The 64,555-nt window shown below is 33.8% G+C and overlaps 2 protein-coding genes across 2 annotated transcripts; both read left to right on the forward strand.

The window, feature by feature from the left end:
- The first annotated feature begins 18,756 nt into the window (after nucleotides 1-18,756).
- LOC133193207 (protein draper-like) lies at nucleotides 18,757-31,136 on the forward strand. Its single transcript, XM_061329173.1, has 6 exons — nucleotides 18,757-18,790; nucleotides 25,565-25,786; nucleotides 26,223-26,459; nucleotides 30,355-30,492; nucleotides 30,595-30,735; nucleotides 31,126-31,136. Exons 1-6 carry the CDS (start codon nucleotides 18,757-18,759, stop codon nucleotides 31,134-31,136), a joined length of 783 nt encoding a protein of 260 aa, XP_061185157.1.
- A 22,671-nt stretch (nucleotides 31,137-53,807) lies between these two features.
- On the forward strand, nucleotides 53,808-60,711 carry LOC133193208 (uncharacterized). The gene is made up of 4 exons (XM_061329174.1): nucleotides 53,808-53,969; nucleotides 54,082-56,961; nucleotides 58,886-59,165; nucleotides 60,449-60,711. The coding sequence occupies exons 1-4, from the start codon at nucleotides 53,808-53,810 to the stop codon at nucleotides 60,709-60,711; spliced, it is 3,585 nt and encodes a 1,194-aa protein (XP_061185158.1).
- The last annotated feature ends 3,844 nt before the right edge of the window (nucleotides 60,712-64,555 follow it).

The raw sequence follows: 64,555 nt of genomic DNA on the forward strand, positions 1-64,555 counted from the left end.
ATATATTTTTTTGTTAGCTTATTCTTTTTCTTAGATGTTATTTAGTAAAAAGAAAACAAATTTTTGAAGATTGAGTCCATAAAAATATTTTAAAAAGACCGAGACTGACCTGTGAAGCATATTTTCTCGTACCAAATTTTGATACGTTAGCCTAACAAAGTGCACATATTTAAAATAATTCACGCAAAACAATGATTAAATATGGTTCCTTAAAGGTCATAGGAAACGATTCTTAACATAGGTTTTCACTTTTTAAACCTAAAGCTATATATGAAAGAATGTTAAATTACGAGTAGTTATATTTTTTGGCCTTTGTTCCACTGAAAAATAAAGATGAAAACTTTACCACTTGTTACTTTTCTTACCCGCTTATCGTTCTTGATTTTGTGGTTTTATGACGTCACAAGAGCCCACTGATGTAAACAGAGCATTAGACTAATGTATTTCTATCATATTTTATCTAGTTAATTTAAGCTATTTTTGTAAATATAAATGTGTCCATGTTTTCAGGTGAGTTATCTGATTTCGTAGTTCAGTCAATTCAGTTTGAGCGAGTCGTTAATAAGGCACGGCAACTCAAAACTGGAGCTTTTTATCGGAGGATGATCCTGATAAATATCCTATATAAAATTACGCTTAAATTGAGCTACAACTTCGATTACTTACTCTACATCAAACCTTTAATTTAGAAACAAAAAAATACTTCCCTGTTTAATACACATATACGACATACCACGAGGATTTCATCGTCATTAAAAAAACTATTAACTCTTTTTTTATTCCAAGAAAAATCGCATAATGCAACATAGAACAGAACAATTTATTAAAAGTGACCTTTTCTGCTTAGAATAAAAAAATTGATTAAGCCTATAATATTCTATTAAAGAAAGATATATGGTACGTATGTGGGGATTATCCCTAACGTCATTCCCAAAAATAAACACGGGGGCCAGTGGTATTGAATTCCATGACAAGCGCGAACCACTGAAAATGTTCAGCGTCTTTGAAATTTCGTTTTCAACGATCCAAAACACTGTAAAAACGATATAGCAATAGATTCCCTGAGTTAATGACATGATCGTATTCCATAATATATATATATATATATATATATATATATATATATATATATATATATATATATATATATATATATATATATATATAAAGAAGAAATGTTGAGCCCAGAGCAAATGAGATTGTTACGATGCCGATACTTTATGCAGTCACGGTTTGACTCGACAATATCGATTTTTGAAATACTCGGTACAGTCCCTGAAACGTTCTACTTTCCCATTTTTCCGTTCGCTCACCGTTCGTTCAGCGTGCGTTCACCGTTCGTTCACCGTGCGTTCACCGTTCGCTCTCCGTTCACAGTTTTGCGTTCAGCGTTCACCGTGCGCTCGCGTTCACCGTTCACAAAGCGTTCACCGTTCGCTCTTCGTTCGCTCACTTTGCGTTCACCTTGCGTTCAGCGTTCACTTATCGTTCAGTCTTCAGTGTCATTCGGAACTCCGAAGTGAAAGGACTTATCTTTTTTTAAGTAAGGATTTACAGGTTTTGAATTTAATAAATAACATACAGTGTTTAAAGAATCATTATTTCATGGGGAAAAATTATCTACAATATTTATTTTTATTACTGTAACTTATCTGTTAGGTTATTTATAAAATTTATGTGGAAAATCAATGTTGTTATAAGTAAATGTACATGTATGTACCGATGTAGAACGATGCTGAAAAATTAAATCTAAATACGGTCAAAATACTGATACTTCAAGTACTGCAACATTTTGCTTTTATGTTAAAGACGACAAATCGTAAATGGATAGATAGTAATCGAAGTCAATTAATTTACCACCTGCAACAAAAATACGAAAATATTTATTTCTATCACATTTTTTTCAAATAATACAGAAATACATGTTAGAACTTGTTCTGAGAATGATAAACAGTATTGCGGATATCCAGTTAATTAAATATCTTTAGAGCGAATTAAATTGATAGTGTGGTTAAAAAAAATATATTTGTTTAAAATGTAATACATTAAAGAATTTTTTTCTACTTTACATATATAAAGTCTTTAATTAGAGAGAGAGAAATGCCTTTATAACATGATTATCATTTAAATAACCAAGGTGATTCTCCGATAATGATATTTTTCACCGTAACTTTATGTTTGTCATTCGATATTATTAAGAGCCCCCCCCCCTTTTCCCCTAAATCGGTTACTTAGTTAGTATTTCCAGTACATTTTAGTTAACATTTAAAAAGAAGTTAATGTGTTTTGTAGCACAAAAATTTCAGTCCAAAACAAACATGCATCTAAACAAATTCATTAAACAATAGTAGTTCAAAATATACATGTGCCGGCAGTGATACATGTATTTTAAATTGGCAGGGAGTATGTTTCAAATTCAAGCGGCTTAATCATTCCAAGTGTTTCTCCCCAATGTATTTTATTTATTTATTTATTTATTTTATTTTATTTTTTTTTTTTAGAAATGTTGGAATCAGATCTAGAAATGATAAGAAAAAATGTTAAAACTTCTTGGAAATACTAACACTTTGCCTTCGGTGTGACGAGACTTTCACACCTGCACAGTGTCGAATGATTTTGATTGACAGGTCAAGCACGTGGACTTCGTGTGAACTTGAAGCAGGAAAATAAAAACCTTTTATGACTGTAAAACAAATGGATTTGTTGATTAAAAAAATGGATACTTTCACTGCCTGATATATTTAGAAAAGAATTAGAATTTTTGTTTGATATAGGTGCAAACATTTTAGGAGGGGGGGGGGCTAAAACCGAATCTCTCTCTCTCTCTCTCTCTCTCTCTCTCTCTCTCTCTCATTTGTCTGTTTAATAAAAACTATGCCAACATATTACTTAAATATCAAGTTGTGAAAATTTAATATATAACAAATAATATGATTGCTTCTTTGTATCATCTTGTCCGAGTATAATCACGGCCGGGAAATGTCTACAGATACATGTAGAAGTCCGCACAATAAATCATCATAAAAAAATAAAACTGACACATAAATATATTATTGCATTAAGATTTTAAAATACGAGTGTATTTATGCAATAGGTCCACATACCTTTGTAAATTTTTTTTTTCTCATTATTTTACACGGAATCCCTTGTATGGTTGTTACAGCCGTTGTAATTCATTCTATAAGTCCGTAGTTTTCTCTTCTAAAATCCACATTATTTGCAATGGTTTTATATATCAAATAAAAATAAACATATTTATTTTACAACTAGATTAATTTCATCTGTTATACTACAGCGTTCGTTAACAATTACAATGTTTTACAGCGATAAAAATCGTGTTATTAAAAAGTTGAATTTAAACATCGTACATACGTGCAGAAAATATTGCAAGAAACTTAAATTAATAATTTTACTTAATGTGCATGTATCGTCTTTCTTAGAACAATTTTCATTGATTTGTTTATTTATTTATTATTTATTTATTTTTTTTTAGCACCAAGCATTAGAACACAATAGAATAGTTTCAATGCAAGGAAAAGATCAGAGGCATTCCGAATAAATCGTTCATCTTGCGTTCACCGTTCGTTCACCGTTCACTTTGCGCTCGCGTTTGCGCTCCGTTCGCGTTCTGCGTTCGCTCACCGTTCACCGTTCACACATCGTTCACCAAGTTGCGTTCAGCGTTCACACATCGTTCACTCACCGTTCGCTCTGCGTTCGTTCACCGTTCGTTCACCGTTCGTTCAGCGTTCGCTCACCGTTCAAGTGGGAAAGTAGAACGTTTCAGGGACTGTATATAGTAGTACACAGTACAGTCCGTGATCAGTTTGCAAATCCATCCATCATTTGCGAGACTACAATTTTAATATTAATGTTCTTTTTAACAGATAATAAAACTTTTGAGTTTATATCCTTTATAGAAAAAAAAAAAAAACGTAAATATAATACACACTGGAAAAATAAATAGGTTTGTATACGATGATACTAGTAAGTACTGATCTTTGATAAATATTTTATCAAATTGACGGGAAAGATACCTTTTTTTATTTTATGTATTAAATTTTACGAAATTAAAAAAAACAAAATGTCGATTTCTAATTCATTCAATATCTACATTTGGTCAGTAGAATCTCTATTCTTCATACAGATATTTCCACATGTTATAGCTGCCCTTTTTTAATGCATAGGTCTACATGTTTAAACGTCGTTTGTACTAACTCGCATATCTACAAATTTACGTATTGTTCTAGTCAGAGTTGTTTTTAACTCATCTGCAGTGTGTTTAAAAATGACACGATCGGGTATATTGGTGGTGATGTTGTACATGAGTAAGTGAATATAAAGACAGTGTCAAATAACAAGAATTGATTAAATTGTGTAAAACAGTATAGCAAGAAATTTTTTTCTTGTTTTTTTTTTTTTAATCCATGTGATACTACACAGCAGGTACGTATCGTTTGTCTAGAAAAGTGTCATACTGACAGTGTTGGACTCTGTGTAAAAGAAAAACTAGGTTGTAAATAAATGATTTCATTAAAACAGCTGCCCTGGTTATGAAAAATGAATTTATTCTCACTCTCGCTCTCCCTTCTTTCTATCATCCGATCGCTTTATTTTTCTCTCAATAGATCGAAGTGTCAAACGATGAAAATGATCACATTTTGACTGATAAAACATGCAAACATCGTGCAAATATGCAATGGAATTTTTAAAAAGAAATACTAGCCTGTTTGAAGATCGTATATTTATACAGTACAAGGTTTTAGCCATGATTATGATATTCATTAAAATTGTGCTGCAAAATGACGTGATAGTTTGTAAACATTGCATAGCTTTGAACAGCGACTGGGCCTTACTGACGTCATATGCCAAGGGAGATAAGCAACGTTTGTCAAAGTGAATTTTCACGACTGAGTAATTTTGATCGACTGTGCTGTAGCTATCTTGCGTAAAAAATCCAAAAACAACTTCAGTCTTATTTTACCAGCTCAGATGAACTTATTCCCGTATGTAACTCATTATGTTCAGGTAACTGTCTCCTATGACCTTTAACATTTTTCTATTCTATTCTGTGTATTAAAATTGACTGTTTAGATTTTAATTCTGATATATAGACAAAATCGTGCATAGGTACATTTTCAGTATTTTGCATTTCGGGGTATATAGTCTGAGAGGCCATAGCGGAAAAATAAACATGTTGACATATAATTATTCTTATGTTTTTCCATTGCTGGGATATATGTCTATCTTATAAAAGCAGATTTTTCAAGACTGAGCCCATTTAGGGCTGAGTATAGAACTACCTTAAAATGTAAAGATTGTGACATAAAAGTCATAAAATCTCTCTCTTGTCTTTGAAAGGCCAACAAAGGAGGAAAAGGAAAAAAAGACTATTGGAATACACATGTGAACAGGTTTTGTAAAGCTCGAAACTTTGATTTGTATTGTAGATGAAAATCTAAAAAGGAAAATGGACATTGGAATTTTCAATAACTGTTGCTTTGAACATTGCACTTTAACATTTTCTTGATATAAAAAAGGAAATCAATTTATACTTAAAGGACAAAAATGAGTAATGAAATTAAGTACAATTATCGTTTACTTCTGAGAGTGCTTGAGAATTCCTTTACAAATAGTCGTCGTTCTTACCTCTTGAAAGAAGATACATTGTTCTCTTACCATATTTTCAATAAAACACGGTCAGGCTTTAACAAAAGAAAGGAAGCATACCGTATGTTCTTCACACAGCCTTTCCGATTCATCAAGCTCGCTCCGTGATCGGAAGGTCGTGTGTTCGAATCACGGCCGCGACTGACCTGAGTCGATAAAAAATAGGTAGCAATTTTTCCCTTGCCAAGCGCTCGGCACTTGGAAATGAAAGTTGCGGGTCCTTCGGATGAGACCTTAAAAACCGAGGCCCCGTATCACGGCAGGCGTTGGCATGATAAAGAACCCTCACTGCTCAATGGCCCTGAGTGCCGAGTAAAGGTTTTAATTTGACGCCCTTCACCGGTATGTGGTGACGTCTCTATATGAGTGAAAAATTCTCGAACGGGACGTAAAACAACACACACACAATGAATCAATCCCATTCATCCAACTTTGCAATCACTTTCCATCGACTAGATACAATATATGTTTTCTTTCCAAAAATGTGAATTAAAATGAAATTCTTGTATGTTTCACGGTTTCTGAGTGACTTAATTTGCTGGGTTTTTATATATCTTACATGATATTTACATGAAAATATTTTGGAAGAATATACATCTATGTGCTAGAAATCATACTATCTCAACTTTCAGACATATTTAGGAAACATGCTAGTTTTCAAATATGGCCCCCAATTCATATTCTATATGTTCACATTAAAAAGCAAGCATACTAAGAATATTGCATTAGCAATACTAGTCCCCTACAGGCTAGTGTAATCTGGTTCCCGCTAAAAATTGAAAATACCATAATTCCGTCAAAAATCAATGAAGCGGAACGAAATGCAAAATTGATCTATAACTAATGAAGATTAAGTCACATACCAAAAATCAGCTCAATATCTGCAAGCGTTTAGAGAAAAAGTGCGGAAAACCAAGTGGGACAGACTAACATACAGATGGACAGCTAGAGAGACAGATAGACGGGGGACAGACTCAGAAAAAACCTATAGTCCCCTCCGGTTTCACTGGTAATAAGGATAAACCAATATCCAATAAGATACAGGCTCTTGTTTAAATACATATTTTATGGATTAAATTTACATAACATCAACTGGATAAATGATTAAACTGTTTTCAAATGCGTTTTCTCCTTTGCAGCTTGTCAAAACGGAAATTTTAGGTATATGTATGAGAAAACTTGCTCAGAAGTGCATCAGTATATGTAATCATATCAATTGTCTGTGTGACTTTTTAACCAGGGTTTAAATTGTCACCAGTGCCTAAATGTAGTGGTTACTCTAGTAGATTAGATGTCCCCAAGGAAGTTATAAACGTGGACTGCTCTTTGATAGCTACTGAATAATCTAATAATCATACATGTAAATTTCTCTTTTGTTAGGGATATATTAAAATCAAAAAATCAGGAAATATTGGAATATAAAAATAACAAGCATTATATAGAATTTCTTTTTTTTATTTCTTAGATGAAACACAAAGAATATGGACACTATTGTAAGCAATATCTGTTGGTCTGAACATACATTTGTAGCACTTGTTTTATTAATTTGTTTAGTAGTGTACATCTTTAATACAAATACTGTATAGCAGGGTTTTCGACGGGTACTAACTGCCCCACTGTTTGCTGTTTGATAGTAGCCCGCTAAAACTTTCATTGCAAAATTTTGTTTGTATGTACATGTACTGTACATGTATTGAATGCAAGAATTATAATCTTTGACAAGTCAGATGTAAGTAATTGAAAACATTTTTTTCTGTTTGTTTTCTTGAACTCTTGTGTAAATCAGAGTGGAAATACTGAAAATTTGATTGGACGATTAACGACAGATTACTTCTCTTACCGGTATAGGTATTTGATTCTGCATCAAACCCACTAAACCGTAAACCAATAATATCATATTTTAATAAGAAATTGTTTCTCGTGTTTCTTTTTATATCTGTGGTACTTGAAACAAATTTGTGCAACGTCGTAGAACTCCGTTTCGCCAAAATAATTGACATAGACTTGAACAAGTAAATCGCCAAATTTTACAACCGCTAACAACCCGCTATACGGTCCATGTCGTAAACACTCAGCATTATTTATATGGTTCTCTTAATTTTTGATACATTAAACGAGAAACTTCAGCATTTTGAAGAATTTTTAGCTGGTATTCGGAATGAGAAATGATCATCTGCTACATTACCTTACATTGTTAATTGTAAATCTAGACTTTATGAAGCCATATTTCCTTTATCTGTAACTATAATTTAACGTCATCTTCAGTATGTAATAATTGTTTTAAACGAAGTTTTGCTAACTTTTTTTGGAATATGTATATAAATTAGAAGAATAATCAATAACAATTAAATACAAACCTGTTATTATACATTTTCAAATGTTTATATGACTCTTCTTGACATGCTGTATTCGAAATGTTTAATTTTATTTTGCATTTATTAACAACAAATTTTAAGGCATGTCACTCGTCAGCTTTTAAGAAAAATTCAATCATAGCATCTGTCTAAAGAACTTTTTATTACAGTTAAGGTGCCAAATGGAAATATGGGCGAATTTTTTAGATAGAAAATACATTCTTTACAAGGATGGGCGATTCTTTTTAGGACTTAACTATTATCGGACAAATGCAATGTGGTTGAAAACTACATGTTGAGAATGATTAGATTTCTTATTTAGCCTTGTCACGCGATGTGGCAGTCACGTGATTTTAGCAAATATACCTTAAGTATTGAGATCATCTATGAATTCCAATATTGCAAGGACGTAACCAAATTAAAAATCTAAGTTTAATATATAATTATTTTCAACACTCTTTGTAGTTTCTGAAAAGTGCTGCGAACCTATTTAGATTCTACTATCTAATTGCTAAAATTACATTTGTTAGACCGTATGTTGAATATTTTGCTGGTCAAGTACATTAAATATAGATATAATTAATTCATTTGCAAGATTTGAACAGGTTCGCAGCACTTTTCAAATATCTTCATACTTCTTAAGTTTATGTGTAAAAGCTTGTCATAATTCATCGAGGGTATGCCCTTGCAATATATCGATTTATTACGACCCTTCTATTATCCTTCAATGAATCTGCATTCAAATATACAGCAGTATTGCTTGTCTAGGGAATGTACGGGAAGTATAAGAATAAAATCATAAAATAGACATCTCATCCAAGTTAATGGCCTCTCATGTATCTGCAAATAATATTTTATTTAATTACAAAATACATTTTTCATTGTATAAAATATAACTTGATCCGCCTCTCACTGCATACAAACTGCGTCAAATTTTATGATATGACGTCACGTTGACAAGTGCATTGCGATCAGTGAATTGTTTATATATTGCTCTGTGGGGTTTAATCAACAACAAAAATGCATGCAATAATTAGTATTTATGTAGTTTAAAGCTATCTACCAGTTTAAAATAGCAAATCATTTCATTTTGTGGTAATTTGAAGAACTTGTATTTTTGTGTGATGTCATAGTAAGCATTTCCCGTACAAATTAGGCCCCGCCTTCTTACTGCAGCCTTAACTGTGCTGCGTACAATTCAATTTTTATAACATATTTGAATTCAACAATGCAAATTATATAACATTCAATTTAAAAACTGCTCACATAATCATAAAGAAACAAGATTTATGGGGACTTTTTATTGTGGTGAAAGGATATTTAGGAGAAAAAAAAATCTTCAATTTTAAACTACACGATACTTCCAACCAATCAGCACTTAAGTCATAAAAAGTTTGATACAAGAAAATATTTTTTGCCCATTTAGAGTTTTAATACCCCAAACATGATACTTTTTAGTGCAATAAAGGTCACATATTAATTTATGCGCATTAAATGCATGATTTGTTTAATGATAAATATTATTCAATCTATTGAACATAAAATACTATTACATTTATTTCAATGATTACATCTGATAAAATATGCTGAAGATTAAAGTGATTGACCTTAGGGTTACAATTTAAGTGCAAAAAGGTTAAGTTAATTGTACCGTAGCTCCGTGAGATGAAAACTGACCGCCGATTTTCTTTGCGATTTTGAGTCATGCTGCATGAGTATTTATATTTACCTTAAGCTTTCAAACTTTTGATCTGCATATGATTTTTTTTAATCCAACAAGTTATGTTCATAAAACTCACAGCTGTTAAGATTACAAACAGTAATCCCAGATATGTGAGATTCTACGTTATATGATTCTTTTTATCACATGTTTCATACCGTTTTACATATGAAAATCAGCAATATTTGCCTTGATCGAATTCACACAAAAAATGTTGATATAAAAACGATATTTTATGAGTTATATCAAATGAAAATTGGGCAAACATTTGAAAAAAGCTTTTCAGTGCTAAAACCTAAATTGAACAGTGATGTCTTAAAGATGCATGGAATAAAAAAAAATCGGGGAATTTGAGAAGACAATATTGGCCTCAATATTAGGTATAAATATTTGTGTAAAGCATAAATATGAGGGGGTATTTGTTTTAGGGTTGTTGTAGACTAGGATCCTTTAATTTCTTTCAGTATATAGAGTTAAACCCTTGGTCTATGGATCGTGAATTTTGAAACAAATGTGGAGCCTATTGGTAAGAGAAACTTCTCGTAGATCTTTATTTTGTTTTGAACTCGGTGCTTACTACATGTATCATTTCCAATTGTTTAAATTTATGAAGGAAGCACATTTCATTTTGTTTAGACATATTTTGAAACAAATTGATTTGTTATAGCTCCCCCCCCCACCCCCTTAGAAACAGACAGCTTATGCTCATATCTCCCATTGTGTACACGTAGCATGTAAAGTAAGTGTATCGATTTTATACAATTTATTAATTCAGAGCAATTAATAGATATTTAGAAAAAGAACGGTTATTTTAGAAATACATCCACCACTATTGTTTATTTTCAATACACAAAAAATCACAAATGAGGTCGGAATCTCTATTCAGTGAAGTTCAAGGTCAAAGTGAAGGTAGAGTGGCAATAAGTTATCGAAACTGCTTAGTGCTACCTAGTGCAGAGTCTTGCAGTATGTAGGTGATATGCACTTGTCATTTTATGAAAGAGGTAAAGAAAAAAAGTTTCCATGCCTTATTACTAGGAATGGCAACGAATATTCGAATATTCATTCGATGAGTTGATATTCGAATATGAATTTAAGATTCGAATATTCAGTAATTTTCAGATTTCATAAAAAGAAGTACTGTGATTAATAAATTTTGATAAGAACAGTGCTGGGATTATCCCTGTTTAATTTACTAGCGATCAATTTCGATCGCCTGGTTTCTTTCACTACTTTCTCATCTTATAGATCTACTAAATTACGTTTATTTTGTTTTGAGTAAGGTGTTAAAGAATTGTACAATAATGCTTTATGTATAATACAAAACGTATTTTTTTTTAGTTAGATATGAACGGATCTAGAATCGAGGACAACAAAATGAAATCTTAGAATGTTTAAAAGGCTTGAAGAGTATAAATTAATTGATCATTAAACGGATGTCCGATAGAATTAGTCTGTAATTAATATTGTAAAGGGCTTAATTTCAGAATAAATGTGTAAATTACTTGATTTTCTCGGGTTGTACATAATTCTGAATTTTATATTCATTACCGGGATATTAGATAATTACCTAAGAAAATTGTCAGTGGAAATATTTGTTTACATTGTATCAAAGATTATAATCATATCTCTTATTAGGCAGATAATTGTAATTCATTACACGTATTGAAATCTGAACAGTATACCGTTACGACTATATCTTGCCTTTGGTAAGACGACTGGTTCCTTCTATAAATACACGTTTCATTTGTTAAAATTATACTTTTCTACATTTAAATCAATTATTTATTTCAAACATTGATAAATGTCACATGGAATTTCTTATTGTACACCTGCAAAAGTCTTCATACAATTTCACTTCCAATATAAGTATACCTTCGCTTAACCTTTCATGACGCATATTTAAAATAAAACAGATTTTATTAATTTTATCGAATATTTGAATATATTCAAATACTTTCATTGAATATTCGAATATGAATTATTGACAAAATTGACATCCCTACTTATTACAATATTTGTAGATGAAAACTTTTATTTTCATGGAATAGAATTTAATTACATGAATGAGGACATAAATGTGCATTCTTTCAAAGAAGTCGGTCAGGCTACAGATCTGTGGAAGTTAAGCAGTGTGTGCGTGAACATGCACACTAACATTTTTTTTATCTTTTATAAACTACATAACATGTATTTGTTTAATGTATAATTATTACAGATTCCCTATTAATCAAACAAACAACAGATATTATTTTGCTTGTTTAATGTGGCGCTTCTGGCCGCGGTGATCAATTTGCTGGGGCTACCACAGGGCTGCCCCACAATCAACAATCAATACAACAAATGTGACGACCCAAATCGGGCGGATCATGCACTGGGTAGGTCACAAGTGCATGAACGTCACCAATTCAATTATAAATCAAGTTCAATCAATAAATCAATAATCAATCAAGTTCAATCAATCAATCATCATTCAATCAATCAATTCAATATCAATCAAGTCAACTGCTTGTCAATTACAAGCCAATGCACAAATTCAAATCCTGAATTTCAATTTACATGTGCAATAGGATAAACAATGGAATGAGCGTAAGAATATGTGTTGCACTCCTCCAGTTGCGTTGAGGTGCGACGGAATACGCAAACACACAGAATTACCACCGCGACATCGGTTGAAGTGGACGCTGTATCAAGCAGGCAGTCATCACGGAATACGTAAACACACAGAATTCACCACCTTGACATAGGCTGATGTGGACGCTGGACCAATCAGGCTGTATTTACGGAATGAGCAAACACACAAAATTCACCATCGGCACATCGGCTGATGTAGGTGCTGGACCAAGCAAGCCGTCCCTACGTACATATAATATCCGAACACACATAATCCACCACCGCGACATAGGCTGTTGTGGAAGCTGGGCGAAGCAGGCAGTCTTCAGCTACAATGACATAACAAAAAGCAGCAGTATTTGTTCTAAAAACAAGAGGAGGGTGGGTGGGTAAAATTTAAAACATTGCCACAATTTAACTCCCAAAAATTTTCCATGACCTTACCGTTTAATTGATTCTTCTAGAAAGGAGGTAGAAAAGAACTTATTATTAGACTATATACAAATGGACCTAAATTATCCGGAATGATAGCTTGTGACTAAGGGTGAAAATTTATATTTATCCGAATGTACGTAACTTATCCGGAATAGATAAATATTACTAGGGTTACTGAAATAAACTCACTTATCCGAGACCAGGCTCGTATAAGTGGTATTATTACAGATTCCCTATTAATCAAACAAACAACAGATATTATTTTGCTTGTTTAATGTGGCGCTTCTGGCCGCGGTGATCAATTTGCTGGGGCTACCACAGGGCTGCCCCACAATCAACAATCAATACAACAAATGTGACGACCCAAATCGGGCGGATCATGCACTGGGTAGGTCACAAGTGCATGAACGTCACCAATTCAATTATAAATCAAGTTCAATCAATAAATCAATAATCAATCAAGTTCAATCAATCAATCATCATTCAATCAATCAATTCAATATCAATCAAGTCAACTGCTTGTCAATTACAAGCCAATGCACAAATTCAAATCCTGAATTTCAATTTACATGTGCAATAGGATAAACAATGGAATGAGCGTAAGAATATGTGTTGCACTCCTCCAGTTGCGTTGAGGTGCGACGGAATACGCCACTTGCAAGGGCCATGAATACTCGTGTCTACCACGAGTAAGAATGGAACTGCAACCGCCACCAATGGGGGTGCCAAGAACCATGGTGACGGCGGCAGTACCTCAACGCAAATGGTCACCGTCGACCAGGGCCTGCTCATTCACCAATACAACTTATAAAACAAGTGACTTATTAGTCAATTACTATTCAATGCATTAAAACAAAATATGAATTTAAATCGTCAACGGTCATTGACCTATTCCGTTATATGTGTTGAAATGCAATTATGGACTTGTGAGAATAAAATAACTCCCGGTTTAATCTAAAATTGTGGATCCATACCTGCACTCTATTCCCTGTCCCGTTGGTTTATTTTATTGTATTACTTACCTACTAGGTTGTTACTCCTGTTACGCATTTTTATGGCTTTTATAAAAATTTAAACTATCTTTGCAAGTATTGGTTATAGTTGTACTAAAAAGTGTGGAGTGTATCAGACCCAAATTGAACAAAAACGAGATATTTACGTCATCTCTGAACTTAGAATACTTTTAAAAACAATATTTGTGTACTTAACCCCCCCCCCCCCCTTCTCATTTCCCCAGCTGCATAAATCATATTTCCTCTTCACAATTTATCAAACAACTATAATCCATAGTAAAATTAAAAAAAAAAAAATAAATCATTGAAATGAAAGAAAGTAAAAATATGTGAGCCTTGTAACAACTGCTTAATGGATGCCTAAACATGTACATTTTTTAGCCAGCGTTTCAAAGCTAAAATAACCCCCCTGCATGTTGGTGGCAAATGTGCTTTAGCGGTTGCTCCCCAATTGTAGTGAATGAGATTTAAATTTTGTATTCTACAAATAATAAAACATATGGGCATGATATGCCGTATCCAATTCTGACTAAACCTGCTCGAAGTTTCCCTGAAAAAAGGATAAACACCTTTTATGACTGGTCATGGAAGTACTTGCAACTACATTCGAATCGTTAAACTGTTTTAATTAAAAATAACTGCCAAGGCTTATTAATTTAATCATCACCTATTTAGTGTTTTAAAGTACGACTAATTTTAGTTTTATATAACCTCATGCCATAAGGGTAGTTTAACCTATTTCAAACAAAAGGAAGAATACTTTATATCGCTATTACTTAACGTAATGAAACTCTTTTGCGTTGAAGGTAGGAAACGTTGATTAATAGCTGAGGACAATGTGCTATAGCTATTGACTACACTATGAGATCGATCACTGCAGATTCTTAAGGGACATATAATATAAGAAAGAAGCCCTGGTGAAATACCTAGCTAAATGTTCGTTGCACCACGCTATGAAATTAAAATGCTAGCTCTCTTGTGTTAATTTTTTGTGGATATTTCCCGCTAAGTAGACTATTCTAATAATAAGTTTAATCATTTTCTTTCTGATAAACGTTATTTTGGAAGTCTAAATATTCCGAATACTTTGACTTGCTTTCTGAAGTGCAACCATCGGCATTACATTGTACCTTCGGCATACTTATTGTTCGTATCATTCAATTGTCACTAGCGTAAACAATATATGTAAACAACATGTTATGCCCCGAAAATGAATGGAGATTTATAAGTTTCTTGACTTTATTGCAAAACAGCCGCAGTAAGTTATACAATTCGAGGTAATTGCGATACTAAGTGTTCTGAGCATTCAAAAAATATCTGTAAGGGAGTAGTTTTATTTCTGGGAAATTTAAGGTATAATCGTGGACCATTGTGTATTACACACAATTATACATGTATTTGGTAAAAATTAAACAGAATGATAAAATTAGTTTCAAGGCTTAAATCCCCATTAGACACTGACATAGGTGTGCAATAAAATAGATAAACACAATAAAATATCCGAGAAAACAAATTCTTGAGTACGTTGCAACTCTTTGTCCATGGGTATGTGCGGTGGAAAAAAAACTGGTATACTTTATAAGGCATACTTCTGGAGATATCTTGGATATCCCTTACCAGATTAGCTTAAAATTGAATGTCAGTGTACCTTAAATAAATGGATCAACATTGTTTTGACAACACATTATTAACTCCTTGGTTTTGACTTTTCTTATGTACTAGTAAATTCAATATTGCAATTTCATATCAACCTATTAAATCTTTAAATAATAATAATAATTGATTCATATATAATTTAACTGATTATTTGACAAGCTTTGTTTCCCCGTCTCGTCGAACACATTAGCAGACTATCCATTCAAAGATAGCCTGATAAGCAACATACGGAGCAAGTACTGGGTGCTGCTTATCCTAGTGAGACTCCTGACCAATCACTTTTATTAATCTGCCTATCACAGTGCTCTAATAGCTTAACTAAATATCAGAACTAGTCCATCCGACGGAGACGAGGAACCAATTTGATTTTGACCATCTTTTTTAAAAAAATTACCAGTTTATTTGAAATATGCCCCCCCCCCCCTTTCACACAAAGACTCGCTTAACCAAATTATACTTTTCCCTAGAATGTAATCTAATAGCTGCGATTAATTGAAGCTGGATTAGGATCTATATCATTTGCCAATTCCACTTTTATATCTAGTATTAGGACAACTGCAACATTTCCTACTTGTTTCTTTTTTGCAAATCTTTAATTACTATTCTAATGAATTACTGGGGAAGTGATAAGGTCATGCTTTGATGGAAAGGAATGTTGTGCCCATTGCAGCTGTTGACTCACTGATAAAGCTGTCTTAAAAAAATGAAATTAAAAATGTTGACCTGTTTTTGGTAATGTACCTGAAAATAAATAATTATGGTAACATACATCTGTAATCACTATCAATTACTTAAGGTTTTTTATGTACTTACTGCCTTTTGTACCAATATAATTTGCTCCTTGCTTGTGCCTGAACCCTGCAAATTTGCCTACCTATTCTAATGCATATGAAGAATACTTTTCCACAGCTTTGCTGCAGTTTGACTGCTCACTGTGAGACAAATGCTTGCAAATTTAATAAGAAATGTTTTCATCCTATTTCAATAAACTGTGATTTTGCTTTCATTAGTTGGATTTTTATGCAGAAATTGACCATGTGGACCAAATGAGCTCCCATATGTTGTGTAACATAATATACAAGTTAACTCCCATCCCATTATGTAATAGGAAAATCAGTTCATACAATATCATCCATAAAACCTTGCACCTTTGTGTTTTCTTAAAAAAAAAAAAAAAAAAAAAAGGAAAAGATGACAAACAGTTCTGTTCCAAACCTTTTCAAAAGACCAACAAACAAATGAAATGATACAAGTCTGCAAATAGAGCATAACACTTACACAATTTAATAAACCTCCTCTCAGTACACACAGTACTTTGATTACTTGAAAAGTGAAAGTGCACAAATTCTCGTGAATGCTTTCTCCGATTTAACGACGATTACATTTTGTAAAATGCGAATCAATATACCTCCTTCGAGCACGATAAATCTATGTAGAAAAACAAACTAAAATCCTTCTAGTAAGCCCAGCTTCTGAGAATATTCCGTGTTTTATGAAATTATCCCCCCCCCCCCCGTTATAGCTATGATGGACTCGAAGTTTAACATTTCGCTCCTAAAAATAATAACTCAAGTTAAACAATCATTTGACCCCCAAACTGATCTTAATATATTCCTGTTACCTGTAAAGTCTCACAAAATACAACATCGCGTAAAATCAATTCAATTTACGAAAAAGTCCAATCAGGCCAAATCCAAAGTCAAACTTCGCCATCGATACGTCTAATTTGCTTTGAAACTACAAACCTCAATAGTTATACTAAAAATCAAACTTATTTGATTTAAAAAATTTAAAACATTGCCACAATTTAACTCCCAAAAATTTTCCATGACCTTACCGTTTAATTGATTCTTCTAGAAAGGAGGTAGAAAAGAACTTATTATTAGACTATATACAAATGGACCTAAATTATCCGGAATGATAGCTTGTGACTAAGGGTGAAAATTTATATTTATCCGAATGTACGTAACTTATCCGGAATAGATAAATATTACTAGGGTTACTGAAATAAACTCACTTATCCGAGACCAGGCTCGTATAAGTGGTATTATTGTCAGTAAACATGATTTTTACCTGTATTATTAATTTACATGTAATCTAAAAATTTTTGAATAATCAGTGCAAATTCATAATTTTCAATTGATATCAAATTATGGGTATAAAAGGAATGTGGTAGAATTATGTGTGTTTGATGTCTGTCTGTGAATGTTTTAGGTGCTTTTTGATGCTGATAAATTCTTGCACCATTTTTTAAATAGATTTTTTTTATGTTCCTGGTGATACAGGACAACTTCGAGGTTCATCCAGATGGTGTATAAAACTATCAGTGTCAGTAAAAACAAACTCATTTGAACATATCTTGAGTCTTCACATGTAAAATGATGGCAGTACTTTTAATATGCAAGTTGAATTTTCTAAAGCTTCTTTGTGTGTGTGTGTGTGGGGGGGGGGGGGGGATGGAGGTGGTGTTAAAGCTTAGAAAATATAGATTTTAAATGAATATTTGAGCTATGAAAGTGACCATCAAACTAATCTGTACACGTATGCTATATATTTTACAGCTAATATACTTTGAAAAGAATTTCAAAACAATATTACATTCATAGTGTTGTGTATGATGAAATATTAAGATTAAAAAATATTAGAGTTAAAATTTCTGCAATATTTGTCAGTCAAAATGAGGACTTGTAAGGAAATTCAAAATTTTTAAAGTTCTCCTTCATTTTTCTACAAATTACAAAATGGTTACCATGGAAACAAAACATTTTCTGTAGACTATTTATTTGATCTGCTCATGCAAGTATTTTTATTATTTTATAGTAATAATGGATATTTTAGTTCTAATTTCATCTTTAATTAAAAGTACTGGAAAAGTAACACTACATGTATAATAAGCAATCCATTATTATGATGTCATTATGACGTCATAGATGAGCTCGAGTGAACTTGCATTGGCGTAAAAATTGCTTTGAAACAGATGAATGTATACAAGAATATAAAGGCTTATAACTTTTTTATTCCTACACCAATTTTCTGAATGATATATCAATGGCCAGGAAATAATCAGTCCTTTCCATTTTTACTACTTTTGGGGTATTTGTAAACTTAATTTTTTTTTTGTCTATCATGGAGAAACAATGAATTCAAGGGTGAGGGATGATCAAATTTTGTGCAAAAATGCATTGATTTTTTTAAAATAAGAGAAATGGACCCATATGAGTGCTTGATCATAATTTTGTTTGATGTATTTAAAGTTATAAAAGAGAATAAAAATGGTACATTAATAGGCTAACCGATGACTAAAAATGTTGGTGCAGTTGTGGCTAGATGTAAGCATTTTAAAAGGATTTTGCATATAGAACTGTGCATGCTGTGCATGCTATAAAATCTTTATTAATGATTGAATTTTCCATAAATTTGGCATAGTGTCACTACATAGACTGTAGTATGACTTATGATGTAAAATGTTGTAAAATCCAGAAAATACTTTTTCATGTTGGGTACATACATAATTATTCTTTAGAATCGGTAGGCGAAGAAAGTAGTGCAGAAAAAATTACAAGTTTCTTAATTTGCAGACCTGAATAAAAAAAAACTGATAATGTATTAAACTGAGCCTCATACTTGTTGATAAGGAGTATGTTCCCTTGCAAAAAAGCTTGGCAGATGTAATTTATCAAGAAGATCAGGAGAATTATTTTATATATTATAACAACAGTGATATGTCTGGAATTCCCCTACTTTCACTTTCATTTTCTAAGGTTAACACAGACAGACACATTTTGCCGGAAAACGAATCTGACATGCCACCTCGAGATTTTAACCAAGGAAAGACAACTTGATGTGCTTTGATTTAAGGGGTCACTCACTGCTGAACGAAAATTAGGGACATTGCTATGAGAAGAAACGTTAACATTGCCGCCTATGGGAAAACAAATAGTGGGCTGTCAAAAAATTTAGTTTAAAAATTAGTTTAGTTTATAAATAGAACGAAAGTAGTTAAAATAGAAAGTACAGATTATTTCCTGGCCATTGATGTATCAATCAGGGAAATTGGTGTAGGAATAAAAAAAGATAGAAGCTTTTATATTCTTGTATAGATTCATCTGTTTCAAAGCAATTTTTACGCCAATGCAAGTTCACTCATCTATAACGTCATAATGACATCATAATAATGGATTGCTTATTATACATGTAGCGTCACTTTTCCCGTATTTTGATTAAAGAGGAAATTAAATCTAAAATATTCATTATAACTATAAAATAATAAAAATACTTGCATGAACAGATCAAATAAATAGTCTACAGAACATGTTTTGTTTCCATGGTAACCATTTTGTAATTTGTGGGAAAATGTATGAGAACTTTGAAAATTTTGAATTTCCTGACAAGTCACTCATTCTGACTGACAAATATTAAAGCAATTTCAACTCTTATATTTTTTTAATCTTAATATTTCATTATACACGACACTATAAATGTAATTCTTTCGAAATTCCTTTCAAAATATATTAGCTGTAAAATATATTGCATACGTGTACAGATTAGTTTGATGGTCAATTTCATAGCTCAAATATTCATTTAAAATCTATTTTTTTTCTAAGCTTTAACACCACCTCCACCCCCCCCCCCCACCCCCCCCCGAAACACACACACAAAGAAGCTTTAGAAAATTCAACTTACATATTAAAAGTACTGCCATCATTTTACATGTGAAGACTCAAGATGTGTTCAAATGAGTTTGTTTTTACTGACACTGATAGTTTTATACACCATCTGCATGAACCTCGAAGTTGTCCTGTATCACCAGGAACCTAAAAAAATCAATTTAAAAATGGTGCAATAATTTATCAGCATCAAAAAGCACCTAAAACATTCACAGACAGACATCAAATACACACAATCCTACAACATTCCTTTTATGCCCATAATTTGATATCAATTGAAAATTATGAATTTGCACTGATTAGTCTCAACATTGTTAATTTACATGTAAATTAATAATATAAATAAACAGCATGTTTACTGATAATAATTATACATTAGACAAATACACGACTTTTACATTTACAAAAGTTATTTCCCTTTGCGGGGTCAATCTGGGGTCAACCGATGTTAGACACTGTTTTCCCTCTATTCCATTACAAAATTCATGGGGCAATGTTTTACAAATGAAATCTATATGAATATGTTTGTTATGTTTTTTATGTTGCCCCATACAATGCCAATGCATGAACGCATCAAAATTGTCCGATAGCGTTTAAAGGTTGAAAATATTTACAGGTAAGTTACAACGGTTATAGTAAGAAAAATGAGCATTACGCTGACAACGGGAGGTAACTCTTATGAATATGAAATTCGTCTATACATGTAATGCGGTTAATGAAATATAAAAAATGTTAGTGTGCATGTTCACGCACACACTGCTAAACTTCCACACAACTGTAGCCTGACCGACTTCTTTGAAAGAATGCACATGTATGTCCTCATTCATGTAATTTTATTCCTTAAAAACAAGTTTTTATTTACAAATATTGTAATAAGGCATGGAAACCTTTTTTTTTTCTTCACCTCGCAGCTATGTTAAGGCTTCCCGAAGCTTTAAAATGCGCTCAAAACATAATATGTCATTGCGAGGTCGGTTTTGGTTTTAAATTATACGTATTGAACTTAAGTACTCCCAATTTATATAGAGGGTATCCTCGGCTATAAATTAACATATTTGTTATGATATCACATGACTTTGTTGATCACATGACGGTCATGTATAATTTTTCGAAGTGTTCCATATAAATCGCTTCGGCGCAGCTGATTAACACAATAATTATTAACATTTTGTTATATAGTTAAACTCATCGTATCCTTGTGTATCCGAAATGTGCTTGGGAAAAGTCATAGTATTACTTAGATACAAAATATTTCCTGAGAAATTCAGCTTACCTACAAATTTGAGGGTATTTTCCACACAATATCGTAATCTGTACTAAAACAAAGCCAACACACATTTTTCCCAAGCAAGATTCAGTTAGAGAACAACCTCTTCTTACAGATTTCCACAAAAATTCTCAGATTAATCCTCATTAATCACCTGCGCCAGACTCTTTTACACACACAAAATAAATTCTACCTCCAACCACGGGTATAAAACAGAGTACATTTCAAAAGTATATTTTTCATAATCATTTTGAACATGCTGAATTTCAATCAAGGGTAGGTAAGCGGTGTATTTTTAAAACATTCGGACATATAAGACTGAAAAACCTTTAACGACCCGTGAATTTTGTAATAGCTATCTAGCATTTTACATGCAGTTTGAAACTAAGTGTAAAGTTTATGACACTCTCCCCGTCATAACACCTCAAGTTTGCAGCGACTTGACGTCATTTTCCATTATGACGTCATATTTTGGTAGTTCAGAGATGTGAAGGCACAGAGTGCACTGATATTCTACGGGAAACCTTAACCTACCTGCGTCTTTCATAAAACGACAAATGCATATTACATACATACAGAAACTGCACTATGTAGCACTAAGCAGTTTTGATAACTTACTGCCACTCTACTTTCACTTTGACCTTGAACTTCACCGAATACCGATTCCGACCTCATTTGTGAATTTTTGTGTATTGAAGATACACATGTAAGCAATAGTAGTGGATGTACTTCTAAAATAATTGCTCCTTTTCTAAATATCTATTAATGGCTCTGAATTAATAAATTGTATAAAATCGATACATTTAATTTACATGCTACATGTGTACATAATGGGAGATATGAGCATAAGCTGTCTGTTCCTAAAAGGGGGGGGGGGGGGCTATTAACAAATCGATTTGTTTCAAAATATGTATAAACAAATTAAAATTTGCTTCTATCATAAATTAAACAATTGGAAATGATAGTAAACACCGAGTTCAAAGCAAAGAAAAGATCTATGAGAATTTTCTCTTACCAAAAGGCTCCACATATTGGGTACAGCCCACTAATTGTTTTCCCATAGGCGGCAATGATAACGTTTCTTCACATAGCAATGTCCCTAATTTTCGTTTAGCACTGAGTGACCCCTCAAATCAAAGCACGTCAAGTTGTCTTTCCTTGGTTAAAACCTCGAGGTGGCATGTCAGATTTGTTTTCCGGCAATTGCGTCTGTATGGGTTAACCTCTGAAAACGAAAGTGAAAGTAGGGGAATTCAAGGCATCTCACTTGTGTTATAATATATAAAATAATTCTACTGATCTTCTTGATAAATTACATCTGCCAAGCTTTTTTGCAAGGGAACGTACTCCTTATCAGCAAGTATGAGGCTCAGTTTAATACATTATCACATTTTTTTTATCCAGATCTGCAAATTAAGAAACTTGTATTTTTTTCTGCACAACTTTCTTCCCCTACCGACTCTAAAAATAATTAGAAGTATGTACCAACATACACTATAAGGAAGTTGTAATGATAAATTATCTTTTGAATTGCAACAATAGCCACCATAAATATACTTGCAAACACTACCTGGTAGTTTATCATTGATATCTAATATTATGGATACTATTTACGTAATTTTAATATTATTTATAGGAATACATCATTTGGAAGGTTTCGGTAAGTTAAATATTCAGTGTATAAGTTATTTCTCCACCATTTGTATTATACTGATCTCAGACATCATTTTCTATGTAAAAGGTTCCTTTGATTTTATATGCTGTCTTAAATATCTTTTATACTGAGTTAATTTCGATGACCAAATCTGACAAACCATATACATTAAAAGGCTTCTTAAATACTTGTATTTGAACTGAAGAACAATAAAATTGGCATTTAATGAGCAGTTTACATACAGTTTTCAATTAAGTACATCCATCAAGAAGCAAACTAACTCAAGACAAGATATGATGACTAGGAGAAAAACGGTGTTTTTGATTTTGAAACATAAAAGTTCGGACATCAGACCTCATTAAAATCTATACGCTTTTTATGTGTTTTAATATTTATTTATCTACTTTACGAATGTTTTCCTCTTGGCAAAATACACAGGGTAGTCAATATCGTATCAGGTAAATATTCTGGGGTATTCATTTGTGTTCAAAGGTTGTAAGCTTTTATACAGATACATATTTACCAAAGAAACTGTTTTATTCAAGACGTTTATTATTACTTAATCCGATCTAAAATATACTAATTTCCCTTCTGAAAGTATTTTGATGTATCATTTCAATTTCTCCATATGCATCAGGTCAATAAAAATGTAACAATATTTATTTCGACTCTGTTACATGTATACACAGTGACAAGTAAGGCATACTATAAAACCTGGCATGGCCCATTTGGCTTGGCCTGGCTTCTAAGTTGACCTGGCCTCTTTTTTTGGCTCAAAACCAAATTTTGGCCTCAAAATTTAGCCTGGCCTCAAATTTTGCCTCTGGAAAAATTTTTGGTCTCTATTTTGGCCTCACCCAAAAATGATTTCTTTTTCAGAATTTGATTGATTTGATTGATTTCTTTTTATAGGTTTCAAGCTTTCTAAGTACATGCAAAAGCAGATAAATAACATATTTCTGTTGATTTGTAAATGTGCACATTAAAGTAATCATGCACCATCACCAATCAATTTCTGAAAAAGAAATCATTTTTTGGGTGAGGCCAAAACAGAAGCAAAATTTGAAGCCAGACCAATGTTTGAGGCCAGGCCAAAATGGTTTGGAGCCAAATTAGATGCCAAAATAGAGACCGGGCCAACTTAGATGTCAGGCAAGGGAAAAGGGGCCAGGTCAAGTTTTATAGTATGCCGATAAGTTAAGAAGCATTTTTGTGTCACCAGAGCTATCAGGCAAGTAATAAAGGCCATATTAGAATTAAAAGAAATAAAGGTTCATTTCATACTTTTCTTGGTGCTAATAATAGTGTACATCATATGTTTTCATTTATATTTTGATAAGATTTTTTTTTGTCCTGACCAATATCGATCTCTGTTTGTTCATTTGAAGGCAACAAAAAGTTCCAAATCCATGGTCAAAACCATGCTATATACACAAAAATACACTGTACTAATACATATACGGTATTAAAACCTCACACTGAGGATAGAGACAATATTGTTTTAAATTTTTATACTTTTGGTTGGGACCGTTCACGGTAGCTCAGTCGGTAGAGCGCTCGCTCCGTGATCGGAGGTCGTGAGTTCGAATCTCGACCGCGACAGACCCAAGTCGATAAAATGGATAGCAACTGTTCCTTCGCCATGCGCTCGGCACTTTGAAGTGAAAGTTGCGGGTCTTTCGAATGAGACCTTAAAAACCGAGGCCCCGTGTCACGGCAGGCGTTGGCACGATAAAGATCCCTCACTGCTCAATGGCCCTGAGTGCCGAGTAAAGGTCAAAATTTGAAGCCCTTCACCGGTATATGGTGACGTCTCTATATGAGTGGAAAATTCTCGAATGGGACGTAAAACAACATACAATCAATCAATATACTTTTGGTGACTAAGATACAATTATGATACTTGTAACTAAATTTTTTAAAGTATGATTTAGCCAATATTTTTCTGATACTTTTAAAAAATACTTTTAACAAAATAATGATCCCTTCATTTGGCATTCTGAGTTAGCTTTTTATTTTGTACTTTATATATCATATACGTTGGCTAAAAATACTAATATTTTTTTTTTTTTTAAATATATACGTATTACTTTCTCATGAGTGCGAAATATAAAACTTTAATGAAGAATTGTTGCTTAGGTTCAAGCAAGCATACCTGTGAGCAGCCAAGCTATTCCCTGTGTTTGCAACTATTGATTCTGCAGACAATTTTTTTTTTAAATTTCATATAAGGAAATGATTGCAGCATGCTGTTATATACATTCGGCAAAGCGCGTTTTAATTTGTTTTAATTTGGATTTTTTCTTACACTTTTATTATTTTTTTTTCATATCAAACTATTTTGATTTATCATTTGATTGCAAAATATTCATTATAAAGGTTCATTTACGTGTTTCTTCTTTAAATAAAATTTTCATTTTCTATATTTTACCGAAATTAATAATTGTAACCTTTTGAATTATTCAAGTTAAGAAACATATTAAAAGTATATGCACTATATTGTTTATATTTACAGTTGATTTAGCAAAAGATAAAAACGCCACTCAGTCTTCGGTTCCACAATGTATGCCTCCCTGTGGCCCGGAAAAAGCTGTGGATGGCGATAGAAATACGTGCATGAGAACTTTCACTATAGGCCCGACTGCTCCACATAAAATTGTATCGTGGACCCTAGATTTCGGTGGTTATCGCAGTATTTACAGCATCAGTATAGATTTTAAGGACTATGAAGGCTATGGTGATTATAGTATTAATTGGTTTTGCATACCTTATATAACTGCTTTTTGTTTCTTAAAGTTATCATACAGATTATTTATTATTGTATTCATGAAAACAATGTAGCAATACTTTAAAAAATGCAGGTCATTGACACCGCAACCCAAAGCTATTCTGACAAGACATATACACTAATGAAACATACATACTTGGACACCTTTCTATCATTTAGTGAGTGCAGTTAATTTGTTACCAAATCGGAATAACCCTCTCCCCTAAAATAGATACTGAAACGCCATACTTTTTTTTTCATCGAAGCTGGAAAAAAAATCACTGTGATTTAAGAAACACATTTTTAACAGTGTATATCCATTTAGTGTAAAATAGCGAAAAAGAAAAAAATAGGAAAAAAGTTTAAGTCCAAAAATATTACATGTAAAATTTCTTAATGTTTTTAGAGATGCGACAAAGAGGTCGTTTTGCGGGATTTTCTGTTTATATATCCAAAACACATAACATAGAGGACGGTTTACTTTGCTACAAGAACACACTTCCATTACCTCCCTTAGAGTATCATACAAAATGTATTGGATATGGTCGTTACGTCATCTATTACAATGAAAGACTGGACGGAGTTACCTACCCTGAAGGATACGAGCCCTCCATCACTGAGTTATGTGAAGTAAAAGTGCAAGGTATTTCAAAAATATATACTCAATACGAGAGGTGATAAAAAATTCGAGAACTAATTGAATGAATTCCTTGAAGAATCAAAAAGGTGAAGGTAACGAACAGTGATCAATCACAAAAAATCATTTTTTTTTACCATTTCTATTCTATTTTCGTTCTTGCTAATTAATGTTTTGACAATTAAATAAGCAAAACAAAAAAAATGCACACTATTTATCATGTATTATATTCATAAACACACGGTGAGAAAGGTATTATTGAAACGCTGGAATCAGTGTGCAAAAATATAAACTTTTACAACAGTCTTTATTGACGATATCGCAATGGATAGATTAGCACGAAAGTATAAATAAACTTACTTTTTTGTAGCTATACCTGTTATTTTTTGATTGATTTGATATAAAAACTCAACGGCCTTTTTTTTTAATTGAAAAAAATCGATACTTTTTTCTTTCGGTCACGCCATGATCATGCCATGTGTTCATTGTTTATGATTAAGATGTCGCTTTCAGTTTACTGCATACTTTTCCCCTTACAAAACCTTCATATCTAAAGCGTTTATAAAACTCTCTTACAGACTGTGCTATGCATATCGTCAGTGCACAAACTATGTAAAACCGGATGTAAAAATTAGTATTTTGCATGATTTATCTTTTCATTTATTACATTAAATGGATGACAGTTTTCAATTCGCAGTATCTTTCTTTTTTTTGTTTTTGTAATATCAAACAAAGCAAAACTATTGTCGGTGTATTTGAATAAAAGTTATTTTTTCTTGATACATATGACAGGTCAAGGGATGTGGAGTTTTTAGGTCACTTTAGTCACTCAGGTGACCTATTGCTATCTGTTTTCGTCCGTCGTCGTACGTCGTTCGTCGTCAATCTGTCGTAAACTTTTGAACATTTTTAACTTCTTCTCTGGAACCACTGAACCAATTTCAACCAATTTTGGCATATAGCATCTATGGGTAAGGGGAGTAAAAATTGTGAAATTCATGGCCCCTGCCCACCCACCCCCCCCCCCCCCGGGGCCATCAAAATTAATGCAATCTTTAAAAATCTTCTTTACTCCTGGACATCAAGCAGTCAAATTGTTGGCATGATTGTAATAAGCATTGAGCCCTCTACCAAAATTGTGAAATTCATAGCCCCACGGTTAGGGGTTCTGGCGCTAGGGCGGGGCTCTAATGATTATATACATGTAGTGAAAATGCATTAATTCTTTAAGAAATCTTCTCCTCTGCACCTAGGTATTAAGCTGAGAACTAAGTTCATAGTTATGATGAGCAAGAGTGCCTCTTATAAAATTGTGAATTTCATGACCCCAGGGTCAGGGGTTCTGGTGTTAGGGCGGGGCTCAAATAATTATATAGTGAAAATGCATTAATTCTTTGAAAATCGTCTCCTCTGCTCCTGGGTATTAAGCCGATCAATTAAGTACATAGTTATGATGACCAAGAGTGTCTCTTCAAAAATTTTGAGTTTTATGACCCCTGGGTAAGGGGTTCCATGTAGGGGAGGGTTATTTATTATATACTGAAATTAAATTAATGCTTTGAAAATCTTCTCTGCTCCTGTGTATTTATAGCTGATGAACTAAGTACATAGTTATGATAAGCAAGAGTTAGACCTCTTCCAAGATCGTGAATTTCACAGGTGTTCCATGTAGGGGGTGGGGGAGGGGGGCTCATTTATTATATACTTAAAAAATTAATGTTTTGAAAATCTTCTCCTCTGCCCCTTGGTATTAATTAAACAAACTAAATACATACAGTAGTTATGATGAGAAAGGACGCCTCTTCCAAAATTTTGAATTTCGACATGGCTCCTGGGTCAGTGGTTCTTGCGCTTGGGTGGAGTTCTATTGATTAATAAGCAAAATGCATTAAAGCTTTGAAAAACTTCTCCTCTGCCCCTTAGTACTAAGCAAACAAAATAAATGCAATAATATCAATGTAAATGTATTAATAAAATATAATTATAAGTAAATCTGCCTTTCCTTTGCTTCTGGGAATGTAGGAGGCAGAGTACACAATTGTGATGTGAAGCAAATGAGAGTTACTCCCCTTTGCTAAATATTGTTAATCAAGAAATCCTTGTATATAGTTTAATTAACAGGTTATTTGATTGATTGAGAATACAAGAAAGAATGTTATATATATATATATAGAAACAAAATAAAAATGAATGTTTGGTTTAAATGAGCAAAGTATGCTCAAAGTCAGATTGTTGCCTGGAAAGCATTATAAAAGATTGACATAAAGATTATTTATATATTTAGCAAAATTTGTAATTGTCACAGTATGTTTTACACTTTAGTGATCTAAGTTAGTGTCACTGGTAGAAGAGTCATGGTTGACAAGAGACTGGATGTTGTTTTATACTTTATCAAAGTGAACAAAGAATCACAGAGAGCCAGGTTGACTTAATGTAATAAGTGACAAGTGGCAAATAGCCACGTTGTATACCCAAGTTTCTGTGTACTGATTTGTAGCACTAGGCAAGTGACAAAAACATATCTGTATATATTGAATACCTTACACAATAGACAAGTGTCCTTTGTATTTGTATATTTTGCAATCATTATCATCTCTGTAAGACTTGACTTGGGAAAACCAAGTATGATCCGAATGAGATTACTCGGGTCTAGCACATAACAATAAGCAAGGGTATTTTTACCTGATTTTTAGCTCACCTCGACGAAGTCGAGATGAGCTTATGCTATACCCCTGGCGTCGGCGTCCCGGTTAAAGTTTTAGGGGCAGGTCCATTCCTAAATAACTTTAAGCGCCACCTGGACCAAACTTGCATGGATGATGCATCTAGGGATGGACACTACCACACTTGCTTCGGATGCTGAATCTGACCTATATATTCCAGATGAGTGACCAGGTTAAAGTTTTTGGAGCCGGTCCATTCCCAAGTAACTATAAGCCCTACATGGACTAAACTTGATGGATGTTGCATATAGGGATGTTCACTACCACACTTGCTTCAGATGCTGGATCTGAGCCAGATTTTCCAGATAACTGACTACAAAAAGATTTTGGAACAAGTCCATTCTCAAGTAACTATAAGCCCTACCTGGACCACACTTAAATGGATGATGCATCTAGGGATGTACACTAACCAACCTGCTTTGGATCCGACCTAGATTTTCCACTTAAGTGAATTTTAGCCATATTTTAACCAAATTAGCATGGATGATGTATCTAGGGATGGACACTTCCAGACTTGGTTTGGATTCTGAATCTGACCTTCATTTTCCAAATGAGTGACCAGGGTAATTATTTTGGAGTAGCTATATAATATTATTGCCTGTTATGATTATACTTGCTTAGCTGGTGCATCTAAGGATGAAAACTTCTGGACTTGCTTTGGATGTTGGAACTGACCAAAATTTTTTGATTAATAAACAGTTTAAAAGTTTTTTGAGCAGGTCTTTTTCCAAGTAACTATAAGTCCTACTTAAAGCAAACTTGCATGGATATTGATCTTGGGATGTACACTAACTAGAAAAAAATACGATGTGAGATTTGCCTTACTTATAGAAAACATTCGTCGAGGTGAGCTTTGTAATCTTTGATCACCCATGTTTGAAATTATTGGGCAACACTGCTTCGTCTATCAGTTAATTTTGTTTTATACTTCCATGGATCCTTTACAGTGTTGTTATTATACTCAGGTGACCGTTAAGGCCCTTGGGCCTCTTGTTTTTTTATTATTGTAGAAGAGAGACAGTATCATAGAATTGTTTATTTGATATTAACTAATTTTGATCTAAGTAATAGGGATTCACATGTCGTATTAAAAATCTTAAATGAATTTGTGATTTCACCAAATCTTTTCTATTTAGACAACAAATGAGCTTTTGATTTTTTTTACTCTGTTCATTAAGGTTGTTCTAAAGCAGGAGTGTATGGAAGTAACTGCAGTGCGCCTTGTCCAGTCAATTGTCTAGAACAGACATGTAACATTGTCAATGGAACATGTCTGGGATGTGCATCTGGATACATAGGACAAATGTGCAAAGATGGTATATTTTATAAAAAATGAAAAACAGTAAACAACGTTTGTCATATTGCATTTGAACATTACGGTTAATCATGATGTTATATATTGATACCTTTAAAAACAGAATGTCAGTGGGGATGGTATGGTGCAGGGTGTATCAGAAAATGTACAGGACATTGTGAAAGAAACAATACTTGTAACCATGTGACTGGTTACTGTGAAGCAGGTTGCGCAGCTGGATGGATGGGAAAACAATGTGATCAACGTAAATATAACTAAAATACTGTAGAATCATCAATGTTCGTTGGGGGGGGGGGGGGGGGGGCAATGTTTGTGAGTCACCCGTATCCATGAATTTACATAATCACGAAAAACTACTTTAATTGTTAACATATTAATTAATTGCATCTTCAGTATATACAAATTACCCACAAAAGTACGTCCCCACAAACCAACAAAATTTTGCTTACCGATGAAAATTAACCTTCACGAATTTAAATGATTTAACAGTAGTCCTCCTCGGTTTAGAGGACAAAACATTTCTATTGTTTATATTATATAGCCTTATAATTTTTTTTTTTGAGTGAATATGCATTGTAATTTAATCTTATATGATAGTTCAGCTATTTACTCTGAATACTATTTCCCTTTGTAGGGGCGGTATGATGTAAGCTAAACATTTTTGAACGAAATGTAGAAATCGCAAAGTACTCCCTAAGACACACATCACATATTGCAACTATTGCATGTCTAAAAGAAAAAAAAAAACAGCAGGAAGGGTTATGAGTGAAATAAGAAAATTTAAAATTTGTATTTTTTCTTTCATTTTTATAAAGAGTGTAACTCGGGAACATACGGCTCAGGATGTTCACAGACCTGCAGTGACCACTGTTTAAATAACATCTCATGTAACAAAGAAACTGGGATGTGTGACTCGGGTTGTAATCCTGGATATACCGGAAATATCTGTATAAAAGGTATCACGTATACCCTTTATTTATGTAATCATTGTTTTTTTTTTTTTACATTTAAGTTAAGATAAAGAGTACGAAGGTATCCACTTTGATTTACTTTTTTTCCAATAAGAATGTCCTCCTGGACGATTTGGAAAAGATTGTCTACAAAAATGTAGTGGTAACTGTTTGAATAACAAGAATTGTAATCATGTCGATGGGGAATGTAAGAATGGCTGTGCAGCTGGATACGAAGGGCAGCTGTGTAACGATGGTGTGTACAAAAGATATTTTTTTTTATTTTCTGGACATTTACATGAGCAAGGATGAAAATTTGTAAAATGAGTATGAAATTCGCACATTAACAAATGAGGTTTAACAAGTTCTCTCATAGAAGAGTCATTTCGGAAATACATACAAAAAATACATTGTTACATTTGATCATTATTAATTTTACCTTAAAAGTTATATTCTGATGGGTGAGAAACAGTTGAAGCCATGGATAGATTTCTTGAAAGTTATGTAGTTAATTCTTTGCGTTTATGTAATTTATTGTTACATGTATATTGTAGACAAAAATTTGCATTTTGATATGCAAGAATACATTCATCAGTTATTCTTCCTTGTTTATAGCTACATAAGTTTCAATTTCAGTTTGTTCAAACGGTACTTTTGGTATTAACTGTGATAAAACCTGTTCAAGGCAGTGTATTGGTATATGCAATCATGTAGATGGTCACTGCGACTGTTTACCTGGATTCCAAGAAGCACCAAACTGCACAAAAGGTTGGTTATAATGATAAAATTTTGTTACACAATTGACAGAAAATGACGAATTGCACGATATATATAGTACCGTTTTGTTTTGCTATTAATGATTAACTTAGGCTGTCAAATGTCGATATTCCAGTTATGAATATCTCTTAACTAAGTTGATTAATGTTTACTTGGATTAATTTCAATATCATTTGTTATTTTTTCTCATAGTCATAAAACCTTAATAAAATATTCTTATTGAATATTGTTATACTTTGTAATTGTTATGAAAATTGTTATTTTAGAATCAAATTGGCAATTCTACTCTAGAACTTTACATATAAGGCAGATCAATGTTTGAAGTTGCACGTTTATGAAAAATCTTATTACTGAAATTGTGAATGATTTTCAGAATGTGCCGATGGATTCTTTGGAGTAAACTGTCAGCATAGATGTAATGGTCACTGTCTTAACGGTGAGATCTGCAGTAGGTTTGATGGAACTTGTCCTCACGGATGCAACCGAGAATATGGTGGACTGACCTGTGATTACCAAAGTATGTATCTGCTAAAAGGGTTCTGTCTTAATTAACGACCTTTGATTATAGAAAGAGACAAAATAATTACGTTTTAAACAATCTGCAACGATTTAAGTTTAATATTTATTCATGTTATAGATGAAACGTCAACAACCCAATGGATAATAGGATGTTCAATATCTGTTGCACTGAACGTCATTTTTACATCAGCTATTGCTGTTTTTGTCATAATTAAGAGGTAATATCGCAGAACTTTTTTTTAATTTATATTTCAAATTTACGAAGTTTACATTCAATATACACTGTGTATTGTTAACAAAGTGATCTGAAGTTATTCGGGTTAGTTTAAAAGCAGTCTAGCATTTTGGAGAATGTTTCTTTTTCTGCTTTAAAGAACATGCATTCCTTTTTTTTGGTAAGAAGAAGAGAAGCTTTAAATTTGACTTCAGAAACGTCGTAAAAATTTATTTGCTATTGATCAAAATAAGAGAACCAACGAAACTAAATAGTTAAGTCTTACAAGAAGTCAGTGTGGTATCAACATAAAAAAAAACTCACTCAGGTAACATCCTCGTGTCTTCTAGAGTTATACAGCAATTTATTTGTGCAGAAAACTCTCGTAAAACGTGATTATATCCTTTTATCACCAAGTTACATTTATGGCTCCAATTTGATTTTGACAAGTCTCTTGCTAAAATCGTGAATAAACCAGACTTTCACAAACATATAGTCTGAGGCATATATAACTTCTCAAGTTAGGGAGATATTGCTTGGAGCAAAATATAATTTTGGCATCGATATGAATATTTAGTAACGACGGAGGGCTTTCATAAAGAAAATCACACCTATGAAATAATTATCACCTTTATACTCTAAGTTTTGCATAGGTTTGAACTATATAGTAATCCAACATACATGTATATTTTTTTCTGATTGCGGTTTTTGAAAATGCAGGAATACAGTAGCAATACACAGTTTTTTCCGTGCAAATGTATTCAACTGGCCTTGTGAAACGATTGTCTGAATTTAATGTGGAATGTGCTCCAAAATACTGGCTTGTTTAATGACTAGTATTTGAATCAGCTTATCGTAATAGTAAACTTTCTTTAAAAAAAACACAAAAAAAGTTTTAAAATTAATTTATTTTACAAGGTATTGTTCTTAATTCAAGAATAAACATGCATTAATATAACTTTCTTTAAAAACAGTATTATTCACAAACTTTTTTTAGTTGCTCACATATAATTGCATTTGTTTCCATACAATAAAAACAGAAATTATTGGCCAAAATTGTTTATAATCTTGTGTTTATCATATTTTTTGGCAGACAAGGAGCATTCAATCTTTTAAAAAGGAACATTCTTTACTCTCCAAATACCTGCGATCAGACAAATACAGGATCCACAGATGTGAACACCACTACAGATAAACCATTTTATGAGGAATTAAATAATTTTGAAAAGAGTCTCGAATATCAGGAATTACAAGTCGAAAGCAAAATTGCTTATGAAAATTTTGTATTAACAAATGTATAGAACACTTATCATAAAAACTCGTATGTGCCTTCGAATCTACATTCTTTTCATTTATCATATCATCTAGTCTTAGTTTAAAGTTCATACGTGTATGTGTATTGACTTAATAAAGACTCTGAATTTGTCTTTATGTGAATTTCTGAGTATAATAGGGAAGAAGAAAGCAGAATATGAAACATTTTAAATGTAGAAAAAAATGAGAATAATGCTTACATTTACATTGTGTTAAAGGTTTTTGGAAAACCATTGACATTGGATTAAATTGATTATTCTTTGAATATCATGAAGTATGCTTTTGCAAAAATTTGAATTAAGTTTGACAATTAAAATTTATATATACGTATGTATAGATTGTTTCATCCATTCACCAAGCATGGGTTTTAATCATTTACGCTATTCACAAGAAACCCGATTGATTTTCAGCATCGACCCAGTATTGAATTTGAATATGATGCAATTAGTGCTATGCATGAATATATGTTGCTACCATGATATTTTTATCTTTACTGACATATTTTTTAACCTTACCTCTGAGTTTTTCATCAGGAATTTTGAAATAAACATGCTGTCTTACTGACAGAGGAAAGAATGTTTGTTACCCTAGAGAAAATGAATTTGATGAAGCTTGTTCAATAATCCAATGGACACTATATTCGAATCTGTTGTTTTATTTTTTTTTTTTTTAGAAATCAATCATATTAAGACATTGTATAAATTAATCTGCGATTATCGGAGATAATACAAAAAAGTATGCAAACAAAAAGTGTAAAAAAAAAAAAAAAAAAAAAAAAAAAAAAAAAAAAAAGTAACACCATAAAATGTACTTTTACTAGCCGAAAAAATTGATAAAGGAAACTTTAATTTACTGTACTGAATACATAAATAAGGAAGAAGATATACCTATCTAGCTGTAAGACTGCGGTATCGACCAAGAATATTCATTTTCATTATATATTATTAAATCTTGCTGGTATAGACTGCATGAGAACTACTGATCTTTATGATAATATGGGCATGAGTTGTAGAATAGTGATAGTTTTAACAGGAATAGCTCATTTATTTGGATTTGGTAGGTACATAATTTTACATTTTTATCCCCTCGAAAGGAAGTTGGAGTAAATATAGTAACGCGTGAGTAAGTTCCCGCTTATCCGAAATAAAAATCTGCATTGGAATCAATGTCATTTGTTGGCACGTACGTTCGTAATATGAATGTGGTCTCTTGCAAGGAGATTTTTCACTTTGCAATCCCATTGTAAAACGTTCTCTTGTGTATACATGTAGTACTGAGCAGTGATCTAAGATTATGCATCTGATACCCAAAGTTCTCCGACATCAGGTAAATGTTTAAGGAAAGAATAAAATTCAAAGAGGTTGAAAGATGCTTGTTTTTGTATAAGGTACTTGTATTTGTGTGTACATACAAATAAGAACATTGATAATATCTTTGAGCAATCATTCTTTAAAAAAAATTGCAACATACAAACAAGCCTTACTGTAACGTATTTACATTAAAAACACAGGGATCGTACCTGGTCAATTCCAGGGTTTGGGGTGTTCAATATCAACTGATTAAAAACTGATTGGTATGATTTAAGTGGACTGCCCAATTATTCAAATATGTCCTAACCTTATCTAGGTAAACATAATCAAATGGTAAATCAATATAACAATCGGAGGCAAGCGACAATAAATTAACTGGTAGTACTAACCTAACACTAATTAAAATAGAGCCTAGTCGCCCTCAGACTACATGTAGCGCATATACTGTAGGATGCCTTATTCAGGACGGAAAGTATATGTGATAGCCCTTCAACCACTATACTCACTGTAGGATGCCTTATTCAGGACGGACAATGAGTATAGCAGCCTGGACAGACTGGTAAGCCAATGTAGACGATATCACAAACTATATGGCTAGCCCTTTTACTGGAGGACAACCTCTTCTTGGCAGGCCTTATGTCTGGTTTGTCAAACCTCAAATGGCCTTCCAAATTCACTCTCAAACTGTAACACAGGCGAGGAATTAATAACCGTAAATATTACACTTACACTCGTCTTCACTGTTCGGCTCAATCTTCACAATAACAACAGACGACTGTGAAGTCTCAGTATATATACCCTACTAATGTCACGTGATGTCAATAGTGACTAATTGAGAAATCCGCATGGTCGTACATGTACCTTAAAATTCCGTAATCATTACACTACCAGCACTGGAGCTGACAATCCAACGACAAGAAAAAAAAGACATGTAAAATAAGGAGAAGGTTTTAACATGCACAAAAAATTTCAGGCTTTGGCGCTTCGTGAACACCAACATTGATTTATTATTAATTTTATTATGTTTAATTTACATATATCTTTCTTTTATCTAAGCATAAATTCGCTCAAACTTCTATATCACTGAAAAACTTTTGTGTTCTCAGATATCAAGCGTTTACAATGAGCAATATATACTTCAAAATATTTTTAAAAATTTTTTAATACCATTTCACTATATTAAGTTTCGTTTGCACTTCTGCAAGAATACTTATGGAAGAGTCTGTAATAAATCAGTATAACTGAGCCCTTATAGATATATTTATAATGTCCTTGGAATGTCTGCAAAAACTGTCAAAGTCTGACTTGAGTACAAATATATTGTAAAAAAAAAAAATAACTATCATATCAATGTAATTGTAGACAGTAAGAAATAGCCAGAAAATCTTTCCTGACGAGCATCAAAGGATTACAATTAGAACCCTCAAAATCAATTCAATTGAATTTATCGCATTCATTTTTCATCCCAAAACAGTTTAAGAATCTGAATGTAGAGATTTTCCCCTGCTTTTGATATCACATGTAATAAGATGATAATTGTTTGCCTTTTGTGCCCACTTTGCGGAAAGAGGTTTGCAAGAACATAAATGGAACCTTTACCATTCTGTGCCTTGGCACGAGATAGAAATTTATTAAGCTAAGTTTTTTTTAAAAAGTCACTAAAGCTAAATTTGAAATTGATTTTGTTAAAAATATTTGACATATTTGTACGTTTGTGCATGAAAAAAGTTGTTTTTCTTTGAGATTATTGTAGTGTTTTGTTTTTACATTTCCTTTCATGTTTAGTTCTAATCCTTAACACTGTTATAAAAATTTCCAACACAATAAAATCAAACTTCTTGGGATTTTTGTTCCAAATATAAATTTACATTTATCCAATTTGGAAGAACAATCTGTACAAACAAATATTCATAAGAGTATATTTATTTTTCACGTAGTTAACTTTCTCCTTTATTAAGGATGGGTTCTTCTCATATTTCTTATAATGGCAGAATCTTGATTTTCCGAGTACTTAATATTCAGACTGTGTACACTATTTTAACATCCAAAAACTTTGGTGTCATCGGCCTCGATTTTCATCAAGGTCATTTAAAAGTAAGTCCTAAAAATAGTACTTTAACACAGGGAAGTTTTGAAATTTGTGCACATGAATAAATTTTGCCGACTGAAAAAATATCTTTCACCATAAAATTAAAGTTGTTCCTTATTTTTGATCACTTATTAATATAAAATGAGCTGGTGAAAAGAAAACATGAAATCCTTCATATTCAATAAATATATTTAATCCGAATTTCCTCGATATTTTTTCAAAATTCTCAGTTTTCATGAATTCACATTGAAATTTCATCTTAATTTTTACAATTGACCATATAATGTCAAATATTTAGATTTTTGTTTGATGATTATTCAAAGGTTCAATATTAATTTACAATGTAAAAAAGATAAGGTAATCAGGCAAATTATAGAAAAAAAATTAGCCCGAATTTACTCTACACTTTCCAAAATCTTCAATTTACAGAGTGTTTTAATATCTATAAGAATGATTTTTAATCCCAAAAAATATAGCAATTTGGTGTATTTGTGACATATACATTCATTTCTACCAGTTGAACATTTTATTTTTATGGTATTTTACACTTATGGTATTTAAAATATTCATTTCGAATTTCCTCTGTCATTTTATTCTTATGAATTAGTTACGTTTGACAATTATATAAAATACATCAACTTTCTAGTGGCAATTACAGAAAATTATTACATATATTCTTCACAAGCACAGGACTAATTCAAATCATCTTAACCTTCAATATAACCAAGAATAATTAATAAACCTTCCACAAAATTATGAGAAAAATCATACATAAAATATTCATAGACTAGAAAAGATTTCAATACATTACTTATGAGATAAACATGAAATCAATATACATGTATAGTGAACATGCCATAATGAATCTAGACATACAGTGCTTAATATATGAATATCAGAGTGACTAATACATGCCTATATATATATACATGTATATGTAGCTGTATACATGTAGGTACCTGGGGCACTTTTTACAAAAGGACTTCCGACTAAGACCAAAATTTAATTCTGCTTATAACTTTTTAATTTACATTATATTGAAAGTGGTTTTAATCTTTTCAAAAGGAGTGTAGAAAGTTATTTTTACGCTAGCAATTATAAACAGAATCATTAATTTTGCAAAATTTTACAATCAACTTCAGTTGTTGGTCTTAGTCGTAAGTTCTTTTGTAAAACGAGCCCCTGGTATTATGCTATTGGATATTTCACATTTGTTGACTGAGTTTTGAAATTAATAGATACCTACACCCATTGATGAGTATAATTATACAGTTTGTTCAGCACAAATAAATATAACTCCTCTATGTGATCATATATTGCATAAAATTTGCTGGAGTTTTAAGATAACAAATAAGTCATCTTCAATGACATTTAAATGCACTTTGACATTTTTGCCTATAAAGATACCAATGAAAATGACATCCTTTGAACTTTGCAACAATAATATTCATGCAGCTATCAAACTTACTTTCACATTTAGATGCAAAATACTTATTCAAGGATGAAATTTCTTTTGAGAATTTGTAACACAAACATTTATTTATCAGTGTCAATAACTTGTTTTGAAATTGAATTAAAAATTACCTCTTGAGGGTTTCTACTGCAAGTATATGTAGACAAATTCATTTGTAAAAATCTAAATTTCAGCCCAGCCACTACCAGCAGTTCTGTTTCATTGGCATGTTCTTGCTTAAAATTACCCTATACCTAAATGGTCTAAAGCAGGCACATTTTTAAGCATCTTAGAACTGTAATTTAAGTTTTTAACTGTAAGCAAGTGAATACAAAGAGTTAGATATATATAATTTACAAGTTGTTGTAATGCCTGTACATGTAAATCTTCACACTGTTATCTAATGAAAGATAATGCTTGAAGAATTCACTCTAGGAGTAATTAAGATTCTCGATTTTGAATCTAAGATTTTGTTAAGTAATCACATTCTACAAAGGGTGCAATGTACCGGGTACTTGGAAATTTTTTTCCACAAACTTCAATACATTTAAAAATAAGGGAAGTCAAATAATTAAACATTATATAATTATAAATAAAACTACTTTCGACAGAAAGTTTGTGGGAAAAAAATCAAGAAGGGAATCTTGCAACAAGCAGCAGTGACTTTGATAGCATGCATTGACTTCCATATTTCTACAAAACATTTTCTCTGATCAGATAAATATGTAATTCCTGCTTCTGACATGAAGGATATATTCTAAGACAGTCTCTTTTCCACAGACAGCCATCATTCATTTGATATGACTGAGAATTTCTTGCTGAAAATGTGTCCACCTGGTGAAAGTATTGTGTTGACCTACAATTAAAAAAAAGTAATATATTTCACATAGCAGCACAAATGCTGCATTACATGATAGTCAGAGATAAAGTTGTATCCATATTTCTTATAAATGTACCTCAATAGTCCATCTGCCAGCAACCCTTACTCAATCATCCTTCATTCTGACCTCCAGTCTTTTTTCTAGTCTATGGTAGGGTTGTTTTTCTCCTAAGAATTAAACATGAACATCCCTTAGTCTATTTTGTTTTTAATTAATGGAAATTGATTATAAGATTAAACAACATATCTCATCTGTATTTCATTTATTGATTTAAATGAATGAAGATATTATAATAAATTCCACCTCTTATATTATAGTGTGTTGGACATAAATAAATAACATTTTTTATCCTAAAATTTGCAAAAAGGGGAAAAAAAATAATAATATAAACAATTTTTTAACAATAATGTTTCATTTTGCTCTTTTTATTTACATGTATTAAACAATAGTTACTGTATAATTGTGTATGTGTGTTTCAATAATCATTGATATTTCCACATAGATCTACAATATCAAGTAATTTTTTCCGTCTGATTTGTACCCAAGGGATCACCTTACTTTTCTAATTGTTGTTATTAATAAAATTAGGCTAGTTACTCAAAAATAAAATTTGTGTATTCAAATGCAAAAAATGCTATTTTGTGAATCATTATTCATAAAACTGACGAACACATGGATATAATGATTATATCCTCTTCAAATTTTGACAAGTCGCGGGAATAAGCAGACGAAATATATATTGATGACAGTCTAACAGATCTATAATTTTCGAGCGAATTCCCATAAATCAATAAAAACCAGCATGTAATTCAATTTCAAAATTATAAAAATCTTCAGACATATATTAATAACAAACTTACATGCTCACTTCACACGACATGACATCAGACGAGGCAGCGTGGGTCTGCAATGTTTGTGACCTTCAAGTTCAAGCTTTAAATTTCCTTTGGCTGATCGGAATGCCCCGGGCATAAATAACTATGATTTAAATTGCCATAACTGTCCCAGGGCTTCTGCAATGATTCGATAGTGTCCACAGTTTGTAGATTTTACGTACAAAACGACCCTTTCGGGGTTTTCTACGGGAAATGATCTGGACATGTTGACATTCGCTACCGAACTGCGAATTTTATGGCGATTGTCGCAAATCAAAGAAAATTACGAAAAAATTTATTTAATCAAATAGAAATAGATTCAACTTTACTTAAACTGATAAAGTAGCCAGTAGTTTTTCCTTCGGTTCAATTAAATATGAATTTTGCATTTTGCGACTTGCATAATTAAGGAAGACCCATTGACGACGTAAAATGCTTACAAGAATCCATCCTTAAGCGGATATAGTTCATATGATATCGTATCCACAGAACTGCGTGTCCTCGAGTTTTAGCTAGAGGATAGGTAACACACGACTCGTTGGTCAAAATAATATCCAACCGAAAACCATTGGAGATTTTATTTTAAGAACCCTCTATACACTGCACTCTAAAGAGTTCTGATTTTGTGGTATTTTTATGTAGTTAGAGTAATCTGCCCTTAGATCTAAAATAAAATAAATTGAAATCTACCATTTATCAATCAATCTCTAATCAATTCAAGCATTCTTTACATTCTGATAGGCCAAGATAAATTAATTGCACACCTCATCTGAATGCATTTTCCCCACTTAGGTTAACAACAGTGATTTCTGTTCTTCAAAACTTTGTTGACTTTGAACATTTTTCCTGGGAGTAAATGGCAGGCACCCTATGTTGAAAGTGATATAAATAAACTCAATATTTACACTTTTATACAATATAATTTTCTCGATGTTCAAAAAGCATTTTCGTTTAGTGTAGAGAGGGTCCTTAACAGCATGTCTCAGAGAAAATCATGCAAAATGGTCCGGAAGCAAGTTTCTCTGATTGCCTTCAAACTTTGTGAGCCAAATCTAGTATGCATAAATAGAAATCATACAAATTTTTATCGTACTAATCAAACCCGTATAAGTTGTATGGCCTGTTACTAAAAATAGCTCTTATGCAACAAAATTTGAGGTAATATTTTTAATTTTTTGGTCATATTTAAAGGAGAAATAAAACTGCAAGTCTAAAAATTATTCAAATATTTTATTTTGTAGTAAAAGAAGGAAGGTTAGATCTTAGATGCATAGTCAGGATGATTGACATCCATTTTGTTTTAGTGCAAAAAGGTCATAAAATTGGCACTGTTCCAATTTTTGAAAAAAAGAAACAATTTTCTGTAGAATTGAAATAACTCTAACAACCAAAATGGATATTTTAATCCAGTAAATTTTGTTGCTTATTGTTAAGGATTGTTATGTTAACAAAATATGAAAAAAAAAAACTGCTGGTGGCAAATTTACATTTTAGTAAAAATTGAAAGTCAAAGTTTGTCAAATTTTCACATCAAAGATTTCAAGAACACAGTTAGCGCTACTCATAAAATACCTAAAAACTCCTCCAAAAATACAAAAAAAAAATAATTTCTAGAGTTTTTCATATCTGCATTTAAGAATTTAAACATACATAACTCAGAATTTAAAAAAAATAATGACTTTGAATCCAAATAATACATAAAAAAGGGGGGGGGGTTGTATTTATGAATCCCCTATAATCCATTACATGGATAATGTACAAGCCTTTAAAGTACTTGTTTACTCATAAAAAAAAATCCACTGATGATAATCAAAACTCAGCTACTGAATTACTAAGACACATGTATGTATTGATGACCTACCTTTTTGCTATTAGCCAATGAATTTATAGCATGAATTCACCATTTATAGATGTTAATACTTCAATCTTTTGACAATATTTTTTTTTGAGAGCAGATAAATGAAACATTTGATCACATGAATTTATCAGTTATGGTTTTCTGTTAAAAAAGACATACATTTTTATTTTTTTAAAATTTCCACTGTTTCACAATATTTCATGCATAAAAAATCTTTTTTCATTCAAATATTCTAAAAGTGTGACTGGTGATAACTCTTATTAGTTGATCTTTACATATAGAAAGCACCATAAAAGAAACAAGAGGCCCAAGGGCCTTAACGGTCACCTGAGTACGACAATTTAGAGGATCCATAAACTGATAAATGAAGCTTTAAATGTTACCCAATAGCAAGAAAATTAGTATGATTAAGATCAACAAAATAATTGGTTTAGTATCTTTCTATCTGTCCCCCCCTCCCCATTTATCACTATTACCATGCAGACTTTTAACAAAATCTCTACATTATAACCCCTCACATTGGCCTCACTTGACCTTTGAAGAACATTTAAGAAGATAAGTTATTTTTGTTTCATTTTCATTTATCTATTATTTCCAAGTCTACCTCATTATTAAAGCTATGAAAGTACTTTTTATATTATACAATAAATATTCTTGCATAATTCTCTTATTGTATTAACCTTTCAAATACATTATCTACAGTGATTAATTATCAAAAGTGAATGGCAAAGGGGAATAACTTCACTCAATAGAATACAAATTTATAATAGAGCCCTGGCCAGGACAAGAACACTTGACTAAATGGTCCAGACGTTGAAAATTTACAAAGGAAGAGGTACCCTCATCATAATAACTATGCAATTAGTTGAATATTTTCAAAGAATTCACACATTTTCACTATATTATCAAATAGAGCCCCCCCCCCCTTTCAGAGAAACAACAGAACTCCTGGGACCACAAGTTTTAAAAATTTTGTAAAGGCATCCTTCCTCATCATAACTATACACTTGTTTCTTTGCTTTATAACCAGGAGTAGAAAAAAATATTTTGAAAGAAATTATGAATTTTCACTATATAATCAATAGAGTCCCCCCCCCCCCCTTCACCAGAACCCCTGACCCAGGGGCCATAAAATTCACAATATTGGAAGAGGCAGCCATGCTCATTATAACTATGTACTTAGTTAATTTATTTAATACTCATGAGCATAGAAAAAGATTTTCAAAGATATAATGCATTTTCACTAATATATAACCAATAGAGCCCCACCCTAGCACCAGAACCCCTGACCCAGGGGCCATCAAATTCACAATTTTGGAAGAGGCAGCTATGCTCATTATAACTATGTACTTAGTTACTTTATTTCATACCCAGGAGCAGAGGAGAAGATTTTCAAAGATTTAATGCATTTTCACTACATAATCAATAGAGCCCCGCCCTAACACCAGAACCCCTGACCAAGGGGTCATGAAATTCACAATTTTGGAAGAGGCAGTCTTGCTCTACATAACTATGTACTTAGTTAGTTTATCTAATACCCAGGAGCAGAGAAGATTTTCAAAGAAATAATGCACTTTCACTAAATGATCTATAATGACCCTAGCACCAGAACCCCTGACCAATTTTGGTAGAGGGTTCAATGCTTATTACAGTCATGCCAGCAGTTTGACTGCTTGATGTCCAGGAGTAAAGAAGAAGATTTTTAAAGATTGCATTAATTTTGATGGTTTTAGCCCCACCCCTCAGGCCCCAGGGGGGCAGGGACCATGAAATTCACAATTTTTGTCCCCCTTCACCCATAGATGCTATATGCCAAAATTGGTTGAAATTGGTTGAGCGGTTTCAGAGAAGAAGCTCAAAATGTTTAAATGTTAACGCACGACGGACGACGACGGACAAAAATGGATAGCAATAGGTAACCTGAGTGACTCAGGTGACCTAATAAAAATAAAACACAAAGTGGGTGTCAATTAATGATCAAAATTTTGAGATATTTTGTTATAAAATAATCTGAACTTCCTTTGTTATTTTTCAATTCTATATGAGTAAACAAGTACCTTAATTACCTTTAATACATGTAAGGTTGTATACAAACTTACTGAATACTTACAGAAGTAAACACATCATTCAGCAGACGAGTCATTTGATCATCATATTCATTATGAGTGTTAAGCACAAACAATTTCTGCAAATTTCCAATGCGTCAATACAAACATTTTTAAAAGAAATTTCAGACAACAACTGCCTTTTAACTGGAGGATGTACAATGACTTTTTTTTTTGACAAATGTGAGACAATTATGAAATCCTCTATTCTGTGAGCTACTTAGCCATTCATGTCTTTCATAAAATCTTTCATCGTTTTCATCTGTTACTTTCTTCAATTCTTCTGCCATAAAACACAATCTGGACAATTTACTGTTCTTTCACATTCTTCACATACCACATACAAATATTCCTTCACTTTCTGGTAGAATCTTTTTCTGCATTTTAATGCCAAACCAATTCTTTTTCCTGTTGGCTCTCCCTGGATTCCATCAATAACTGTTACTGATAGGACACTCTACAGTTTGTATCAGTAAATTTTGCAACTCTCTAATGCTATCACATTTTGTGGCATACAAATTTGCAGCAATATATGTTCTTACTTTATCTTGAATTTGTATACCGTAATAAGTGTGATTTCCAACTGCCAAATGTTTTTCAAGATTTCAACATTTGCAAATACGTTTTGGCCTGATGAATCTGGACAGGAGTAATACATGTATTGTTGAGTACCAGTCCCCTTGCTTGCTACAGTGTTTCCACATGTGGTATCATCTGTCACTTGATCAGTTAGCTTATGGCTTTGTTGAAATGAAACACTTCCACTTCCACTCCTTTGTCCTGCAATCTTGGAAAATTCTGTATTACCTATGGAACAAAATAAACCATGAAATGAAAATAACCATACTATCCTTCTTTGAGCATATATCAGTAAAATATTAGGAAAGAAAGAATAATTTATTTATTTTTGTACATACAGAACTTAAGTAACTGCAAAATGAAATAACAGAGACTTTAGGTCATTGGAAAGGTCTAAGTAAGAAAATTATGACAAAGTGATTGCTGTCACCAATACTGACTTAAAATATTAAGTTTATAATTACAAAAATCAAAAGTCGTTTAAGTGAAGAGAAAAAAGTGAAAGAGAAAGAGAAAAAGTGAAGTCATGAGAAAGGTCAGGGTAAAAAAAAAATGACATTGTCAGATTGCTCTTACCATTATGTCTAACTTTCTGTCTAACAAAAATATCTTGAAAAATGAAGTTAACGTCATAGGCAACGTTGAGGTAAAAAAAAAAAAATCGTGATACCATTGCATAGTTCTTACAAATTTCAGGTTTTGCATTTTAATGAAAATATTAAGTACAGTTTCTTCTTTACTGTGCTAAACGCGAAACAATTACCCAGTAATAGTGAGATTAAGGTCATATGGAAGGTCATTTAGAAGTTATGACCAAGGTTAAAGTTTTTTGTTTCAGAAAGATAAACAGCTAGCTTAACAGCTGGAAAAACAAATGAGATTTAATGTCCCCATGCTCTCGTGAAACAGAAAGCGGGGAACAGAATAAATATTATTTAATAGTATTATATAAATATGTTAAAAATAAAAACATATTTTTGAAAAATATATCTACAATGTAAAACTGGTGTATGTGTATGCATGTGCACCATGTCCACTTAACATTTCTGACAAAAAAGTGATAAAAGTAACTTGTGTCTGTCTAAAAATTGTAATATCAATAATGAAAGACAATAATGTCAAGAAAACTGACCATAGCTAGATGTGACATGAATGTCCCAGCAAAAAAAAAGTTTTAAATATTTGAAAGTCTCAACATTTGAAAATAAAATATAAACAAAATTTCATATTGTTTTTTTTTTCTTTATGCAGTTGTCAACTTTTGATTGATTGATTGTATGTTGTTTTAGGTCCCATTTGAGAATTGTCAACTTTTGATCTACAAGAACATCAGGGAAAAATTTATAGATTAGAATTTTAAGTGTAAGGGCAATGATTTTAATGTAAAATGGTCATTCAACATTTACACTTGATCTGTGGATAAATGAATCAATATCAACAGAATACCAAAAATCAACTCTTTATCTACCAGAAAAGTCAGTCAAAACTAACTGGTTGTGTGACATTTTGTGTCATTCAAAGTTCTAAAGAGCTTTTGATTATTGTTTTTCTTCACATCAGACTTTGAAATAATTTTTTTTTGGATTACTTCTTACAAATATTAATGAAGTAGAAGGATAGATGTGTTCCAGTATTAAAATGCATTATCAAGTGAACTTTTGATCAAAGATTGTGCATGAATTTTGATACTCTACCATATAAATCTGGATCAGGACATTTCTAATTCTAATTCAATGGGATGCAAAAAACTCCTCTGCACACTGACAAATGTTGCTACAAGAAGGGAAAGTTAATCAATTGTAAATTATTTATAACTTGACCAAGATTTGTTAGACCATTTGAATTAGCAGTTGAAATCTCTTCAACACATGGTGTAACACATAAGCATCCTAAAATAATCAGTATAAACCTGCTGCTATGAATTCATATTATCATGACCCATTATCTTTTAAAAATATCATCATTTTGAAAAACTGTTTATTCATTTTGAATGTTTTTTTTTTAAATATTGAAACTTTATGTAATAGAGAAAATATAAGTGTGATAAAATAACTTTTTCAGTAAACAGTCCCTGGATAAATTTGAATGAAAAACTACCTATTCCTTCTTCAAAAACCACCTTCATACCCCCTGGTTCAGAGTATCTTTAAGAAGCACACTACTTGCAGTTCTTATTTTATTTTCCCCCCAAACAACTGCTTTACATTTAATTTCTTTCAAAAAGCATACATTTACAGTTGTACACACATATTAAAGCATCAACATTGTATTGTTACGCGACATTGAGTTGTCCCCCTTATTATTTCAATCCGGATTGAATCCGTTATCTGTTTGTTTTTTACACACCATTTCCATTTGTGTATTGTGTACGGCATGGCGCCCTCATCAAACCTGCAAGCCTTGTGGCATATTTGGCTGTTTTAGTCCCGCATAGAGTAAGTTTTTCATGTTTGTTACATTTCTTTGTGATTTATTATGAACCTTGTGCAACATAAAGATGTATGCATTTGTAGAATGTGTAGAATTTTATGTAACATGATTTTGTAGTTATGTCTAAATTTAGTAACGGTAGTTTATGTCAAGGTCAGGACTCGCATTGTCTGCGTATGTCACGTACTCAGTCGAATAATACATGTACGACTCATTATCATTATTATCAACTTGAATTATCTAGTCAAAACATTAAGTCTCATTACATGTAAAGTTAGCATATTGTTTTATTTACAAAATATCATTCACATGTAATCAAGTATGTAAAGAGAGATATTTTTATAGTCATCTATAGAGTGAAATACACATAGTGATATGTACTAGTCTGCTTGAATTGCATTTATTGTGCTGTTCTACTTGTTTGTTTTTTGTAACATTGTACTTATGACTGTGTTGTTTATTTTTCAGTTTCTTACTACATATACTAGTTATTGTCAACAATAAAAGATGAAAAGCACCTTAGTTCTTCACTAAAAAGGCTTTACAGTAAGAAATCTAGGACTTCCAGAAAGATATGGCTACAGAAGGATCACTCAATCTAGTGGATACTCAGCAGGACACGAATACTGCATTGACTATTGGTAATGCATTCTCAGATATGGAAGTCCTCTATCCAGCAAGATCTTAGAACCATGGAGATGAGACAGCAAAGGTCCCTGTCGGAGAAAGGATCTGCATACTTCCAGACACAGGTTGACCGATTTTCGAATAAACTGACAAGAGTTGGAAAAGATTTAGAAAGTTTGCTCAGTGAAACTGTAAATAAAGAGACAGACACAAACTTGTTAACACAACGTGTATCAGATGTGTACAGTAAATATGATCAGATGAGTTCTGAACTATTGAACTTTCTGGTACGATACAACACAGAAGCTAGTGCTCGTGAACAGGCAAGTCTGACACTCCTTAAAGCCACCTATTCTGAACGTGTTGAACAGTTTTATAGAAAAGTGAAGAGTAAAGATGTTTTTAGAGACAAAAGCGAAGTCCAGCAGCTTTAAGTCTGCAAGAAGCACTAGTTACTCATCAAGTGCTGCATCACTTCTAGGCAGGCATCGAGCAAAAAGAGAAGCTGCCAGAGTAAAACTTAAGTTCGCTGAACAAGAAGCAAAGATGAGACAAGAAGAGGCAATACTAAAAGCCAAAATGGACGTTCTTTCAGTGAAAAAGGAAGCTGCAGTAGCTGATGCAGAATACCTTGGAATGAAAGATGAATTCGGAATGTGGGACGAAGATCATTCTGTGAGTGATGACCTAGACAACACTGACATTCTTAACAAACACTTTAGTGATCAACCAATGAATAGTGAGTGCAATGCTGTCACTGACACTGTTAAGATAACTGATAGTGTACCAGTTTTCCATACGAGCCTGGACAATCAACATGTACAGACAGTCTATGAAGCTTTTACACCTGAACAGTCTAGTCTGACGAGTGCAAGGCCTAAGGACCAAGTTATGTCAGAAGTGAGGCCGAGTCATGAGGACCAAGTAGCGTCATCCACACAACCAGCTATGTCACCAACCACAAAGTCAAATGGATGCCCACCTACCATCGAACCAACCAATCATAGTAGTCCAGTACAGCCACAAGTTACTCAACCTGCCTTACTAAGTGAATTTGCTAACTATATGAATAAGAAAGACCTGCTGCGTTGGTCTTTAGTCACCTTTGATGATCGTCCAGAGACTTATCAGTCGTGGAAGGATAGTTTTGATGTACTTACAAAAGAACTTAATGCCAGTCCGAGAGAAGAGCTGAACTTACTGATTCGATATCTAGGACCCGAGTCTAAGAAACATGCAGTTAGCATACGGACTGCCAATATCAATAACCCACAGAAAGCTTTGGAGAAGCTGTGGAGTCGTCTGGATGACAGGTATGGAAGCCCAGTCCTGCTTGAAACATCATTAAAGTCGAGGTTGTCGAATTTCCCCAAACTGACAGTGAAAGACAACAAAAAGCTTTTTGAATTAGCAGATCTACTGAGCGAAGTGCAGCTGCGAATGGAGGACCCTGCCTTAAGTCGATCTCTTCTCTACTTGGATTCATCCACAGGCATGCGTCCAATTGTTGCAAAGCTTCCAATCAACTTGCAGGAAAAATGGACGACGCGTGCAACAAGTTATAATTCACAACACAGAGTCACATATCCACCCTTTACCTATCTGGTCCAGTTTGTGACGGAAATGAGTAGGATCCGTAATGATCCAAGCTTTAATTACCAAGGCACGTGTGAATCAGCTGCTGACACCGTAAATCGCTCCAACCCTGATTCACGACGTAGGGACGCCTATCGCAAGAATGATGTTCAGGTGAAGAAAACGACTGTGAAAACGACAGAAGAAGTTACTAGTGTCAGCATAGGAAACAACTGTTTTTTACATGTGAATAGACATAAACTTAATCAGTGCAAGACTTTCCAGAAATTGACTCTAAATGAAAGAAAGAAACTGCTGAAGGATTACAACTTCTGCTTTAAGTGTTGTGATTCCACAGGACATGGTTATGCAAGTTGTAGTGCATTTGTGAAGTGTGACATTTGTGGAAACAAGAATCATCCTACTTCTCTACACATTGGTGATATGTCTACCAAGTGGGATGTTGCACGGAGGTCATATCATGGCGGGGAGAAATCCAACAAGATATTGGACATCTCAACCAGGTCACATTACGATGGGGAGAGATCAAATATGAGTTCACTCTGTACAGAACTGTGCGGCAAAAACTTTACGGGGAGATCTTGTTCTAAGACTCTATTAGTCAAGGTCTACCCAATGAACCATCCAGAAAAATCCCTCAATGTATATGCCTTGATAGATGACCAGAGTACTCATACACTCGCGAGGCCTGAATTGTTTGGTGCATTGGATATTCCGATGTCTTCAGTTACTACAGTACCCGCATCGTTATTCTTTACAGGATACACGATACGATAGGATACACGCACGATACGATAGGATACACGCACGATAGGACAGGATACACGCACGATAGGATAAACGCAAAACACGATAAACGCAAAACACGATAAACGCAAAATACGATAAACGCAAAACACGATAGACCTGATAAACGATCTTCACGATAGGATAAACGCAAAACCTGATAGGATTGTTTCAAAATGCGAAACGTTTTTTGACAAGACGAAAAGTTTTCTTTTTGATAGACTATAGTATGAAAATTTTAATTACTTACAAAGCCGCAAATCTAAATGATAAAACATTTTAAATTTATCATCATAAAACATTTGAAGAAATTATGCTTTGTAAAAGATATGGTGTTTTTGTCAATAAAATTGATCGTCATCAAATTCAAACTGTAATTATTTTAAGAATAATTTCTCTATCATGGAAATTAGGCGATTTTTTGTGTAATTATACAAATGTCGAAAATTCCTTCGAATCGTTAAATTTGAATTTTGAGTCCGTAGACAAGCGAAGTTTTACACCCAAGTGCAATAAATTCACGAAACACTATAAATATATTCATTATTTTAACAAATAAAACCTTATGAAATTCATAACAAACATTGATTATTTTTACGGAAAAACATGTAAAAAAAAATGAAATATTTGGAATCAATATCTTTTGCTAGAAGTCTGCGAAGTATCCAAAATCGCCTTTAATAGTTTGTGTTTAATAATTCAAATCTTACAAAAAAAAAAAAAAAAATCATAATTCAGGAGAGGGGGGGGGGATTGAAAAATTATTGTTATAATTATTTTAAGGTTGATGCTTTCTCCTCCAAGTTTTTACGAATTTGATTTATATTTTATATAAATTAATTATTTTTTTTTTTACGTTTTAAAATTGCTGAAATTGCTAGTTGCATTGAGACAGACCGTGCACTGGACTGTGAATAATTACTCTCCTATATATAAATATATATGTCACACATATCCCGTGCACATAGAAATTATTTACATATTCCAAGTACATTCCAAGGACATACATTGTATATGTATATATGAGGAAGGAGACCTGCGAAAAAAATCGAATTTAATAAAATTTATAAACGTCACTAGATCTGTCATCATCTATTATCCGAAAAAAACATCGCATTTCCATTCTTTTGTATTTATTTTGGTATTTTATAGGCCTGTAAGATTAAGCTAGGAGGGAGCATGCAGTCGTATAAATAAAAAAAAAAGATGTATAAAATCTTCAATTTTTAATTAAGTGTTGTTCATAAAAATTATGAACAATATCCAGAAAATAAGTAGATGCATTTCATTGAAACCCAGTAGGTTCAAGTTAAATACTTGACACCAGGTGAGAGCTAGAGTTCAGGTATGTCTACGTTGAATACACACGGGCTGGTCATGTAGGGAAAAAAAGGGGGGGGGGTGTCTTGACTTGACAAGAAGACAGTGTACTGATTAGGCAGGTAGGTGTAAGTTCTCTTGTCACGGGAACGCTTCAACCTGTCACTAAGTTACGGTATATATTACTTCATCTCCGCGCCGAAGTAGGTAAGATGTATAATAAAAATTTGTGTGATTTTGTTTATTTATTTATTTATTTATTTTTTACATCTTCTAAATGCAGTAGTTAAATATGAATGGCAAACATCTATATTATAATATATACTTATCAGAGAAAAATAATAATACAAAGGAACAACAAAACTTGCGCGCATAGAAAAATTTATGTTTCCGTTATTGATAAAAAGGATAGCCTTAATAAAGATACTGATATTTTTTTATTTATAATTTATTTTTTGCACACATACCTAATGTTTTATGTTTCTATAATTATCAAAACAAAGTTAATAAAGGTCTCGCTTTTGTGACTCTGACTGTGTAAAGGGATTATAATATTTCTATCTTTGACAAAAATATTTCTTACTTATCGACAAATTTTAAAAAAAAAAAACTCAAATAGTAGATCGATTATTTCATGTACAAAAATAGAATTTGACTTTCGATTTATGCTCTCTGCTTGGTGACGGTACTTGACGTTTATTTATTTATTTTCTTTAAAAATATACCAGAGTTACAGTATTAATTTCTCTTTTTGTTCAATAGTTAGATTAATCCTAAATAAATTAACAAAACGAAAGATGAACTCGAGATATCCCGGGTGTTTCTTTTCAAGGTAAAGATAAAAAGCGAGGGTTTACGAATGCACACGATAAACGCAAAACACGATACACGATAGAACCTGATAAACGATCTTCACGATAAACGCAAAACCTGATAAACGGAAAACACGATAGAAAACTCAAAACCTGATAAACGCAAAACACGATACGATAGGATACGATACGACAGGATACACGCACGATACGATAGGATAAACGCACGATAGGACACGATAGAATTGTAAAGAATAACGATGCGGGTACTGTACATATTCACTGAAATCATGTGCTGGTACCTTTCAACGAAGTGGAAGACAAGCCCTTGGACTTATGGTGGAGTCAAAAGACAGTTCCTGTATTTTACAGCTTCCGCTGGTTACAGAGTGTGAGCAAATTCCAGAGGAAAAGAGTGAAATAGCAACACCAGAAATTGTTCAGTTTCATTCGCACTTCAGTGGGGTAGATATTCCTCCTCTGGATCCAAAGGCCCAAGTTCTATTGTTGATTGGTCGGGATCTGCCAGAGGCCCATCACATAGAGGATCAACGTACAGGACCACGAGGAACCCCTTTCGCTCAGAGGCTAGCTCTCGGTTGGGTCCTCATTGGAAATGTCTGTCTTGGAAATCTCCATCCACCTGCAAGCGTGAACGTCATGAAAACTACTGTGAACCAGAGTGGACGCATTAGTGTATTTGACAATTGTGAATATAATATATCACTAAATACTTGTATGAATGATGACCCCATTTTCAAACGTCAACATAAAGACAACGATTTAGGACAATCCATTGAGGACATCCAATTTCTGGATTGATGGATAAAACCTTTACTAAGAACTCAGCTGGAAATTGGACAGCACCATTACCATTTCGGGAGACCCGAGAAAAACTACCAAACAATCGATCGGTGGCACTGAAACGAGCACTGATGCTACAAGGGAGTCTGCGACGAAATCCAACTAAACGAGAACACTTTGTTAGTTTTATGCAGGGCATTTTTTGACTCTGGACATGCTGAAGTTGCACCTGCCGTTCAACCTGGACAAGAATGTTGGTACTTGCCTATATTTGGGGTGTACCATCCCAAGAAAAAGGATAAAATACGAGTTGTGTTTGACTCTTCTTGCAAACACGAAGGCATTTCCCTGAACGACGTGTTAATGCAAGGACCAGACCTGATGAATCGTCTGGATGGAGTGCTCATGAGATTCAGAAAGGAGCCGGTTGCTGTGATTGCAGACATTCAGCAGATATTTTTCTGTTTCCATGTGGCAGAACCTCACAGAGATTTTCTTCGTTTCTTTTGGCATCGAAATAATGATCCGAAACAAGAATTACAGGAGTACAGAATGTGCGTCCATGTTTTTGGCAACCGACCTTCTCCGGCGGTTGCCACTTATGGACTTAGACGTTGTGTAAAAATTGACTGTAAGGAAGATGTTAAGCAGTTTGAGACCAGAAACGTTTATGTTGATGACGGGTTGGCATCATTTCCCAGTTTTAGTGAAGCAGTTGATGTTCTGAAGCGAACTCAGAAAACACTCCTGGAAGCTGGAAATTTGAAACTACACAAGATCGCATCAAACAGTGAAGAAGTGATGCTACAATTTCCATCCGCGGATCTTGCAAAATCCATGGAACAGCTTGATCTAGATCGAGATGACTTACCTGTACACCACAGTTTGGGTTTAAGTTGGAACCTAGCTACAGATACTTTTATGTACAAAGCCTCAGAAGAGCAGAAGCCCTTGACCAAGAGAGGACTGCTGTCCACTGTAAATGGATTATTTGATCCACTTGGATTCATTGCGCCCATAATCTTAAATGGTAAACTGATCATGAGAGAAGCATTTACTGGGATTGAGAGTTGGGATGATCCCTTACCTACAGCAACTATGAGTGCATGGAAACTGTGGTTAGAACAATTGACGAGACTTGATGGTGTTCACATCCCCTGGTGCCTACTGTCTGTATCATACAGCAAGTGTGTTGGCAAAAAGTTACACATCTTTTGTGATGCATCTGAAAAAGCAGTAGCAGCATGTGCTTACATAAGGGGTATGACTGTGGATGAGAAGATTTCTGTAGGGTTTGTGTTCGGCAAATGTAAAGTTGCCCCACGAAGTGGACACACGATTCCAAGATTGGAACTCTGTGCTTCCGTTCTAGCTGTGGAGCTTGGTGAGATGCTTTCAAAGGAACTTGACTTACCCTTAGAGGACATCACGTATTACTCTGACAGCAAAGTGGTGCTGGGGTATCTGTCGAATGAGCGCCGAAGTTTTTATGTTTACGTATGCAACCGTGTCTCCAGGATACGCAAGAGTTCTTCTCCACGCCAATGGAATTATGTAACAACTGATGAAAACCCTGCTGATCAAGGAACTCGTGGACTTTTGCCAGAACAGCTATGTGATAGTTTGTGGTTAAAGGGACCAGACTTCCTCAAAGGAAATACAAACCATTTCCAAAATGAGTCGTTTTCTTTGGTGAACCCAGAGCAGGACAGTGAAGTACGACCAGAGATAGTGACCCTCAAGACCATGTCAACCAAACCAACTTTAGGAACGTCACGTTTCAGTCGCTTTGGTAGTTGGTTGAGCCTTGTGCGGGCCATCACCTTCATCAAGGAAAGGCTCAGGAAGGAAGCAAGGAGAGTGGATAAAACATCTCGTCGAGAATCGGAAATGCTGATCATTAAAGAGATTCAACATCAATTTTATCAGAAAGAACTAAGTGCGCTACATGCAGGAAGACCCCTTCCGAAAGACAGTACCATTCTGACTCTGTCTCCTTACCTTGATGGCGGCTTGCTGCGAGTTGTTGGACGAATCAAATTGTCTGACTTACCTGTGAGGGAGAAGACACCTATCCTGATACCTGGCAAGAGCCATATTGCCCGGCTATTGGTTCGTCATCATCATAAGAAAATCTACCACCAAGGGCGTCATCTGACGGAAGGTGCTATACGAAGTGAAGGCCTATGGATCTCTGGAGGGAAACGCTTGGTGTCATCAATCATCCATCACTGTGTGACCTGCCGCAAGATGAGAGGGAAACCACTATGTCAGAAAATGGCGGATCTACCCAAAGTCCGACTTACTAAGTCACCACCCTTCACCTTTGTTGGGGTGGATGTATTTGGCCCCTGGAATGTCATCACGAGACGAACAAGAGGGGGCAGCGCACACTCAAAACGTTGGGCAGTGTTGTTTACCTGTTTGTATAGCCGAGCAGTCCACATCGAGGTCATTGAGGAAATGACCTCTTCTTCTTTCATCAACGCCTTGAGAAGGTTTGTGGCAGTTCGTGGTACAGTCTCTGAATTCAGATCAGATAGAGGGACAAATTTTGTTGGGGCTGCTGCGGAGCTGCAGATGAATGTAGTGAATGTGGAAGACAACAGCCTGAAGATATTTCTTGCAGACAAGCGTATTGTATGGAGGTTTAATCCTCCCCACGCCTCACATTTTGGAGGCACATGGGAAAGGATGATTGGCATTGCCCGTCGCATCCTTGAGGCAATGCTTATGGATACCAAACATGGGAAGCTGACCCATGAGGTTTTGACAACCTTTATGGCAGAGGTCATGGCTATTATGAATTCGAGGCCACTGGTACCTGTATCTACTGATGTTGAAGCACCATTCGTTCTATCGCCACAGATTCTACTGACACAGAAAACCCATGAAGTACCCAGTGAATTCCAGGATCTTGATGTCAAGGACATGTACCGAAGTCAATGGAAAATGGTCCAGGTCATGGCTAACACTTTCTGGAAGCGATGGAAAAATGAGTTCCTTTCCACCCTACAACCTCGTCAGAAATGGCAAGATTCAGTGGGCAATCTTAAAGATGGGGATGTCGTTCTACTACATGATAAAGAAAGTGCGCGCAATGACTGGCCAGTCGGCATCATAAACCGTGTATTTCCAAGTGAATCAGACGGTCTGATACGCAAAATCCAAGTACGTATACTCAAGGAAGGAAAGCCATGCCTCTTCATCAGACCCGCTACGGAAGTGATTCCTTTGATTACAGTGTAACCACTTAGTACATGAACTTGATTTACATCTGACGTTCTGTTTGTGTATACCATGTTTTGATATTTTGTTTAATGTGTATTTTTTACATACAAGTAGTATTTTTTGTGCTATCAGTGTCAATGTAGGGTAAAGTTGTGTAAGGGTGATAAATCAGACGGGGAGTGTATTGTTACGCGACATTGAGTTGTCCCCCCTTATTATTTCAATCCGGATTGAATCCGTTATCTGTTTGTTTTTTACACACCATTTCCATTTGTGTATTGTGTACGGCATGGCGCCCTCATCAAACCTGCAAGCCTTGTGGCATATTTGGCTGTTTTAGTCCCGCATAGAGTAAGTTTTTCATGTTTGTTACATTTCTTTGTGATTTATTATGAACCTTGTGCAACATAAAGATGTATGCATTTGTAGAATGTGTAGAATTTTATGTAACATGATTTTGTACTTATGTCTAAATTTAGTAACGGTAGTTTATGTCAAGGTCAGGACTCGCATTGTCTGCGTATGTCACGTACTCAGTCGAATAATGCATGTACGACTCATTATCATTATTATCAACTTGAATTATCTAGTCAAAACATCAAGTCTCATTACATGTAAAGTTAGCATATTGTTTTATTTACAAAATATCATACACATGTAATCAAGTATGTAAAGAGAGATATTTTTATAGTCATCTATAGAGTGAAATACACATAGTGATATGTACAAGTCTGCCTGAATTGCATTTATTGTGCTGTTCTACTTGTTTGTTTTTTGTAACATTGTACTTATGACTGTGTTGTTTATTTTTCAGTTTCTTACTACATATACTAGTTATTGTCAACAATAAAAGATGAAAAGCACCTTAGTTCTTCACTAAGAAGGCTTTACAAACATTACTGTTCCTAGTAAGAGTGTAAGACTGTAGACTTTTACACTACCCCCTCCCCCAATAGCAAGATTAATAGCACTATATTTTGTAAAATTAAGAACAGCTTCATTCATTATTTCAACTTCCTTGTAAATTCTATATTGGCCTACCTGATCCAACTGTATGGTTTTGTCTCTCTTGTTTTCAACCAGTATTCTTTACAAAAGGTACTGCTAATAACATAATAATAATGAGAGTAGTCCCTCGATCTGGTTTGGCTTTGCTTTCTTCGTTAACTTCAGGATAGGAGTACCTTGATTTTCATCTTCGCCTTTTTAACCCCAAATTAGCTATTTGTTTCATCAACTTGTTTGTCAATAAATTACCTCGTTTTAGAAATTGTACATACGTAGAGCATGCTCTTGCGTATCGAATCAACTGAGAGATATATACCCCGTATGTAGGTGATGAAGGTACATTGCTGCATAAGTAAGGGAAGTTGACGATTGAAAAGTTAAAGTCATCACGTTTATAATAAAGCTTGGTTGTTAGATTACCATTAATGTCTTTTTCAAGTAAAATATTATTTATTTCCTAAAAACATTTTTTTAATATATATTTTCTTTTTATGTCTACATTCAACAATTACTTTTAAATTATATTTGTACGTTCAACCGAAATTCTTCCACAGTCAAGTTAAAGCCTTTTGTGAACGAAATGTTACGAAAAAAATCTTTTATACACCAGAGAATTGTTCACAATTCATGAATTCTTAGGTTTTCTTACTCCAATACAATCTAAATGTACACTCAATATATCCAACAGTTTTTTTTTCTGACAATAGCCGAAAGTACATTTTTTAGTATATATATTGAAGCAGTTGTAATAATATATTAAGTTAAATTACTAGTGGCATTTCACACAAAATATGGTCTTTTTTTTCTTTTCATTTTTCTTTCAAACGGTAAATTCACAATGTTTTAAAATACTAAGGTGGAAGATCACAGCCACCCTGAAGATGACGATCGCATCAATGCAGATGAGGTGTTTAATCAAGCTAAGAAAATTGTAAAGCTGGACCCAACCAAGCCAATCAAAAGGGTATATAATGACGTGATTGGTGCCTTTGTCGATAATGAAGAGTATGACGAGCTGCCCGATTTTTCTACAGTGAGATCAAAATTACAGCGAGTTCGGGCATCGTTAATCCCAGCTATTTCGCACGATATTGAAGACGTACTAATAGAGAACGAATGGACAGAGAACTGGGCCGGTGAGTCTTTCCTAAGCCATATAGACAATGACTGGGGTATTTCCGTGTTTGCAACACGAGAAAACTATAGAACACTCAGTCGCTGCAGCACCATTTACATCGACGGAACATTTAAAACTTGTCCCGAGCCTTACTTACAATTTGTTACAATTCACGGGAAGCGTCTAGGTAGGGTTTTTACTTTTGTTATGTGCCTATTAACTGGAAAGACTATTGGTCAGTATAGGCAGCTTTTACAACATGTCGAGGGTAAAGTGCGACAAATTACAGGGAGGCGTTGGCATCCAACAAAGGTGGTTTGTGATTTCGAAGTCTCCCTTATATCTGCCCTTGAAACTGAGTTGCCACATACTACAATTTGTGGTTGTTATTTTCATTTTTGCCAAAGCTTGTGGCGAAAAATACAAGACCCTGGCTTAGCACGATCATATAGACAAAGCAGAAGAGTACAGCGTCTTTTGAGAAAAATCATGGCTCTTGGTCATTTGCCTATTGCTCTCTTAAGGCAGAATTTCAGTCGATTAGCTGGTGCCAATTCCACAAGGAGGGTCATAAACAGATATGCGGCTGTCCAAGATTTTCTCCTCTTTGTTGAGAATAATTACCTGAACGGACGTTTTCCAATGCGTCTTTGGAATGTTTATGGACGTGAGAAAGACTGCAGAACAAACAACATTGTGGAAGGTATGGACAAAGAAATGTTAAATTTCTTTATAAGCTTTTAAGAATCATAATATTTTCAGGCGCGACTCCAGGGTTTTTTTTTACCGGGGGTAAAAAAAAAAACAAAACAAACAAACAAATAATACAAAAGCAAAAACGTGAAATCCATTTCCCTAACGTGAAAAACACCTATTTCGTGATGGTGGGGTCCACATATTTTCTAGGGACGGATTTTTGATATGGGGGCCCTTAATCATTGTCATTCTGCCTGTTTTTCCATGATTATTTTTTTTCAAAAGGTTAGAGACACCATTTTCATACACAGTTTGGAAAGATTTGGTAACAAGTCGAAGTTGTAGATCACTGTGATTACAAACTTTTACCTACTCTTGCTACAAGAACATATGAAGTGAAAAAAATACAAATATAACAATGCATAAAACTAACAGGGATTTCATCTGATTAAAGGTCAGCTTCTATATCGTGTATCATAATTTTCTCTAATGTATCGTGTGTATGCATGAATATTGTAGACACAAGCTATTTGAGCTACCCTTTCCGGCTAGAAATATTACTGTAGGCCTAGTATATTATTCTAATTTTTAATTTTGGTTTTGTAGGTTTCCATTACAGGTGGAACACATCTGTCCAAAGGAAACACCCATCATTATTTCTTTTCATCAGAAAGATGAAAGATGAAGAAAGGCTTGAAAGAAGAAACCTTAGAGCTAGGGTGCAGGGTGCTGCGGAGGTTCCAGTCAAAAGAAAGTGGAGACGATTGGAACAGAGAATTAAGCGCTTACGATGTCAGTACCAAAATGGGGATAGTAATTTGGAAGAATACCGGAATGCCATATCGTACGTCGTAAAGCAGTATCAGTAAAGATACTACATACATCAGAGAACTCAAGTTGTTCACCAATGTTGTACACTTTAAAAAGGCATTTATTTCTATGAGCAAACAATTAAATGAATATTTATCTATATTTCTCTCTAATCAGGGGTAAATTAACCCCAGTTAAGCTCCCCGCCGAGCTAGCCCGTGTTCAAAAGTTAAGCTTAGTTTTCATTTGTTATGGACAAGTTAATTTCAAATAAAAATTTTAGGATCAAACACGCTAAAACAGTGACTTGTATATTTTTTAAAGAAAAGATATCCATGATACTGTCACTTTACCGTGAGATCGGTAAATGTTCAGTATTTGATCCAGCGATAGGGGGGGGGGGGGGTCATGAGGTTTAGACCAACGCTACCAGAATTAACAGATTTCTAAAAGAAATGTAAGATATACATAACAAAAACTTGGACCCCAGAGAAAGAAGAAATTTCCCTTTGAAAGGGGTTAGATTAAGTACGAGTAGGAAAAAGAAGCAGTTGATTGCATGCCCCCTCCCCCGGAAATAATTTTTCACGTATTGTTCTGGTGTTTTCTTTTTCGATTGGTTCGTCGGGGAATTTCTGTGCCGGACATCGGTAAGATTTTCGAAATTTATTAGATTTATATACCCAGCAACCAATAAAGAAAACTACTTTGAATCCCACTTTGTAAAAGCCACTGGAATTGTCTCAACCCTCCAAGGGAAGCGGGGTTTTTTCCGTCGATCTCGGTGAGGGATTTTTTTTTTTACACATATGCTACTGCAAAAGTTTTGTTTGTAAATTTTTTTTTACGTTTGTCGAATGTCTGCTATAACTCGGGCGTCTGCGAATACAAATTTGCATTATGCCGTAACGGTCATGTTCAATTTGTCAGCACAGCTGTTCATGTTAAAAAAACGATGACTGTAAAACGTTTTTTAAAATTCTAAGTTATTTCTGTTTCATTGTTTTAGAACTCTATTGAAGATGGAAGAATAAGCTAATGAGATTTACTAGTGTTACATTCGAACTGGAAACTAACATCCAACCCACAGTGTATCAATGTTGTTCATACCGCATATTTAGAATTATTAAACCTTACAATTATAGAGGCATATGCAGATCAAAGAATTTCATTTATTTTGGATACTTCCCTTTGGCTTTTTTCTTCTGTGACAATGGACCTCGGTGTTTACGGTCTTATTCGAAAGACCCGTAGGAAAAATATATACCTATATATATGTTAACGACTTCCCCTACGTTAACGACTTTGAATGGACGAATCGCAAAAATCGAATCCGGGCCTCCCGATCACAAAGCGAGCACCCTACCACAAGGCCACCTTGAACGGTCAACGGTGGAGAAAGAAAGAGTTGAGATGTGGGAATATGAATATAAGAAGGAAGTTTCAAAGTTTATTAATACTTTTTAGTCGTAGTATTTTTGTGGTCCAAATTTCAACCACATACTTCAGGAACTATAGAACAATTTCACAGAGCCGAACATGCACTGTGAACTGTATAACTAACGCACTATATTGGGTTTTCGGACTAATGAACCTTCGGACTAGTGAACCTTCGGACTAGTGGACCGTCGGACTAGTGAACCTTCGGACTAGTGGACCGTCGGACTAGTGGACCTTTGGACTAGTAGACCGTACCCGTTTTGTTGTCTATCCTGCACGTATATGAACAAAAAGTAACAGCTACTCTGGTCTTATAAAACGAAGACTGTTATTTCTAAAATTGTGTAGTAGAAATTTCCTTGATCAAGTTAATAATATGCAAATTATCAATCAGGTGCTTCCTAGTGTGTTAGCTATGTTACATCAAACGTTGTAATAACCAAGACAAAGACGATGACTCAGTGTCTTTGGGTAAGACAATAAATACAGGAGAGCACTGATGCTCAAGTTAGTCTGTCGGCCGGTGTACAGCGCGGATCGTTTTAAAGGTAAGGAATTTATTGTGCTTCATTTGCGGGTCTCAAAATACTGCTGACATACCATTTGGAGTACATTAGGTTCCAAACCTACTTTAAAGGTTTATTAGAGAGTGTTTGGAAACACTGCTCTCAAACATAAGGTATGGGAGCTTTGGAAGCTCTAACAACGGGTTTCAGACCTTGAATAGCTTAGGAACATTGATTAAAGAATCATTAGAGAATCATTGTTTTCTACATACTCAGTAAAATTAATTCCACGTAATTCTCGTTTAGTTTATTTTGACCAATCAATTGTAGGCGTAGGTAACCCAAGGAAAATTATATATCTCTTTCTCCATGACTGGAGAACCCACAGTACATATTACAATTGTAATGAATACCTAGCTTTTCTAATCTACATTCATTGATTTTTCCGGCAAGTTCGGAAAACCGCCGCAACCTCGGATATGTTTACCGAGCTTGCCGGAAAGTTCCGAGAAGATGCGATTGCCAAAAAAACAGTACCACACTGGAATATTTTAAACTAGGTGCTCATTGGTTCTACTGACCTTTTTTCACCTCCAAATTGAAATAACAGCAGAATACAGAATGCTTAAAGCACAGTTACGAGTTATGCCATTGCCGACGTGAAGCCCACTCTTAGTGTCACCATTCTGAATTATGAACCCCCACCCCCACCCCCCGACTCAACCCCCCAGTGCTCCAATGTGCCTTCTTACTAATAATTAATCGATTCAGCAATTTTAACAAATGGTTCCGATATCTTCTGTATTTTATTATGCTACAGCGCTAGCTCACCAATCTTTTTGAAAGATAAGCTTGTAGGAACCTAGTCTATCCGATGTAAAGGATGATAACTTAAAGGAATGAGTCGTGACTATAACATTATATGTACGAGCTATCTTAATTCTATGTACGAATTGTTCGTTTTATATAACGTTTGTAGTTTGTTTTTGAGTGAATAAAAACGTGGACGCACGCAACTGGTGTTCCTTAATATTTAGAGTCCTACAGTCGGACCTACTGTATGAACATTGAACAAACGATAATGATACATGGTGTCAGAAGTCAGCCATTAACTTGACAGGCGCACTTACCCCCAAGATGGACTGGGAAGCGTCGAACTTGCCATAACAGTGGAAAAAATTCCAGACACACGTGGATCTCATATTCAAGGGACCGCTGTCGGAGAAAAATGAAGAGACTAAGGATACGTACTTACTGTTGTTGGTTGGCGAAAAAAACGCAAAATAAAACACATGGAGAGACTTGTCAAATGACGATAAGAAGAAACTCGAGCCGCATTACAAAAGGTACAAAGCGCATTAAACCCAATTTTTGCGAGGTTTAAATTTAATAACGAAAATCAGGGAGCCTCGACAGAACAATTTGTGATACGTTTACGAGTACTAGTAGAAAACTGTAACTATGGTAACAGCAAGGATGAAATGATCCGTGACAGAATTGTTTTCGGCACGTCTTCACAAAAGGTCAGAGAAAAGCTCATCGCCGAAAGAGAAAAGTTGACCCTAGGAAAGGCAATACAGATTGCACATTCATATGAATATTCACTACAACAGCTGAAGACCATGTCATCACAAAAGGTCCATGCAGTTAGTCATGTGCGACACCCGAGTAGTGGAAAGACTGACCGTGGTAGTTCAAAACATTGGTCCAAGCATGTGTCCAAGGATACAGAGCAGAAAAGATTCCCGCAAACTAAGCCTATGAATCATCACAAGTTGAAGACACAAGAGTGTGATAAGTGTGGGTATGATCATTTAAAGCATGCAAAATATCCGGCGAAGGGGAAGCAATGTAAAAACTGTAATGGATGGAATCATTTTGCTACAAAAAATTTTTCTAAGAAAGTTACATGTCATGAGTTACAGGCTTTGCCAGAGCAATCAGATTCTGACCCTGA

Source organism: Saccostrea echinata, unplaced genomic scaffold (assembly GCF_033153115.1).
Source record: "Saccostrea echinata isolate AGI-Se365-2 ecotype Australia unplaced genomic scaffold, CSIRO_AGI_Sech_v1 ptg000027l, whole genome shotgun sequence".
In the NCBI taxonomy this organism is placed as follows: domain Eukaryota; kingdom Metazoa; phylum Mollusca; class Bivalvia; order Ostreida; family Ostreidae; genus Saccostrea; species Saccostrea echinata.

Coding starts and splice junctions, on each gene's coding strand:
- LOC133193207 (XM_061329173.1), top strand. CDS start 18,757: ATGACTAAAAATGTTGGTGCAGTTGTGGCTAGAT. Junction 18,791..25,564: donor TGGTGCAGTTGTGGCTAGAT/GTAAGCATTTTA, acceptor TTATATTTACAG/TTGATTTAGCAAAAGATAAA. Junction 30,493..30,594: donor AGGACAAATGTGCAAAGATG/GTATATTTTATA, acceptor CTTTAAAAACAG/AATGTCAGTGGGGATGGTAT.
- LOC133193208 (XM_061329174.1), top strand. CDS start 53,808: ATGGATAAAACCTTTACTAAGAACTCAGCTGGAAATTGGACAGCACCA. Junction 53,970..54,081: donor CAACTAAACGAGAACACTTT/GTTAGTTTTATG, acceptor TACCATCCCAAG/AAAAAGGATAAAATACGAGT. Junction 59,166..60,448: donor ATGGACAGAGAACTGGGCCG/GTGAGTCTTTCC, acceptor TTGGTTTTGTAG/GTTTCCATTACAGGTGGAAC.